The sequence below is a fragment of the Sarcophilus harrisii genome, chromosome 1, assembly GCF_902635505.1.
Source record: "Sarcophilus harrisii chromosome 1, mSarHar1.11, whole genome shotgun sequence".
Classification (NCBI taxonomy): domain Eukaryota; kingdom Metazoa; phylum Chordata; class Mammalia; order Dasyuromorphia; family Dasyuridae; genus Sarcophilus; species Sarcophilus harrisii.
In genome coordinates, this window is record NC_045426.1 from 525,491,727 (window position 1) to 525,556,918 (window position 65,192).

At 36.1% G+C, this 65,192-nt stretch overlaps 1 protein-coding gene across 2 annotated transcripts; it reads right to left on the reverse strand.

The window, feature by feature from the left end:
• Nucleotides 1–8,723: 8,723 nt before the first annotated feature.
• LOC100920614 (cytochrome b5) lies at nucleotides 8,724–57,188 on the reverse strand. Of its 2 annotated transcripts, XR_004230994.1 has the most exons (6): nucleotides 56,922–57,188; nucleotides 23,886–24,014; nucleotides 22,251–22,280; nucleotides 12,740–12,763; nucleotides 11,406–11,440; nucleotides 9,902–9,972 (listed from the first exon to the last, which is right to left on the reverse strand). XR_004230994.1 is itself a non-coding variant. In XM_012541582.3 (5 exons), the coding sequence occupies exons 1-5, from the start codon at nucleotides 57,048–57,050 to the stop codon at nucleotides 9,891–9,893; spliced, it is 405 nt and encodes a 134-aa protein (XP_012397036.1). In that variant the 5' UTR covers nucleotides 57,051–57,187; the 3' UTR covers nucleotides 8,724–9,890. The 2 variants fall into 2 exon arrangements, 1 of the variants encoding a protein (XP_012397036.1); XM_012541582.3 differs by lacking the exon at nucleotides 12,740–12,763 and having other exon boundaries at nucleotides 8,724–9,972; nucleotides 56,922–57,187.
• Nucleotides 57,189–65,192: the final 8,004 nt, after the last annotated feature.

Genomic DNA, 65,192 nt, shown 5'->3' on the forward strand with positions numbered 1-65,192 from the left:
CTATTAACATCTTAAAACAAAACTCCTTCCAGAAAAAGAAGGCAAAAGTCACATTCTTCGTTAGGCTTGTTCTTACTTAAAAAAAAATTCAAAATTGATAAAATATAAGCCTTTTCTTCCATGGTCATATTAAAAAAAAACTTTGGCTAAATTTTCATTATTATCATGGTCATACCTAACTTTAAGTTATCTAGAATATAATTAATTTAAGTTTAATTTCTTTCAAGTAACAAAAATCTCTTTTGTCTATTTCCACATTCACATTGAGGGGAAAAAGGAAAACAAAACCTCTAACAAGATATGCATAGTCAAGCAAAACAAATTCCTATTGGCTATCATCAGAAAACAGGTATATTTTTTGTACCCTTCTTACTGTCAGGTGATAAGTAACATGTTTCATCATCTGTACTCTGGAACTACAATTGGTAACTACATTCATCAGACTTCTTAAATGTTCCAAAGTTGTTTGTCTTTACAATTTTGTAATTTTATAAATTGTTCTTCTGATTCTGTTCATTTCACTATATATCCATTTATATATCTTTGCTTTCTCTGAAATTGTGCTCTTGATCACAAGATATTCTATTACATCTATATTTTATCATTTGTTCAGCCATTCCTCAATTAGAAAAAAAAAAATTATCTTGGTATGCTCTTAGTTTCAAGTTCTTTACAATGAAAGAGCTGCAAAGAATATTTTTACATGAGTTATTATTTTCTTCTTTCTTTATCACTTTTGAGTAGGACATAAATCTTAGAAAGAAAAAAATATTTACAGTGCCTATAATATCTAATGTCTGCCAATCTATCAAGTGTATAAGAGGAACAGAAACATAATCACTTGCTTATTGACTGTGAAAAGAATAAAGCAAAGTACACATCAGCAAATCCTGACTTACAAGTGACCTGTACAAATAATATTATAATATTGCTCCATTATTACCCAGTCTTTCCCAAGCCCTTTGGGAACTGTGGTAAAGAAAATGGAGCTTTTAGACAAAGTGTGGATTCTAAAATGAAGGAAGAAAAGACCTATTAAAAACAAACAGCAACATCTTATGTGACTTACTCCAGAAAAAAAGGAATATGGTAGATTCCTGAACAACTGTAGAAGAGCAAAAAGATTTGCATTAGGAGTCAGAAGACCTGTTTTCAAATCTTAATTCTGTATGATCTCTCACTTATTGTCTCTGGATCTCAGTGTCTTCATCTTTAAAAAATGAGGATTAGACTTAATGATCACTGGGGTCCTTTTCATTTCTGATCTTTCCCCAGCTAAAATAAAATTTTAATTTCATTTTATTATATCATCTCAAATTCTGACACTGTCCATTTTAATTAATAAGTATTCCCTTTTTAAAAAACAAATGTCTCCAGAAAAGGTAAGGATTTATGAATATTGCAATGTGTGAATGTTGTAATCAGGTTTTCTTTCTAATAATTAAAATGATAGGCATTTGATGAGGGTAGGAAGGAGGAGGAAGAAACAACAATTTTGGACCACTGAAGTACTTTTAAACAATGTGAAGGGTAAGGTTGGATATCAAACTGCATACATGGGTGGAAGATTGATAGGGCAGAACATGAGCCTGGGCCTGAAGGTACAGAAAGAAAAGAATCAATGAAAACAGTTGTGTGTATGAGTATTTTTGCAAAGCGCCAGGCCAGCGTCCAAGGACACGGAACCTCTCTTCCTGCATCATATGGCCTTTGTTCTGAGACCCAGATAAAGTTCTTTTGGTTAAATAAATTTTTACTGGATCAGCTGGACCTATAACTACTATTTATAACAAACAATATTGATCTAGAAAAGTAATGATAAGGGACATCTGATGAAATGTGCGTTGAGTTCTTGGGGGGCTCTCTCTCTCTCTCTCTCTTCACCTCAACCCTCCCTCAAAAGCAGAGTAGCAGGTAAATATATTTCTCCCATCCTCCCCTACTCTCCAATATACAAAAAAAAAAAAAAAAAAATTGCTCAAAACTTACAAAAAAAACAATTACATCTGACAATAAATCAAATGCTCCCTATCTGGAGTCCCCCATCTCTGCAAAGAGAGGGAGGTGAAATGTTTTGTTCCTGTTTGCACTTTGTTGAGTGAACAGCACTTCTTACACACCTGCCATTTGTTAAACAAAAAACAGACCCCCATTCTCAAGCTCACTCACTGAATGGGGGTATAACAGTTTAACTGCAAATATCTATGCCAAATAATAGTTTTACATGCTAAATTGGAAATAATCAGAAGGAGGTCACTAAGATTATGGAAGCCTGGGAAAAGAAATTTTGACTTTAACTGATGTTTGAAGGAAAGCCACGTGGCAGAAACGAGGAGTTGTAGGCTCTCTCTGCCAGAGAAAATGCCTGGAAAGATGGAGTGTCTCCTGTGATAAATAGCAGGGGAGCCAGCCTCATGTGATTGCAGAGGTGGGGGTTAAATATTTAAGAATACTGGAAGGGTAAGGGCCATATTTTGAAGGGTCTTGATGCAAAGAGAGAATGTTATATTTGATTCTGGAAGTGACATGGAGTTTATTAAATAAGGGGGAGAGTATCATAATCAGACCTAGACTTTAGAAAGATGAAGTAAAGTGCAGGTTGGACTAGATTGGGGCTTGATGTAGTGAGATTCATCAGCAGTTTATTGCAATCGTACAGGAGTCAGGGAACGAGGACCTGCACCACTATGGTAGCAGTGTCAGTGGAAAAAAGGGGGAATATACAAGAAATGTTTGTTACAAATGTAGGAATTTGTGTCTTTTGTCCACTTAACAACAAACTGAAAAGTGTAAAAATCTCTGTTCAAGATGAATGAGTAGTTAATTAAGTACTTGGAAAAAAAGGGCAAAAAACAGTCTCCATTCTCAAGCTCAATAAATGGAGGACACAATAGTATAATTACAAACAACTATGCCAAACGACATATTTACCGGCTAATTTGGATATCATCTTAGGATTATGAAGGCTTGGGAAAGGCTTGTACAAACTTTGACTTTGAGCTTTTACTGTATTTTTTTTTTTCTTGCCAATGACATATATGAACTGATAAACTATATACAAGGAACTGAAAAGTATTGTTGGATGTAGGTTGCTGAACTGATATCCATCATCTTCAGAAGATAAGAGAACATATTAGTTGATGCAGAAGACTAAAAGTCTCAATTTTTAAAATATAACAAACATCAGAAAGAGATGGTCTCCCTTTTAGGTATGGATGTGACTAGGTGGCCTCTGAAATCCCTTTTAATTCTGAGACTATGATTCTTTGACAACAGAACTAAATTTTTCAAAAGTAAAAATTGACCTGAATGTGCCTAAATAAATTACAGAATAACTAAGCACAAAACAAATCACATAGCCTAGTTCTAAATGGTAAATAATTTCACTTGCAAAATATCTCTTATTATATAAGCATTTTGTCTTTGCAACATTCATTTTCCATAATCATTCCAATTCAATTACAATATTTATTTAGAACCTAGTATGTGTAAGTCACTGTGCTAGAGGGGTTGAGGGGAATACAAAGAGGATGATTCACTCTGTGCTTTCATGCAACTAATAACCTTATAAGATAAGGAGTGTGTTCTTTATGTATGTATATGTATTACTTAATGTAATACTATGTAAAATATGGCAAATGTCCTAAGAAAGGTATAAGCAACATTATTCACAAGAGTCCTGAGAAGAATCATAGCTGAAATAATCAAGGGAGTTTATTCTGAGGACTGGAATTTGGACCTCAGATAGGATTTCCACAAATTATGTTAAAGTGAGATTAAATTGATGCTGTATCATTTTCTATTAATCCTATTTACAAATAATTGATATTGGCCTAAGTCACCATCCTTTGTCTCTGAACTTAGTTCAGAAATTCAGCTGGCCTGGAAGGAGTTAAGTTTAGAATTGTACTTCTCTTGCTAATCACTGTTCTATTCTTGCCTCAAGGAAATCTGCTATCCTTGATAGGTATGAGTGGACACAAGGGAGTCTGGTATCTTTATAACCACCAAGTTATCCTTCAAGGATATCTGGTTTGTTATCCAAAGAAGTTTGACTCACTATCTCTAACCTTGCAGGTGGACTCAAACAATGAACTTTTCTTAGTTTCAGAAAGGGGTTATTGCTTAGATCCTTGTTACCAGTTTCCAACCAATCATATAATCCCCATGCTTCAACTATGTAGAAAGTCATGTTGTCTTCATCCGTAGGATTTTGCCAACCCTATAACCAATTACATTCTTTTCCCATCTACAAAGTCCTATTCTTTGTTCTATACTCCCGCAAAACTATTATAAGGGAGCTGTTCTTCCACCTCAGGTCTTATAGCCCACTGAGGCGGTCATTAGATCCATTTTATTCTCCAGTCCGTGTCCTGCTAAAAAAAATTGTTATCTTGCTTGGAGAATATGTGCTTCAGTCTATTTTGTTGAATTTCACTCAATAAGGATTAAGGTAGAAATATAGATATAAGGAGTAAATCAAAGTGGAACGAGGAGAGGCTTGGAAAGTCTAATTTGGCATGACTTTTTAAAGTGGGAGCTGGAACATTATTCTGTGAGTGATAGCAGGAAGCCTTTGGATTTTGAGTAAGAAAATTCTCTGCAAAAAGCTATATTGCAGACATTGCTCTGGTAGCTTCAAGCAGCATGGGTAAGGGTAGGGGAAAGTCTTTTGTAAAAGTCTCAGAGAAGCATGAATAAATAAGGGAACAATGGGAATGGAAAAGAGATTTATGGGAGAATCTGCAGAGAAAAACTATAAATGTTTATAGATAACTTGGCAATATACTATCAGTATCAAAACTTATTAGGGGAAAATAATAAGCACACAGACAAAAATATTCTGCTAGTGGAAACATGTATTGTTGATAAGGTTATTGGCAGGATGCTCAAAAGTTAAGTTGTGTGACTAGAAAAGTGATGTAAATAACACACAAAAATAAGGATAAACTGTTTAACTGTTTTGATTTTTTTTTTTAAGGGCATTTAGGTGAAATCCTATAGGTTGTCTTCTATGTGGATTTGGAAAGGAGGAAAGGGGTCAGAGTTAGAGAAAAATATGAGTCATTTTCTCAAAGGCAATAGTTGATTCCAACTGATGAAGTCACTAATTGAGACTATATAGACAGAGGATGTCAAAGTCAAAGTTTTAGGGAATGCTTTCACTTAGAAAATTGGAAGGAGAAGCCTGACAGCAAGACATGGAAATAAAAAGCACTAGAACCCAATGCGCCAAGTGATTAGAATCTCAAGGTCAATAGTAATGTTACTGAGAGCAAGAAGAATAAAAAAGGCAACTGTATTTTATAAATCATTGGTGACCTTTAAAAGAGTAGTTTTATTAGAGTTTTGACTACAAAGGCAAAAGGGGTCATTTATAGTGAATTAAATATTGAGATGGAGTTAGCAAATACCTGGATTTAAATGCCAGTTCTGACATTTTGTAGCTCTCTATGGACAACAAAATACTATTTATAAAGCTCTTTAAGATTTGCAAAGTCTATTATACACATTACTTAAATTGATATATTTCTTTTTCAAAAGTAAAATGGGGATATTTTTTCTTTGCCTACTTGGGCAACCTTCAAATACTTGAAAACTTTGTTTCTTCCCTCATGTACTCCCCAAATCTACTAATATCCAGGATAAATAATCCTCATTTCTTTCAACCAAACATCATGAGGCATGGCCTCTAATAACTTCATTGTCACAGTTAGATACATTTCAAGCTATAGTAGAGATGCTTTACTAACCAAATATACTTTTTGGTTTGGAAATCCAGCAATATTGGCTGGATTTCCAAATATACTCATTATAAATAGCACAGGAAAACATATGTATTTATCGAATAAAAGCTTTCCAGTGTTTCCCCAGCCTGGAGATGCACCTCAAAGAATAGAAGTGTTAACAGTCTACAGCAAAACTCAAATAAAATCTCACTAAAGCAGGGATTAACCTGGGGTCTTTGGACTTATTTTATTTTTATAATTATATGTGTAATTGGTTTTCTTTGTAATCCGTATTTTTTTTTTTTTTAACATTTACAAACATGATTCTAAGAAAAGACCCATAGGTTTGATCATTACCCTCCCCTCCACCCTAAAAGATCCAGGTCACATTTTTAGTGTTAAGAATTTCCTGCACTTGACCTAGCAGTGCTACTACTGGGCTTATACCCCGAGGAGATACTAAAGAAGGGAAAGGGATCTGTATGTGACAAAATGTTTGTGGAAGCCCTGTTTGTCGTGGCTAGAAACTGGAAAATGAATGGATGCCCATCAACTGGAGAATGGTTGGGTAAATTGTGGTATATGAATGTTATGGAATATTATTGTTCTGTAAGAAATGACCAGCAGGATGAATACAGAGTCTTGGAGAGACTTACATAAACTGATGGTGAGTGAAATGAGCAGGACCAGGAGATCATTATATACCTCAACAACGATACTGTATGAAGTTGTATTCTGATGGAAGTGGATTTCTTTGACAAAGAGAAGATCTAACTAACTAAGTTTCAATTGATCAAGGATGGACAGAAGCAGCTACACCCAAAGAAAAAACACTGGGAAATGAATGTAAACTGTTTGCATTTTTGTTTTTCTTCCAGGGTTATTTTTACCTTCTGAATACAATTCTTCCTGTGCAACAAGAGAACTGTTTGGTTCTGCACACATATATTGTATCTAGGATATACTGTGACATAATAACATATATAGGACTGCTTGCCATCTAGGAGAGGGGATGGAGGGTGGGAGGGAAAAATCGGAACAGAAGTGAGTGCAAGGGATAATGTAAAAAAAAATTACCCTGGCATAGGTTCTGTCAATAAAAGTTATTATTAAAAAAAAAAAAAAAAAAAAGAAAAAGAAAAGAAACTTAAGTGAAAGATGAAGAGAAAAGATTATCTATGCTCGTTGTCTATACAGGTCAGATGAAAATATAATTCAGAAAATTTCTATTAAGTAGCTACTATATAAATAAATAAAGTAAAATAAGATAATTAAAAAAAAAAAGAATTTCCTGCACAACCTCAAATTGGTTAAGATGACAGAAAAAGAAAATGATAAATGCTGAAGGGGATGTAGGAAAACTGAGACACAAATGGTGGAGTTGTGAACTGATCCAACCATTCTGGAGAGCAATTGGATCTATGTCCAATGGGCTGTAAAACTGTGCCTACCATTTCCAATAGACTTTTGATGGAGGATCTCAACTGCATCCAGAAAGAGGCCTATGGGGATTGAATATGGATCACAACAAAGTATTTTCATCTTTTTGTTGTTTGCTTCCTTTTTTTTCCCTCATTTTTTCCCCTTTGATCTGATTTTCCTTATGCAGCATGATAATGTGGAAATATGTATAGAAGAAATGTATATAACCAAGGAAGAAGGATGGGAAAAAAATTTGTAACATAAGGTTTTGCAAGAGTGAATGTTGAAAACTATCTTTACATGTATTTTGCATGTATTTTGCAAATAAAAAGCAACAGCAACAGTAGCAGCAGTAACAACAACAGACCTGTGCCTACCCTTTGATCCAGCAATATCACTACTGGGTCTGTATCCCAAAGAGATCATAAAAAAAGGGGAAAGGAATCACATGTACAAAAATGTTTGTAGCAACTCTTTTACTAAAAGAGCAGGTTAAGAATTAGAAATTGAGAAGATGCCCATCAATTGGGAAATGGCTGAAAAAGTTTTGGTATATGAATGTAATGGATACTATTGTTATATAAAGAATAATGGGCAGGTGGATTTCAGAAAAACCTGGAAAGATTTACATGAACTGATGCTGAGTGAAGAGAGCAGAATCAGTAGAACATTGCATACAACAATAGCAACACTATGTGTGATGATCAACTATGATAGACTCAGCTCTTCTCAACTATGCAGTGATCAAAAACAATTCTAACAGCTTGTGATGGAAAAGGCCATTCACATTCAGAGAAAGAAATATGGAGACTCAATGCAGATCAAAGAATATTTGTCTCACTTTTTTTGTTCATTCTGCTTTCTCATGGTTTTTCCCTTTTGTTTGGATTTTTTTTTTTTACAAGAAATGTTTAACACATGAAATATTTTTAACATGATTGTACATATAATACCTATATCAGAATGCTTGCTATCTTGGAGAGAGGGGAAGAAAAAGGATGGAAAGAGAAAAATTTGAAACTCAAAATTATATAAAAATGATGCTGAAATCTTTCTTTACGTGTCACTAGAAAAAATAAATTAGAATTATTTTTTTTTATTTCCTGCACAATAAAGACTGAAAGACTCAAGTTTTATAAATAGCTAGTGATAAACATTAATTTCGACATTAATTTTGGAAATTGCTTTAAGTTCAGGATGCCAATTTTTTGGTTCAGAACCTCACTGATTTTTTTAACACTTCCACATTCACAAAAACCACATATCATTTACCAAAGTAATGTATTTCAAATCCATTATAACAAAGATCATTTTGTTCCAAGCTCATTTTTATTCAAAATCTTAAAAAAAAAATTTTCAGTAAGGTAATTTTGTATTTCTGGCACTACTAGTTCACCATTTCACATCTCTCCTTAACCACTTTCATTCCTAAATGTCATTTTCAACTACAAATAAATAGTGAGCCTTCCTCCTTAAACTTAAGCCTTAACTCTGCATTGTGGGGGTGTGCATGCATTTGAAGTGAGAGAAATAAGGGTGATAAAAATAATAATTATACGATTGAGATCAACAGAATTTTTTGAAGAAAAAAAATCAGTCTTTTTAATGTGTTTTAGTGGTTTTTCATGTACATGCTGGTTGATTAATATATCAAGGGGAATATGCATGATCACAGTTCATTATGACAGCTTACATTTTAAACAGATTCACTTCCCCAACATGTCAAAAACAACTAACCTTTCCAAAAGGTGAAGGCTAGAGAATAAAAACTACAGACATAACAGAAATCAAGAGCTCCCAATGGGGGAAAAAAATGAACCCATGTGCATGAACATAATTTGTTATTCAGTTGGCATTGAGTTCCTTGAAACAAAACAAAACAAAAAAGTATCCAAACATCACAAAGAATGCCTTTCAATCTTTCTTAATAAAATTTGACCAATAGTAGCCCTCCCAAAAGGAGTGCCAACAAAGTTTTTGTTCTCCAAACTGTAATCCCCAAAAGAAGATTCTCTCTTCTACACTTTTTGCCTCTAGGAACCAAAAGGTTAATTCTAGACTGGGGACTGGGTAAGGAGGAACAGGCTTTGTTTTACGGGTAGATGTGATCTACTCCTTGATTAATGTTAGTTTCTTCTGGACAATCCCCCTTCATACCATTATCTATACCAGAACAATTATTAGAAGCATTTAAATTATGATCATTGGGCTCTTGACTTCCTGAGAAGGAAACTGATTGGAAAAAAGTACCACAATGGGTAACTCTATTAGAGATAATGTCATAATAGACAGAAGCCAAAAACCTCCTTAAAGCTAAGCATCAATATTGATTGCTTAGGTCGAAATAAGTAGTTTGCTGAAGGGCTAATTTTAAAAGCTTCTGAGCATCAAAGATTGATTTGTACAAATACACAAATAGATGCAGAAAATTGTAAAGGTTATACAATAATTATAGCAGCTGTTTTTGTTATATAAAGAATAAAATAGTGATAGAGCATTAAAAAGAGAAACTTAACTTTAAAAACAATTTGAATGAAAAGGCACACGCTATAGAAAAGTATACAGAAAGACAGTTCACTTTTTGGATGTCAGGAGGTAGAGGGATGGGAAATGGACACTTTAAAGTATTCTTTGCAAATAAAGTTGATTTCTGTCAGGCAAATTGGACAGTGACAACTGGCTTCTTTATATCCTGGTTTAAGTCAGTATCTTCTTTTATTGGCTTTTAAAAAAATGGGACTAGTACTCTGACATGTAGAATCGATACATCAAGGCCACAAGAAGGGCAGAGACTGCTGGGATCACCCAATTGGTCCACCAACTAGAAGGAAACAGTGAGAAAAATGTTTCAAATATATTGCATGATTTCAGACTCATGTAAACAAAAATAATTTGTTCCAGCTAACAATAATTCGCCAAAAAAATTTTTTTTTCTTTTTGTCTAAGCCTAAGACACAAGCAGTAAGAGAGCTAGAAGCTGCTCTGCCCTCTCTCCCTGATAAAAAGTTTTATGCCCCATTAGCCTGATAAGTCGCCAATGATACTACTGGTAACTTTAGAAAAAAAAAGTATGTATATTTTATAATAAGTGCTTATTAATGTTACTTATGAACTCCCTTGCTACGTTTAAAAAGCATGATTTTTAGATAATGACAGATTATGATCATTTGGCAAAATATCAAACAACAATAAATAGTCATTAGATCTTTTACATGGTCTGAACATGGACAAAGGAAAAGGAGAACTTGACTGGAATTAGGAAGTTTATCAATAACTAACTGCATAATATTGGGCAACGATTACTTCTCTGGCCTTCGGTTTCTTCAAATGAAAAATAAAAATAAGTGGATTGGTCTGAACTGTTTTCCCACCATCAAAGCTTTTTTTCTTTAAGGTTACCAGTGAATTCAAGCTGATAAATTAATGGCTTATATGAATTCTTTGTAGCTTCTGATCCTGCTGATAACTGTCCCTCCCCCCCTTCTGTTTTCATAGCTCTGTTCCCTCCTAGCTCTCCTATCTATTTGTCTATCCATACTTCCTCAGACTCCTTTCTTTGACTATTAATCTTGCATTGCTTCTCCTTTAAGTAACTCTCATAAAACTGTTCCAGGTCCTATTTTCTCGCTACACCTTCTCTCAATGAATTCCCATGTGTTTATATAATCATTCCTATGCAAATAACTCCAAAATCTTTATAGTCACTCATAATCTCTCTCAAGATCTAACCCTGTTTTGCCAACTGTCTGATGAACTTCTCCATGGAGATTTCTGAATACAATATGCCCCAAACTCATAATGCCCCAAACAGATTTATTATCTTCCCTTGTCTCTAAACTGCTATCCTCTCAGTCACCCAGATGTAGAATCTTGGGATTCATTCTTTGACTCCTCATTCTTGTTCAACCTCTATAAATTTAGTAGTTACCAAGTCTTGGAAATTCTGTGTCCGTTTCTGTCACAACTTCCTCTCCACTTAGACCACCACCCAAATTCAAGTTCATGTCAAAGAAAATCACACATAGCAACATTCTTTATATATTATCTCACCCCCTAAAAATAAGGTTTGGCAATCATACTACAATAATCAAGAGATTACTGGTATACTTTTCCTTTGGGTGAAGTTTGCTGGGATTTTTTAAAGTGCCTATTTAGTTAGATGTTAATATTGCTTAAAAGGCAAAGGTGTGGACTACAAAACCTTTCAATCTCCCAAGCTAATGATAGATTTTTAAAATAAAATTTATTTCATACCTGTTCTTATTATCAAGGGTAGTAATAAGAGTATCCTGAAAAACAAAGATTAAAAACACAGTTAAAGAGAAAATCAAAACATTATGCAATCCATAATATTAAAAAGCTTTTTATGAAGCAAGAACATTTTACTTAGTTCTTCAAGAGACCAGTAAGATAAACATACAATTTCAGCAATAACTTCTTTTTATACAAAACTATGATATCCCTATTCAACTTAGCATTCAACTCAACATGCCCTGTTTTCTCAGAGGTAAAAAGGCTACATGTTACCTGTGGACAATTTATTTAATGCCATGTATACTTACCTCTGCTTATATTAACCAATTAAAAAAAAAACATGAAAAATATTCTGAATTAGTAATTTCTTCAACTGCCAACTACAATAACTGAACAAGGACAATGACTTTTAACAATGACCCTAAGGACCCTAAGTACAAACAAGAATATTCCTTAAAAGTAAGCAAAATGTTTGATAAACACCATTCTGTTGTTGTTGTCGTTGTTTTTGGGTGAGGGGAGGGGGGATTTAAGTGACTTGCCCAGGGTCACACACCTAGTAAGTGTTAAGTGTTTAGGCCACACTTGAACTCCTGACTTCAGTACATATGCTCTATGTGCCATTTAACTGCTCCGATAAACCCCTTTCAATCAGCAAAATAATGGTAAAGACTCCAATCATAAGGAAATAGTGCACCCAAATTTCAACAGAAATCATTCCAACTTTGGAAATTGATTAGAACTTCTGCTTTTTTCAAAACTCTTACCACTCTAAGACTTACCTTTATGATTACCCATAAGACTCAAATATTAGCTGATTAGGCAATATGATTTATATCATAATCTAGTTTCTTTCTATAATGCCCAATAAGAATATTCCAAAGGGATCGTCAAACCAGTATGACAGACATTTTAATCTGTTGCCACAGTGGCCAATTTTGCCTCTGAGACTCTTTGAAGGTTGCAAATGTTAAAAATTAGTCAGAAGAATTCATAGTCACAGAAAAGAGAAAACACAGATGATGTGAGCTACAAGTTTAAGTATAAATCACTCCAACAATTAGCAACTAGTTAAATAGCAGCCCTTAAATAGCTCACACAAACACAAGTATTAGTAGTACCTTCAAAGGAAAACCAAAAGCAAAGCTGGATTTCAATGTCCATTTTCTCTGCAATGCCACAATCAAAAGCACAGGACATTGGCCTAATAATTGACTATTAGATAGAAACAAAGCCACACTCTGAAATGGAAGTGAAAGAGTCCTTTTTTCAAAGGAAAAGTAAAAAAGAAAGCTTTTCAGGAGGAGCAAGCCAAGCATTTTAGTCCCACCAACCTTGAAAGAACTCCTTTAAGATTCCTGATACAGTGAAAAGAAATGAGGCATTTTTAAAGAAAATTTCACATTAAGAATTCTGCCTTGATCATTTGTATCACATAATTTCATCTGAACAAAAGTTATTAAAAAGAGTTAAGAGAAATAGCAGAAACTTCTAAGGTTGATGTTCTTAGGACTTAACATCCTTAATAAACTATTATGTGTATTGTATAGGGAGAGGGGTGAGGGTGGGAAAAAAGGACATGCTGAGGACTTAATTCAACTTGTTTGCTCTCTTCCCCAACCCCCTCCCATCCCCAAGGGCTCCACAATCTATAGTCTTGGTCTTGTTCACTGTGAAATTTGAAATTGCTGCAGAAACTATGATTATGATAGTACAGGCAAGCCTCACATTAGGAAGTTCAAAATTTCTTAAAACTGTGGGTTGCGACTCCACATAGTATCTTGTAACTAAAAGTGTGGGATCATGAAATTATGATTTCTTATCAGTAAGGGTTTGATTAATGTACCTATTTTTAAATGCCCATGTACCCGGGGTTGAGTAAAAATTTTTGGGCAAAAAGGGATTGTTGAGTGTAAGAAGTTTAAGTAGTTCTGCTTTAAAGGGCAGCAAAAACAGAATGTACATTACACACTTAACATAACAAATATGTGTGTAATGTTGTTTCAAGTGAGGATGTTCTCTAAAGAATTAGTAAAATTTATGATATTACACCATACAAACACACACAAAAACATGATGATTCATTTGGGAAACTAGGCTTCTATCCATCCAGGCCTATATAAGTTCCTTGTCTTTTTTTTTGTCTTTAATTCTCCATGGGATAGCAGAGTCTTGCTTGTTACACCAAACTGAATTCTCCTGATTATCCATAAAGTCAATTACTAGAACTTGCAAGCAAATTTTATTAAAAATATCCTAACCCACATTCAAAATCAATCAACGAACCATCACTAAGGGTTCATTCAGAAACACTGTGTTAGGCACCTTTACCTCAACAAGCCCCTTGAATCTTATACTTTGATTTCCCAAACACTGCTTAAAACTCAGGATTTAGGATTGTGAAAAATGTTGGCAGAAAAGGTCAAGAAAATGATTTCGATTTAAGGAGCTATCTGAAATAGAAAGACTTGCTCACTATGAAACCTCACTTTGCAAATAGTGCTACCTGCTCAATAAGCAATCTCAACTTAAAACTATTTCCATGTCTACAAGGAGGCTGTAAAAATTAAATTAACTCACCAAAAAATATAAAAAGAAAGAAGTGCAAAGCCCATATAATTGTTCCAATCCAAGTTACCTGAATCCCATACTATGGTCCATCATACTTTACCTTAAGAACAGTACTGCACTTGGTTTCTTTACTTTTGTCCAGTAGAGAGCTCTGAATTTGCAGTTAGAGAAACTATTCAAAATGCTGCCTTCATCATTAGTTTTTAGGCAAGTCACTCTCCTCTCTTGAACTCAGTTTCCTCATCTAACTCAGTGCTTTTTTTCCTTGTGACCCTTTTTCACCTGAGAAACTTTTACATGACTTCAGGTATATAATTATATAAAATAGGGAATACAAATCAAACATTTATTGATAATAAATCATAATTTCATGACCCCAAATGGGATTGCAAACCAGTTTAAGAAGCTGGGCTCTACAATTTGGAACTATACTCAAAAAGTTATCAAACTGTGCATACCCTTTGATCCAGCAATGTTACTACTGGGCTTATATCCCAAAGAGATCATAAAGAAGGGAAAGGGGCCTATATGTGCACGAATATTTGTGGCAGCCCTCTTTGTAGTGGCTAAAAACTAGAAACTGAGTGGATGCCCATCAGTTGGAGAATGGCTGAATAAATCGTGGTATATATTATGGAATATTGTTGTTCTGTAAGAAATGACCAACAGGATGATTTCAGAAAGGCCTGGAGAGACTTACACAAACTGATGCTGAGTGAAACAAGCAGGGCCAAGAGATCATTATATACTTCAACAACAATACTATATGATGACCAGTTCTGATGGACATGGCCATCCTCAGCAATGAGATCAACCAAATCATTTCCAATGAAGCAGTAATAAACTGAACCAGCTACGCCCAGCGAAAGAACTCTGGGAGATGACTAAAAACCATTACATTGAATTCCCAATCCCTATATTTTTGCCCACCTGCATTTTTTATTTTCTTCACAAGCTAATTGTACAATATTTCAGAGTCTGATTCTTTTTGTACAGCAAAATAACGGTTTGGTCATGTAAAAAAAAAAAAAAAAAAAAAAAAAGCTGGGCTCTAAATAATCAAGGGGTTAGATTAGATGATATCCAAGGTTCCTTCAATTTCAATTCTATGATAACTGCCCAAAGAACATGTCAAAAAAGATAACATGTTATGGTGGAAACTGCACTGGGCTGGAAGCCAGAAGCATCTGGGTTCAAGTTCTTAGCCTACCAATTGTAAATCATGTTGCATCAAACAAGTCTCTCTTCAGATTCAGCTTCTTCATCTATCAAATGGAAACATGAATATCTGCCCTCTCTAATTGTCATGGGCCAGAACTTGAAACAAGGTACTAAGTGGAATTGAGGAGACAATGGTTAAATCTAGTTTAGCACTGATTTAATCCTACAACAAATAATGGTTTCCTAGTGATGTAATGATTGGTTTATACTCAGTGTGGAGCATATAAGCAGGGACTGAGAGCCACAGGGAAGAAGCTGGCAGAGGCAAAGGACTGGCGGCAGGAACTCAAGCTCTCAGAATCAAGGGGAGAAATTCAATTCGATCTTCAATCTTCCTGGTGGCTGGCCTGGATTCCCCTACTAGGACCAAGGCCAGATTGAAAGGTTCTTCAGAAAGCTGCCCAGCATCAGGCAAAGAGATAATAAAGGATTTGGACTTTAACTCCTGGTTGCACTTGTGATTACTGAACTGAAATGAAGGCTGCTCCCAGAGACCCCCAGAAAACCGAACCAAAAAGAACATTACATTACCTCACAGGAGTTAAGTGTTGAAAATTAAATGTGAGATGTGAAAATGCTTTTAAAGTATAAAGCAATATTAAAAATACAAAGTGCTAAATGCTATTTATATAGGCAAACTATTTCTTCAAGTTTATTTAAAATTGGGACAACTAGGTGACAGGGGGCTGGGCTGCTAGGTGGTGCAGTGGAGAGAGCACCAGCCCTGAAGTCAGGAAGACCTGAGTTCAAATCTGGTTTCAGACACTTAATACTTCCTAGCGATGTGACCCCTGGGCAAGTCACTTTAAAAAAAAGTTTATTTAAAACTGATAAGAGAATCTGTGATGTAGTTTAAAAAAAAAAAAAAAAAAAAAAAAAAAAGGCATCTCTGTGTCAGGGGCCAGAAGATTCAGATTAGAATTTAATTTAATTTAGCTCAAGGAATTCTTAGTTAAATTCATATCAATATGGAATGTGCTACTGGGTACTTCTGCTTTCAACATGTAGACCTCCAAACTTTTTCAGTTATTATTGGCTATGTCATTGAGAACAATGAACATGAGAAATGAAGCACAAAGGATAACAGAAGATACTAATGAGTAATAAGACAGCACATAATGTAGACTGTGATGGAGGTCTGCTTTAAGAGGGAGAATGAAATGGTCTCTGCTATACCGGAATGAAGCAACTGTAGTAGAATACTAGTATTAAAGGAAGAGGAAGAAAACTAGTTTTTAAAAGTTATAAATTGATGATATGATCAGACACTTTCTGTATATAATTTATGTATGTCTATGAGAAGCAGCATGACATAGTAGAACAAGAGAAATGGTACAAGAAGTGGACAGTACTCAGCCTGGAGTCAGGAAGACCCAAGTTCAAATTCAGCCTAAGACATTTACTAGTTGTGTGACACTGGGCAAGTCAGTTAAATTCTGGCTGCATGAACTTCCTCAAAGGTAAAATAGGGACAATAATAGCATCTATCTCACAAGCATGGTATGAAGATCAAATGAGATATCTGCTAGCATAATGTGAGGCACTTCATATATCATGTTTCTTTCCTGCCTCCAAGAGTTAGGTTCAAGTCCTGTCTCTAACATAAACTGGCCATGAGATCCTGGACAAACCACTTAACCCCAGTGCACTAAGCAGTTTTCTGACTACAAATGGTAGAGATGGCACCAACCAGCATCTGCAGGAGTTTCCTCAGCCAATGAAATCACAGATTCAAGCAGTTAAGGAATGTTACTGGATCCCCTTAACTTATATTTTGGAGTTACCTTATTTTCCAGAAACATGAGCTCCAGAATATGGAGGAAGTCCTCAATGTGACAAGGATAAAGTCTGCCTCCACCGCCTAATTCCCAAATGATATAATTTGTTATTAGTATCCCAAAGTGGACTCTATGTCTTTGGAAATCAAGAAAGGCACCAGTCAGTCTGCACTAGACTGGAAAGCTGCTGGAACCTCTCTAGATAAGCAGCCCATCCTCTCTTTCTAGTCTAGGAGCTCACCAGAAAAAACAATATTGTTTTTGCTTTCACCATGCTCCCCTCCTTTAGGAGTCGTCTTGTCCTTTCCCCCCTTTTACTGCACCTTTCCCTCTCTCGTGCCAGACCTTGAGAAGATTTGTTAACTTCTTCTTATAAATTTGTTATAAATAATGCAAACTTTTGTATGGATGGTGAACTTCCACATGCATGCTTGTTTCTCTTTTAATCTTTCATGTGAAGTTTCATGCAGCTATGATTCCCTGTTGACAACTCCCTAACCCCTATACTTATGTAATGATTCAGGGACCGTAATTTTTCATAACTGAATCTGAAGTTATGAAGCTCCAAGGTTTTGTGGCGTTAAGATTTGATCTGCCTTCTGCAGTTCATATTAGCATATCCTGTTTTGTCCAGAATGATCAGAATAACTCCTTGATTTTGTTAACGGTTTAATGAAGGCTGTTAACACAAGTTAACAGTAAACCTACTAGTGTGATATTAAAAACCAAAACAAAAATTAAACACCATCCTTCTATAGATGTGCGAATACTATCCGGGGGTCTCTCAAACCCAAAAAGTCTACCTAAAGAAAAAGAAGTATTTTTTTACCTTCTCTGGACAACTGGGTTATTTTGACTGATTACATCTTGGCTGTTTTTCTTTTTCTTTTCTTTATTTTTAAAGCAAATCCTCTCCATAGAGGATAATGCTCCCCATTATTTTTAAATACTTGTGAGTTTGAGGGCATCAGGCTTCCAAATGAGTCACAAATTTCTAAATGAAAAATTTTCAATAGTAATTTTTTTCTACTATCAAAATGAGATTTTGGGAACGGAATACCAGATGCACATTGCCTAATCTGATTAGTCTATTTCCTAGATGGTCTTCATTTGTGACTGAACAATACTTTTCTAAATTAAAATTCTGTTGTTTTGGTCAGTATTTCCCCAGTGAGTTGGCTATTTGGTCAAATTCTACAAACATGCCAAATCATTTTCCAGAAAAAAAAAATAAAGGGTTATGAAGTTTGTGCTTATGTATTTAAGGGAAAAAAAATTTCTTCTTTGTTTCAATTTCCATACTTTTCCCTTCTTCCTTGGTTAAAGAAGAGGGCAGTTAATTATCTGGCAAAGTAGTTATCTGGCAAAGTAGTCAGGAATAAAACCATTTCAAAAGCCTGTATTTTCTGATTTGAATAAGTCCAGATAATTTATTGAGATAGACTGCTCTAATAAATCGGGAAAATATTTTTACAGTCAAAGGTTCTGATAAAGGCCTCATTTCCAAACTATATAGAGAATTGACTCTAATTTATAAAAAATTAAGCCATTCTCCAACTGATAAATGGTCAAAGGATATGAACAGACAATTCTCAGATGAAGAAATTGAAACTATTTCTAGCCATATGAAAAGATGCTCCAAGTCATTATTAATCAGAGAAATGCAAATTAAGACAACTCTGAGATACCACTACACACCTGTCAGACTGGCTAGAATGACAGGGAAAGATAATGTGGAATGTTGGAAGGAATGTGGGAAAACAAGGACACTAATACATTGTTGGTGGAATTGTGAATACATCCAACATTCTGGAGAGCAATTTGGAATTACGGGCTTATATCCCAAAGGGATCATAAAGAAGGGAAAGGGACCTGTATGTGCACGAATGTTTGTGGCAGCCCTCTTTGTAGTGGCTAGAAACTAGAAACTGAGTGGATGCCCATTAATTGGAGAATGGCTGAATAAATTGTGGTATATGAATATTATGGAATATTATTGTTAGAAATGACCAACAGGATGATTTCAGAAAGGCCTGGAGAGACTTACACAAACTGATGCTGAGTGAAACAAGCAGGGCCAAGAGATCATTATATACTTCAACAACAATACTAGATGATGACCAGTTCTGATGGATCAGGCCATCCTCAGCAACGAGATCAACCAAATCATTTCTAATGGAGCAGTAATGAACTGAACTAGCTATGCCCAGAAAAAGAACTCTGGGAGATGACTAAAAACCATTACATTGAATTCCCAATCCCTATATTTATGCACACCTGCATTTTTGATTTCCTTCACAGGCTAATTGTACAATATTTCAGAGTCTGATTCTTTTTGTACAGCAAAATAACGGTTTGGTCATGTATACTTATTGTGTATCTAATTTATATTTTAATATATTTAACATCTACTGGTCAACCTGCCATCTGGGAGAGGGGGTGGGGGGACAGAGGGGAAAAATTGAAACGAAGAGGTTTGGCAATTGTCAATGCTGTAAAGTTACCCATACATATAACCTGTAAATAAAAGGCTATTAAATTTAAAAAAAAAAAAAAAAAAGAAAGAGAGAGAGAGAGAGAGAGAGAGATAGACTGCTCTACTTAGGGTGCCCTTTACACTGATGTGGATGAAAAAGTAAAGAGAAGTGTGTGGCAGATTGTTTTGGGGAGAAGGCTACCACTCTTCTCCTATAAAGTAAAACAATCCTATGCCATTCATGACAAGTTTGAGGTACTTTGAAGTTATAGATCTGGGGGAGCATAAAGATGTCATGTATAGAAACAAGAAGTGACAAGTTCAGAGAGGAAAGATTCAACCTCTATGTGAAGGAGTAACAATCCTGGGCATACTATTTTATGAAAGACAGTGGCAATCTGGGGAGCATCCAGGAAGCAAACAGGATTGTTGAGAAAGATCTTGGGTCCATGCCATGAAGATTGGATGAAAGCCTTGGGAATGTTGAGCCTATAGGTTTTAAAGCTCAAGAGGACATGCCAGCTGTCTTCAAGAACTTGAAAGGCTGTTATGTGGAAAAAGGAACAAATTTCTTCTGTTTGATCCAAAAAGTCAACACCAAAAATAATAGGTAAAAATTACAAAGAAACAAGTTTAGGTTTGATGTTAGAGCTATCTAAAAGTAGAACGGACTGCCTTGGGAGTTTGTAGGTTTCTTATCACTACAGAACTCTGAACAAACACTGGAGGGTGATATGCTGGATATATGGCAAAGAAAATTATTTCTCACAAATGGTCTTTTCTCTTCCAACCCTGAAATCCCGTGACTGAATGGTAAGATGTGTATGCAAACACAACCCTCATTCTTTCTGTTTCCCTGACCTCTGATAGCCTTCCCTCTATCTCTTCTTCAATCATGTGGGTCCTACCTGTCATTCAAGGTCCACCTGAATTCCTACCTCTTTTTTGAAGCTTTTCCTAGCCACAATATCCAAAACTGGCCCTTCCTATAATTCACTATCCACACCACTCATTGATTGGTGGTTCATCATAGGTAACATAAGCAACTACTTTCAACAAGTTTCATTTCATGATTAAATTGTTTTTATACCTTATCCCATCTTGTTCCCTAAAGTTTTTTTTTTCCCCTCTGCTTACACAGCTCAGGCACTCCCCTATTCAACTTTAATTAGTTAATATGACAAAAATGATAATAATAATTGTTTATATAGCTCTTGTTCTAGGCCAAGCAATATACTAAACATTTTACAATTATTATCTCTTTTGATCTTCATAACAACCCCAGGGGCAACTAGCTATCAGCTATTAGCTTAGGAAACAAAGGCAAACAGAGACAAAGTAACTTATCCAGGGTCACACAGCCAGGTAAATGTCTGAGGCAGAGTTTGAACTCATCTCCCTGACTTTGACCTTAACATTCCATCAACTGAGCTACCTAACTCAATTTCCTAATGTGAGAAATGCAGAAAAGTTGGGTTTCCAGAGTGTTGCAAACTTCATGGTAGGGTGGGATAGTGGGTACCATTGACCAAGAGGTTTTCAGAATATGAGAGATTAAGAAAAGTTAGGGTTCATAGAACAATTAAGTGGTTAGTAAAAGCCTTGAGCAAACAAGGAATTGGGGAGCACAGGTGGATTCAGCCAATCAGAATGAGTTTTGTGGATTTGAGAAAACCACAAACTTAAAATAATAGCCGATCCGGCCCAAACTAGTTGAGGTCAATGACTGGACCTGAACAAATCACTTACTGCACCTGCTTAATAGGCTAATTGAATATTAAACAACACACCCTGTAGAGGAGTTTTCTGCCACTTTTGAACATGGGCTATATGATGAGAGGGGGACATGTTTTATACATTTTAAGGGGAAACATGTAATGGGCATATCAGAAAGACTGTAACCCAGATAAAATGGACCAATCCATTCTTTGAAGGGAGGGGCTGCATCACACCAGCAAGTATAAAGGTTCCCCCACTTTTGTGTGCAGGGCTCCCTTTTCCCAAAGAGGTGGGGCCCACTTCTGGCCAGATGATTCCTTAAGATTATTCTTTAACAAATTTTCCTCAATATCTTATTTTCCCAGTATATGATTTGTGTTGACTCTTAATTAAAGTCAGCTATTGTAATTGCCCTTTAGGTCACCTCAATCAGGGCAGTGGGTCTTGAACCTCATGGCCAATTACTAGTTGATGAATCTGATGACATTCATGTTATTAAATATCCCAAAGGATGGGACTTAGCACTGTGTATTTGATTGGTGTGAGCTATTGTTTATATTTTTTTTTAATCTTTACACTGATAAAGAACTTGATTTGACTAGTTTAATGGAGAGTCATGACTTGGCTCAATTCCAATATCTCAGAGATATTTACCAGGCTGGTGGGTGTTCAATGAAGAGAAGTGAATAATCATTATAAAAGGATTCAACTGGTAAGATGCTTAACCTGCAGAATGAGTACAGCTCTGAACTAGTTAAAGGAGTATCCTCATATCAGTGTAATCAAAAGTCCCACTGAAATGTTTGAAATGTAAAGTCATCTCTGTGAAGAGTGCAGAAGACTCTCTCAGACACTTAGAAACACTGAGATATTTTTAATGTTTAAGTTCCAACTTACCTGACAAATATATAATTTCCCATTAAAAGGAAAAAGTATCTGGTAAGTTGCCTGATATAAATTAAGCAACTGAAACAACTTGCTTCATATTAAGCAAGCAATGTTTGTACTTTGGAACATGCCACACAAACTTAGCAATGAGTTTTTAAGAGGACAAAGTTTACAGGGAAGTTTGGCACTTACTGAAGGCTTCTTTATTTTGCATCTGTCATCCTGTAAGAAAAAAAGAGAATGCAACACAATTAGGATGAACGTGCTATTTCTAAAATATTCTGTTGTTTTGAAATCTTAACAACAATAACTCGGATATCTGACCAGGTATGCCCAGGCTTCACTAATTTAGCAAAACAGCAAACATTATTTAAATGGATTAAATGTTGGGGGAAAACCTTCTAATTACAAGTTTACAACATAAAGTATTGTAAATGTTGGTCAATGTAAATAAGACAGACAGACGGGGGTGGGTGGATGGGGTGGGGGGAGGGAGGGGGGGAGAGGGAGAGAGAGAGAGAGAGAGAGAGAGAGAGAGAGAGAGAGAGAGAGAGAAGAGGGAGAGAGAGAGAGAGAGAGAGAGAAGAGGGAGAGAGAAAGAGAGAGAGAGAGAGATGTCTGAACTTCTTTCCCCCTAGTCTTTTCGAGAATCTTAAAGAGTCTTAAAAGGTCTCAACAAATCTTTTCCTTACCTCCCAACCTCTCTCTCTAAGATAGAATCAAACACTATTGTGTCAATCACAATGAATTCCTTACAGCCTTCAAAAGATACACCAAAACTGCTTAAAAACATTTCAGATCATCCAAAGGGTCTGCTAGATTGCTGCTTATGGCATCCCTTCTGCTAGTTTTTAATGTGCCCAATTTTCATCACTTTAACTCCACCTTTATTCTCAATCCTCCCGAGTCCTCCCCTTTCTTCTTTAATTTCTTTTTTTCAGATTCATCATTTCTATTACCAGAGCCATTATTAAAATTCAGGTCTTCATTTCTTCTCTAGTGGACTGCTTATGTAACAGCATTCTAACTAATCCCCCCAAATCTAATTTCAGTCTCTTCCAAGACATTCCATCCAGGACACTCTACTAGATTGGCCCAAAGCTGAAGAAATTCTCATTATTGCTGCCTAGAAGGTGATGAAGCAAGAAATCCCTGATTCTATTGCAAAGATGGGGAAAGGAATTTTTGTGATAGTAATTTGAAAATCTCAACATTTTCCCCAAAAAAGCATTGTACATATTAAGTAGATTCGAATGTGGTAATGACACAGAAATGTTATGAGTTAGATGGGTTTTATGTATTTTAGGATATCTCTGAAAACTAGTTATTATGTAAATTATTATTCCTTTAAGAAAATGCACGATAAATTTCAAACAATTAAATTATATGATTTTTGGGTAAAGCCATTTCCTAAGTTAGGATGAATCTATAGATATAGAGCAGTGATCTATAAGCTCTCCAAACTCCAATCTGGGTAAGTGGTAATTAATATATGACTTCTGTAACACTAATTTTCTTAGTGAATATATGGTCTTGCCAGACTTCAGCAAGTACCTGAAGAAAAGAAAATGCTAGCTTTAAATCTTTCAAACAAGGACCAGTAAAATACAAAAACAAAATAGGACATTATTTCCTGAGGGAGATGAAAGTGGGGGGAGTAATACAGGGAAACAATGTCTTATAAAGTCAATTATTTTGTCTTATCTTTTGGGGGGAAAACACTTACTTTTGTTTTACATATTTAATCCATGGGACAGAAAATAAGATCTAAGATGAAATGGTAGCTTGAGAAGAACTGGGACAGAAGGCTTTTGAGAATATACTCACTGGATGAAGTTCCCCAATGATATATGTCTTGGATAATTCTCGAGCATCTGTGGAATGCCCAACATCCTCAAAGTTTTCAGTTGCATCACCTCCAGCTTGCTCCCTTAGAACTTCTTCACCACCAGGATGCTATTTATTTAAAGAGAGAAAAAAAAAAGACATTATAATTGGGAAGTATCAACATTAATTAAGATTTGTAATACAGAATATTCCAGAGGCTATTATTCACTTAGTAACAGAATCAAGAGATGAAAATTAGTAACTCATATTAAAATCAATCTTTTAAAAGTTGTGAGGTCAATTCTCTTCTTGGGGACTATATATTTGTGCTTTTTTCTCTAATTAAAAGACACTGATTTCCCTCAGGAACTATCATCTTTATTTTCAAGTATCTTTATCAAGAAACATTTATTAAATACCTATTAAATCTTTATGGGGAATACAGAGGACTGGAGTGGAGCAATGAATCAATCAGCATTTATTATGCACCTACTATGTGCTAGACAATGGGCTAGTGGGGGATATGACAGAGAAATCAAAGTTTTTCCCCTCAAGGAGTTTACCTTAGCAAACTACATTAATTTACATTAGTAAGTTATATTAATGCCACATATATGTAAGTATATGAAAAATTAATACTAGGTAATTTTAAGAGAGAGGGATTTTCAAAGAGAGAGGAAAAAAAGTTATTCAAAGCATCACATATACACATACATCATTTTGTGCCTATCCATAAAGTCAGAACATTTCCAGCCTACTGAAATCTGAGCCCTACTTCTATTACTCAAGGCATCACTTGTCAAACACCTTGCCAGTGGCAAAAGGGTTCTCTTCTATAATATGCATGACTTTGTGGTCATCCAATCAAGCCTTATTTAGACATTTCCTTTTGGTGGCTAGGAGCTCACACATTCCAGAAAAATGCCACCAAGCACTCATATTTCCATGTTCTTTTAGGACTGCCAAATCCCTTCCCAAAACATTTCATTCTGAAATGATAGTACAAAACCAAACAAACTGATGGCTTGGTCAACTGCCATCTTTGCCAAACTCAATCTTTGAGATTCTCACTTCCCTTTATAAATCAAAAAATTAACATTTATGAAGTGTTGTCCTATGTTCCAGGTACTAGAAACATAAAGTCAAATATCAATCAGCCCCTACTCTAAAGGAATTTAGTCTATAGTAAAAGAAAACATGTAAAATTTGGTGAAAACACTCAACTCTGTCACTAGCTGCTGTGTGATTCTTTGTCACTATTATATTACTCATTACATAAGACAACATATAAAATTATTATTTTAAAAAAGTACTTTTTCCTTCTTTTGAACCTATACTTCATCAAATTTTTATAGGGTTGTTTTTTTTTTTTTTTTTTTGCACTTAGAAAAAAATCTGACAGGAGAATAATGAAAAATAAAAAATAAAAAATGTTTGAAAAGCAACAGTTTGAGAATAGAGATTCCATGGTCTAATTTTAGGTTCTAACAAACCTGCTTTATGACAAGGATTATCCTGACTCTTCATACTGAATGAGTTCCTCCTCCCACTATCACCTTGGGACAAGAAGGAACAAGGTGGAGTAAAAAGACAATGAATAAATTTCAGTCAAAGACTGAGAGAAGTATGAACAAAATATTGACATCCCAATAAGCAAACTAAATAAAAATATTTTAAGGGAAGGAAGAAATGGTAGGCAAAATGAATAGTGGGAATTAGAAACTCTGTGGCAGGCTTCTCTGATCAATCCAAGAGGGTTTCTTGAAAAGGAGGACATTTTTTAAATTAAAAAGAAACAATTTGCTGAAGCTTTGGGAATGAGAGAGAAAGGTATTGCCAAGTGTTTTGGCCTTGACTTGACCCATGTTACAATGGGAGAACTTTGAGGTAAAGAGTGATATGCCCAAATTAAAAAACAAAAAACTATCAATCCAGTAACTCTCAAGTACATAGATGGATTTTAAAATAATTTGTGATTACTCTGTACTTATTGTTGAGTAAACTGTGGCTAGTATTGCCTAATAATAAATAATGCATTTCTTCATACATGAAAGATTTTCTTTCAGGAGGAAAAAGGTATGTTTTTTTTGAGGACTGTTTAGCAACCAAATACCTACACATGTACTACTATTTTTAACAAAATAAGCTATCAGGTTAAAAGACAAGAAATAAATAAAAACAAAACCTTGTCATTTCATATATATTCAGGGGGAAAAAATTACTAGGGTTAGTACATCTATAAGACACCATACAATTGTGGAAAGAATAGAAAGAGTACAGGGTTGAAAAGTAAGGAAACCTGGCCTCTAGGCCTAGCTCTTTACTAACTAGTCCTTCTATAGGACTTAAGTATTTTCATCTACAAAATGATTAATCATGAACTGTGATCAAATTAACAATCAACTAATAACATTGTCCAATGTACCATCCTTATAACTAGCCAATCAAAGTGTCTTCCCCTGGACACCACCCCACTGGAATATGAACTCTGATAGAAGAGAGGATCTTTGCTTTTATGTTTGTAGTCCCAGCTTTGTACAGTGCTTGGTAAATAATAAGAGTTTAATAAATGTTTTCATTCATTCATTCATAAACTTTAACCCTAAGATTCACTCCAAGCATAAAATCATATGTTTAAAACATTTGACTGGGAGTAGAAGACTTCCAGTACTAAAATGAACCACTTCCCCCTATGAACACTCTCTACAGATATTATACTTAATTGAAAAAAACTAAGATTATTAATTTCATATATATTAAACTCAAAAATATATTCATGGAACAGGGCTTATCAATGTTAATTACATAATATCTGTATCACCATATCAGCAATAATTTGTCAGTAGTGACAGAGTAAACTTAGGAAATAATTATATTAAGCTAATTTAGAGCCAAAAAAAAAAAAACCCCAAATTAAAGAACAATTAATATTTCTAACTCATTCTCTTGCCAATGTTTTCAATATACTGACATCTTGCAAATACTATTAAGAAAAGGACAGTCATAACTCCAGTAGTAACTCTGCTTCTTAAAACTGTAGTTTATGACCATATATAAGTTCTCATAACTGAAGTATGGACTGCAAAATTATAACCTGTTATTAGCTAATGCTTGATTTTTATAAATGTTTTATATACTTATATAACCTAGGGTCATGTAAAAATTTCTTGACACAAAGGAATCGCAAGTGGAAAAAGTTTAATTAGTTCTGCAGTAGTACACGTTTTTCAATTTAAGGATGAACAATTCAAAATAAGATTGCTGATTAAGTTGGTAGGATTTTTTTTTAAGTCATCAGTATTCAATTGAATATATATAGTTTCTGTATGTATATGAGTATCATGTATATATTTTATTCTGAACTTAATGAATACCAAATAAATGACTATTTCCTTTTTTAAAAAAAGTCATCAGTACCTAGGAAACATAAAACTTTAATATCTGTTGCTTAATAAATGATGATAAGGTAGTGGGAAAAACTTCAAAAACTTCTTAAGTGACACAAAAAGACAGAAACTTGATAAAAAGTAGCTGAGCCCACATATGTTAAATGTTTAAGAAATGCATAAATACTACAATAAATATTGGCAATATGCATAATCTTATACTGCTGCTATTGTATTCAAAGACCAGCAAAGTCTTTTATGTACAAAATCTATTATGTACATCTTACTATTCCTTTGAAATACATAAAAGTTATCACGTAAATCTATTTTTTTCTCAATACCCTTCCCCTAATACTTTACTACTCCAGCTTCTGATGTTTTCTCAACTTCTTTTTTTTCATATTAAGAGCTTAAGTTTTTTCCATGTCACTAGGATCTTCCCCTCCAGATACCTTTTATTCTGGGTAGCTCAATGCCTTCATAATTATATCACCTCTAATGGGAATCTTGTCTGTGTATACCTGGTCCAATAATGCAGGCAATTTCCCTCCATTATTCACTCAAAAAGAGAAATACTCTACAGTTTCTATTAATAATAATTGACATATATAGAATGCTTAAAATCGGCAAAAGAATATCATTCATTTGTACCTTATATTAACTCTGTCAAATAAGTATTAACAGCTATTATACTGGGAACTCCTCAACTAGGCCCTTCTAACATACATGCCTTCTATCCCTATGGAAATTAATTCTCCATTCTTTTTTTGCAACTCTCAGCCAATTGTCCAATCTAATTGATTAGTACCTGCCTGTGCACAACAATCACCCATTTAGTTCATTCTCTCTACCTGACTGCTCCTAGACACCAGACCTTGATTTAGTTTCACATTTACATGTGATAAACCATCTAATCATCTGCCTGCTGCTAAATATTTCTGTTAGATGGTCAAATGTCTCAATTTGCTCCATAAAGTAGAAGCTAAGTTCATTTGCTCAGTGGGAGAGAATTAATTTAAGGAAAGAAGAAAAGGTAACAAATAATTGCATTAAGGAGTTAAAGGTCAAAGCCCTTGGTAGAGGTAGTCTGGATGTTACGAGATAAGGGTCAAAAGGGTTGCTGAGAAGTCAAAGTTAGTTTGACTTTAGTTACAAAAAAGCTGCAATTGTGTCAAGTCAGTTCATTTGTACCCTGGTCCAACAGCACCTACCAACAGAAAACAAAAATATAAAGTAGGAATGGATTCAGGGTTACATCAAGTAATAAGTCAACAAACGTTTTACCATGGAATGAATTTTTTGAATTTTCACTTAAAAAATAGTTGGGTTGTCTATTTTCAGATAGATATTTCAGCTAGATATTCAAGCTACATGGTGAAATGGCACCTTTAAGAATAAAAACTCACTCAATAGAGTTCTAATTATGTTAAGTTGAATTTAGTTAGAAATGGTAGATAATATTTGCTTCCTTTAGCTGTTCCACTGAGGCTAGAACTTTGAACTAGGAGGTATTGTTATGCCAAAGTCCCCTTTTAATGGGGTGACCCAGTTCCTAAAAATTGTCCTAGTTCTTTACTCTGCCTTAGGTTATAGTCCCCTCTTAATGTTTGAGATAAAGGTTTTATAGACATTCCTTAATGTTTGACAGGATAAAGGTTTATCCATTTCAGATGTCATTAGAATATCAGTAATGTCATTGTTCTTGTTATTCCATAAAAAGCTTGCTGCCCCGATCCTCAGGGCTAGACTCTTTGAGATGATAGTCTTGTCTAGCCCTGGGATCAACATGGATCCATTGGTCCCTGTATTTCTCTCCATTTAATAAATTATTGAATTGGTCTCTAATCTGTCTTGCTCAGTTTCTTCAGCATTACAGTATTAAAATAGTATACTGTTTTACAGGCACAGGGCTAAGCACTGGGAAACAAAATAAGTGTCTCTTCCCTCTAGGAGTTTATATCCCAAAGGAGAAATATGGTGGAGAAAGAAGTCCTGAGTCAGCCTCAAAAGGGTGGAAAGAATAAAACTGGACCCTTGCTTGATTGGAGGCTAAGAAGGCTAAAGGATGCAGGAGAGGAAATGACTAAAAAGCTTATTATAAAGTCTTAGATGAGAAGGGAAATATAAAGTTAGTCTAAGGTGACTAGATGACACAAATAAATGAATACATGAGGACAGAGAATAGATATGGTGGATATATTCGAAGGGATCCCAAGAATACCATATAAATGGGCATTTCAGGAACTAACAAAACAAATGGAAAACTTGGTCCCTACTACAGAAGAGACTGTTTGGAGGAAGAAAACTAAATTTTGAAAGAATTTCTTCTCTCTCTTAAGAAATCTGGGAGTAAGAAAGAATAAAAAAGGAAAATATTTCCTAGAACATCAAACAGAATTTTAAAAAAAATGGAAATGAACTTTAAGGATCAGAGTCTACCTACCTAATTTTACAGACTTTGAAACTAAAGATCCAGGGAGATTAAGTAATTTATCCAGTGGGCTGATTACACAATCCAAGTTTCCTGACACTTAAGTCCAGGGATTTTATTATATGAGCAAGTGAAAGTATGAAGAACATATTTTTATATGCAGGAAGGGACTTTTCATCTGAAAAACATATTAAAAATTGACTTTCATTTTTCACCAACTACCCAGCATTCTCCCCCTCCACAATCTTCATATTTTCCAGAAATTTTAGATTTCTCTCCGTGCCCTCCAGGAGCTCATTAACTACTTGACTTGAAGTAGCCTCCATGCCTGTGTTTTCAGGTCCTTGGAAAGACAAAGTCACCTGGAATAATATCATAGTGTTCTAAATTAGTTCAAAGTTCCAGTCTCAATAAAGCATCTAAAGAAAACAAATAAAACAAAAAACAACCATTTTTATAAGTGGAAAAGAATTACAGGCACATGCACAATGACTAAGCAAAAAACATCAACAATAACAATAACAACTCTTTAAGAATAGTTTATCAATCCCCTTGGAAGTTAAGCCAAAAATGAAGTAAAGGAATTTATAAAGGGCAAAGATATCCAAGTCATATTACAAAAACATTGAAAAAAAGACTGTTAAATCAATTGTTCTTTTTATGTCAGTAAGTTCCGATAAATGTTTATTAGAGGAAAAACTACAAATACATAGAGGTTACTAGAAAACAATATATTGTCCGCTCTTCTTTAGAATAAACTCACCATGTTAAAGGGTGATGTGGCACCTGTAAATCTTTGAAACAATGTCTAGGTCATAAATCAATGAAGGTCTTCCTTATCACCTTTCCTTCACCATTTCAGAGGTAGTTTCCTGACTCTTTACATTTGATACTTACTTCTAGTTATTAGTCATTTTAAAATAGTTCCTATCTTAGTAAGCCCTCAGTTTGAATTCTTGTCCAAGGCAACCCATTTTATTGCGTGTGTGTGTGTGTGTGTGTGTGTGTCCGCCAAATTATCTCCTTGTAACTTCCACACATCAATCCTGGTTTTAACAGTAAGTCACGACTTCTTCTACGTTACCATACTTAAAATATATAAAGATAGATACCATTATTAGTTTTCTCCATCTAAACATGAAATCTCAACCATAGTTCCTTGAACTATCATTCAAATATCATGATTTTGAGATCTCAGCATCACCCCCGGTTACCCTCCTCTGATTTCAATTAAAAATGTCTCTTAAAAAATATGAGGCCAAACATAAACATGCCAGATATGGTCTGATCACTGGATGACAATATTATCCAATTCTTTCAATTCTGCCTCCTACTGAAATCCAATGGGAGGAGGGAAGGTACAAGAGGGGAATGGAATGTACTGTAGAGATAAGAGTATGAATCCAAACCCATTAACAAGTACATGCCATAGACTAGCACCCACCACAGTACTCACTCATGGTACTTAAATGCTTGCAGTTTGAGTGATACCAGACAAAACATAGTTTAGTACTTTTAAAACATAGTTATTTGTTGTTGTTTTTTTTAACTTTTTTGGTATTGTTGCAAGTGCCCATTCTGATGACACTAAGAGATTATTTTCAAAATTTTTTGATTTGTGTGCTGAATTGTTATCTTAAGGGAACAATTCGTTGACAGTGAATCAGAGCATATCCCCTTCTTAGTTCAGACACCATTATCTTAAAATCATAATTTACATTCTTTCTCTTCATTTTACATTTGTCTGATCTGTATAAGATTCCTCCAAGTCCATCCCCATAAACTCTATAGTTCCAATGTTTCCAACTCTACAGTTTGTAATTTCTACATTATCCAATAAAGGTGGAAATTTTACTATGTACTTCACAAAACATTCTGTCATGGGCTTTTATATTTAAGGTAAGCCAAAGAGGAAGCTTTCTCCAATGAGTGACTTCTGTGGAGCCCCCTAAGAACAATGGGCAGAAGATACAAAGATACAAATCTAGATTAATGTCAAAGAAAAAATTTCTACTAATCAGAGATACCCAAAAGTGAAAGTGGTTGCCTATGGGTAGTGAATTCCATTTCATTGGAGGAATTCAAACAAAGGCTGGCTGAATGACTCATCCAAACAACAAATACCTATTAAATATCTACTATGTGCCAAGCAAGGTGCTAAATGGTAAGTGAAACAAAGAAAAAACAAAATTCTTCTTGCCCTCCAGAAACTTATATTCTATTATGGTGCCCTTTTTTCTCCTTAGACACTTGATGTAAAGGCAACATTCTGGGGCAAATCCTCATGATCTCATTACTACAATATTGCCATGGCTTCCAAAGTTACAGGTCTGACTATAATCACATGCCCTTCACTTCTTTCCCCCCCACCATCAAACTTGTGGCTAATCACCATCTAACAGGAAATCCTCTTTGGTATTCAAAGCCCTTCCTTCTCCTTCCCCCTTCAGGGGACATGAGCCTTTTTGCAGTCCCTCATACAAGAAATGTTCTTTGCTGCCTCTACACCTGGAGTACTCTCCCTCTCTCAGATCCTTCTCTTCCAAGTATCAGTGAAAGTGCTACCTTCTCTGAAACCCTTTCCCGCTCCCTTTTACTGCTGTTAGTGCCTTACCCTTTGGTTGGCTGCCACCAATTTATCCTGTATGTGTCTTGTCTGCAGTTGTCTGCAGCTTGTACTTGGCATGATGTCTCTCCCCTATTAGACTGTGAGCTCTCTGAGAACAGAAACTGTCCTTTGTCTTTCTTAATAAAATCAGAGTCTGGAAGTGCCTAGAATTTAATAAATGTTTGTTGACTCTCTGACAAGAAAGTTATACACCCTTTATGAATATTGATTGACTATTTCCAATCTAGAAAGACTATCTGGTTTTTGTTGAGCTCTAATCATAGGAAATTTTCCTTTACATCAAACCTATGTTGAGAAGTTGGAGCTAAGAGGGGGAGTATTAAAAGCAGTACAGACAGCTCTCCCTTCCCCCAAGTTCTCCAAATGGGTCTGGAAAATGTATCAGAGTTATCCTGGTGGGAAAATACAAGAAAAAGTCCCAGTGAATGATGCTTCCAGTATCATTCCAGTATATCCAGTAGGTATAAGACAAAGAAGTCTAGACACTCAGGGCAAGATCTGGTGAGGAGAATTGTAAAGTGAGCATCCCAGCACAGGAAGAGACTGTGTACTGGGGCAAGAAGAAGGACCTAGAGACTAACTTTGACATCCATTACTCAGTCTCATGGTTACACATCCAGGATGAGCTGAGCTCCCCAAGAGCAGGCCCTGAGCTACACCAAGATAAGAGTGAGTTCTGAAGCTGCAATAGGTACGTAATTCAGATCCCAGGAGCACAGTAGTTCCAACTTCTATCCCAAACCCAACGTGACAAAGAACCAGGGCAGGAATCCTAGACCAAAGAGGAACCTGTAAGTTCTGTTAACTCTGAACCATTCAAGTTTCTCAATTGGCTGAATGAGACTGAAGTTGACAGAAGTCTAGTATTGCTCAGACCCAACTAAGGATAGGAATTTGCAGAGTTCGGACCAGAAAAACCATCAGTCTTTAATTTGGTTCTGCTCACTCTAAGAGCACTAAATAACTCAATACTTGATATCCCAAGAAAGCTGCAACAAAACCATCCCACCAGACCTTTCCTCCAGAAGTGTTGCAGAACTCAATTCTAACCACATCTGAAGCCAGAAAGTAGTCTAGAAGAATAAATAAAGGAAAAAAGAATCTCACTATAAAGAGCTATTATGGTGACTGTGATGTTCAAGACACAAACCCAAAAGAAGAGAATGATTCCAAGCATCTTCAAGCAAAGCTTCAAAGGCAAACACATCACGAGTACATATTTAACTAGAAATTCTGGAAGAAAAAAGCAAGAAAAACTCTTTTAAAAATTCAAGACTTATAAGACTTCCTGAATACCCAACCAAAACAAGACCTTCCGAGTCTTACCAAGAATCTTAAAAGAAACTGCTTAGACCTGTTAGAATCAGAAGGCAAAGAAAAAAACAGAAATACGCAGTTAGCTCCTAAAGCGATCTCCAAATGCAAACATTATAAGCAAATAAACAATATAAGCAAAAAAATCCAGAGCATCTAGATCAAATCAAAAATATTCCAAGCAACCAGAAAGCAAGAATTCATATACTAAGGACGCACAGTCAGGATTAAAACAATTTAGCAACTACAGCCATAAAGGAGGAGAAAGCTTGAAATAGCCTACAGTATATTCATCCTAACGATGGGATATAATCTTAACATTGCAATGTTAAGATAAACATGATAAGGTAAGATGAACGAAAAATATAAAGGATTAAATATGAATAAACTACTTCCATTCTAACAAGGAGAGATGACATATATATTCTCTCTGAACTCTACCAGGGTCCACAGAAGGAGTCTATAATTAGACAATGCTTGGGAATAGTTCAGTTGGACAGAAAAAAGAGAAAAGGAATTCACTGGGGGGGATGTGAAGGAAGAGAAAAAGGTTGGGAAAAATTGTCTCACACAATCAGAGAATATATAAGTAGACATCTGTAGAAACAAAGAAGAGAAGGGGAGTAGCTGACACTTGTTTGTATAGGTGTCTATTTCTGCTCCCTGATTATGCAAGAAATTACTAAGCTTTTCTGAACTGCTTTTTTTTTTTTTTCTGAAATGCTTTTTTCTCTTTTATTTTCCTTCTGTTCCAGAATGGCTCAATGGTTGGAAGAGAGGAATATATTTGGAAATAATAGTTAACAGAAATTAAAAATTGTTACAGGAGGGGCAGCTAGGTGGTACAGTGGGTAAAGCACCAGACCTGAAGTCAGAAGGACTGGAGTTCAAATCTGGTTTCAGACACTTAACATTTCCTAGCTGTGTGACCCTGTCACTTAAAAAAAACAAGTCACTTAACCCCAACTGCCTCAAAAAAAAAAAAGTTGTTACAGGAAGTGTAAATATGCTGTTGTAGCAAAGATACATTTTGGCAATGACAGTTTCAATGGAAGAAATAATTCTTTCTAAAAGTAACTTAAAGGAATTATCTAGGGTAAGTTGTAGTACTTAACAAAGATTCATATTAGGAAAATTACACTCATAATAAAGTATGTTAATACTGAAAACAAATAAAAGATTTATATGATTATGTCAATAGATGCACAAAAAGCTTTTGACAAAATTAAGCAATTATTTATGTTAAAAATGCTCAAATAAATGAACATTTCTATAGTGGAATAAAAGTTATCTATATTGCCAAGAACTAGTATATTACTTTTTTTTAACCTAACCTAATTTCATTTTGTTTTGTTATAAGAGCATTTTTTCCATAAATCTTTTTAATAGTATTTATTTTATTTCTCCAAATACATGCAAACAGTTTTTTCAACATTCATCTTTGCAAAACCTTACATTCCAAATTTTTCTTTGTTCTCCTTCAGCCTCTCCCCAAGACAGCAAGCAATCCAATATAAATTATAAATATGTACAATTTTTTTGTTAACTATGTTCAATTCTTCCAAAGTCATTTCCATATTTGTCATGCTACACAGGAAAAATCAGGTCAAAAGAAAAAAAACATGAGAAAGAAAAAAAAATAAATAAACAATAACAATAAAAGGTGAAAATACCATGTAAAGCATTACTTTCAACAGAAAAGTATAAAAAGCTTTTCTTAATAGAATCACAGAAATAATTTTGTGTGTGTGTGTGGTGAGTCAGCAATTGGGGTTAAATGATTTGCCCAGTACCTAAGGCTGTATTTGAATTCAGATCCTCATTATTTCAAGGCTGATGCTCTACCCACTGTGTCATCTAGATGCCTCTTAGAAGTGCATTTTCAAGGTGTTCCAAATCACTATTGATCAGAGAAATGCAAATTAAGACAGATGGATGATTCAAGCCAGTTCCAGTTCAGTGATGAAGAGAGCCATCTACACCCAAAGAAAAGACTGTGGGAACTGAGTGTGATTCACACCACAGCATTTTCACTCTTTTTGTTGTTGTTTGCTTGCATTTTGTTTTCTTTCTCATTTGAAGAGATGGAGCATCTCATTTGTGGGTTGGAAATGTTCTTTTTGAAAAAACCAATCGACTTCTACAAATGACATAATTATCCCTAAAGGTCAAAGGTTTTGGTTGATAAGGAAGTTTAAAGGAAGTAGGAAAAGGAAGAGTAAAAGAAACAATCCATATAGAAGTTATGGAAAAAGAGGAATAATTAGCTTGAAGAGGATGAAGGAAAAGGACTGGGTGTCCTTTACCTCCAGGTAAAAATCAATTTGGAATCCAAATCAATCAAAAAGCACTTATAAGCTCATACTATATGCCAAGCACTGTAGAACTAAATATAATGAATGAAATAATTATTCAGAAGCAACTTCCATTTTAATGGAGAAACAACAAATATATTAAATAAAAAAGAATAAATACAAAGTAATTTTTCACAAAGTTGTTTGAGGGCACCAGCACTAACAGTTGAGGAAATCAGGGGAAAAATTCATGTGGAAAATGATACTTGAGCTGCTTCTTGAAAAAAAGAGAATGGATTCTTTGGGGCAAAAAAGGAGGGCATTCCAGAAGCAAAGAAATAGAAAACAGATTATCATTTCTGAGGAACACACAAAAAAAAGCCCATTTTCACAGAGCACGGAAGCAAGAGAAATGCCCAATGAGGCTGAATGGATAGATTGGGGCCAGGCTGTGAAGCACTTTAAAATAGCAAAGTTTATATCTTATCCTAGAGGCAATGGGGGATATATAAAAGAACTGAATGCATAAGAGTGCCATGGAACAGATCTGCATTTAAAGGAAAAACACTTAGGCAATAGTTTAGGCTAAAAGGCAGTAGTGAGATTTAATGAAGAAACACCAATCAGGAGGCTATTCCACTGATTTTGGAAAAAGGTGATGAAAATATGAGGCTACTGTGTAAGTAGAGGAAATGGGCTGGATGCAAGGGATGTAGAGACATGCTGTCTCTACTTTAAGATTTGATAACTATTTGGATATGAGAGATGGAGTGAAGAATTGAAGATAATGTTGAAATTACAAACCTGACATTAGAAGAATAGTGGTGTCTTAGAAATAGCAGAGATTGGAAGATGAAAAGTTGGAGGGAGTAGGATAGATAACGATTTCAATTTAGAACCGTTTGAATTTGAGAAACCTCTAGCACATCCAATGTGAAATGTCCAATAGATAATTATAATCAGATAATTATCTGATGCAGATAATTCTGCATCAGGAGATGCAGACTTCTGAAGCTCAGGATACAGACTAAGAGTATACAGATCCATAAATCAGCACCATAAAATGAGAATTAAATACATGGAGAGCTAATGAGGTGATCAAATGAGAATATAAAGGAAGGAAAAAGGGCTTAACATTGAACTTTGGGGTGTAACCCATACACCTATAGATAGGGGATACCACATGAATACCACAACCGTGTAAGCTCTAGTAAGAGTCAAATATTTGAGTTGCACTTTTCTGCACCTACATGATCCAATTCAAATCATATGCCTAATTCCACTTAATACAAAAACCAGAATCCACAATATCTTCATTTTTCTACTTTACTCCTTTACCCTAATCCCATCCCATCCCATCCCTTTCGAGGCTCCAAGCTGCCCAGAACCCGTTTATACAGGTTAAATGAGATAAGAATCATTAACTCTAAACCTTCAGGTGAAATAAAAAATAAGTGGGCCTTTCCATCAGCCCAGCCATTTCTCCATTAATCAGTCCTATCTCTATGTCTAGACCTCAGGCACTGTCATCTGCCTTTCTGAGAAGGAGCCTTGATATCCTGCCTAGACCACTTTATCATCCAATCCCACACCATAGATACGACATCCTTAGAATCTTTAGATATTTTTCATTTATCTTGAAGCTAAATTGTATTTTATATGTATCTACTCCAATTAAAAAGTAAGTTTCCTGAAAGATGAAAACCTTGATTCTTCTACTACTATTCTCAGTGTTTGTAATATAATAAGTTCTTTCATTCATTTATCTGTTTCTGGGAATTTAAAAAGTTTTAGCACTTATCTAACGTCAAATTCCCAGCTTATATTAATTTAACTATCATAGTTAGCATTTACAAGCAACTACTATCTATTTTAGGTTAAAAGTTTTTTTAAATTGTATTGAAAAATGTTACAGTCCAAACTTTCTACTTCTATCCCTTGGTCTAGTCTTGTATTACAGAAGGGTATCAAAGATTCACTTAATCCCAATATCATATTCAAGCCACTAATTAATAAGAGGCAGCATACAGAATAGACTGCCTCATAAACACAAGAGTTTAAGGCTGAAGTTCCCCACTTTGATACATACTGGCTTGTGCGAGCCTGGACAAGACATTTAATATGCTGCCGAGAAGTTAAAGACCTCCTGTTAAAAGCAATTTCCTTCCAGAGATTCCTACACCAATCACAAGAGCAGTTCTTACCCCTGTCCCGGCACCCATCAATTAATATGTGGAAGAGTAATCTTTCATTAGAATACTCTTGGTAATACAGTACAGACTTAGAAACCCTTTTTTTTTTTTTAACCTCAGTAGTCCTCTCTGCCCCTGGAAACCCTCTCTCTGACTAAAGGGCTCCTCTGACAACCCTGATTTAAGGAGGGTGCCCAGGATAGCCACGTCTGCATTTCCCACTAGACTGAACTCTTCTTTCCCCTTACATATTTTCCTTTAATGATTTAAGGCACCATGAAACATACACAGGTCTCTAATTTGGTAGTGGAAAGGCAGAGAAAACTGCCTTTTCTGGGCAAGTTCTGGGCAAGAAGTGCTTCTCATCAAATGGTTCGTAGGTATGTTTCCTTCCCTCATAGTGGACCTAGGATCCCTCCCTCTATGTACATGAGAGAGATAAGATAAGAGAAAACACAGAATCCAGTGATGCCTTTTGCTGGGGAAAAAAAGGGAAAGGGAATGATGTCAAGGCTGAGAAACTCCACTTAAACCCTCTGGTCTTTGGCAACACAGAGAAATCTGAGTCAAGCCCCATGCTGGGTTTTATGTTGTGACAGGAGAGGATCCCACAGGGAATCTCATGGCCACTAATTCCTTCACCTGCAATAAAAGAACTCCTCCAGGACACAGGCAGGACCACTGTTTTCTGGACAAGCTGTCTGGGCAACATTTGGCACCTGCTTCCTCCATTTTAGAATTGTTTGTCCTACTCAGGCTTAGACCAGAAGTAAAGATGGGGTAGGAGCCAATTCCAGAAAGATTCTCCAATTCTGGATTCTCCAATGGACATTCATATTAAGGTAGGGAAAAAAAAAAAAAAAGCAAAGAAAGGAAAAGAAAAAATATATATCAGAAGTCAAGTTCTGGGGGGCTGTCAAGGGCAAGGGATAGATACAAGAACCAAAATGTCCAATAGTTAGAAGTCTTTCTTCCTCTGCCCATCAGCCTGCACGAGTAGCTTAGCTCCTTGGCTGAAAGGTGGGGAATCCCAGGAAAGTTCAAACAAGAGGCCAGTAGTATCTGAGCAGGAAAAATGCAAGAAACTCTAGGAGCTCTGATGCTTCATCAATGATCAACTAAAACTTCTGCTTCTGCCCACAAGCCAGCCAACATACCCAGGAACTGTTTGTCTAATGACAAGGAGAACAGCTTCATTCTAGGGGACACCCTTGAAGGAAAGTTTCTGTCCTGTCCTGGGGATGGGAAGTAAAAGGACTACAGCAGTAGTAGCAAAAGCAGTATCAACTTAGCTTCTCCCCAATACTCACTAAGTGTTCTAGGGGGAAAGGAAGGATATAATTCAGAATAAGAAGGGCTGAGAGTCATATGCCCTGTTTTTCATGTACACTGAATGCCATTTTTCTCCTGTAAGGAGAAAGTGACTTGTCTTACCTGCTGCCTGCTATCTTCTTCCAAATAAGGCAACCAGCCCCCCTCCCTCCTTCCTCAGAGGGTAGCCAAAGGTCCTCAGTAGAAGCCATGATCGCCTGAGCTAGATCCTCAGACACTGTGTTCCCAAATGAAGGAGAGGATGTCATCCTCAGACAATTTCTCAGGATCCTGACACTTCTGAGAGCTGTGAACTCAGGCACCATTGTCCCACTCTCAAAAGAGCGGCCCATAGTAGCAAATGTGAAATGGAGCCTTAGCAAGCAAAGGCATTTCATACGGAGAAAACCCTATTGTCTTGCCGAATAAAAATTTTCCTTTCATGTTTTGCTGACTGTTATGGGCCAGAACTCTGCACTTGAAACAAGGATTCTTACAAGGTGCTAACTCAGTGGAATTGATCAGACAATGGTTATCTATCTAGTTTAGCATGGTGATTAATAGTTCTCTAGTTCAGTACATATACTTAGTACTTAATATGGTTCTACAAGATTGATACCTATTCTACAAGATTCATACCTATGATAATGTAATTAGAATACAGCATATAAGCTGGGACAAACTCAGGCAGATAAATTCATTCCATCTCACACCACCGTGGTGGCAGGCCTGTCTCCATTTCTCCACTGAGACCAAGGCCCATCTGAGCCAGAGACAAGACTCAGAAGGGTCTGGAGACAAACTCAAAAGGGGACTGGAACATTCTGGGGAAAGACAGAGGGGTGGAGGCTGGAGTTCAAGCTTTCAGACTGAGACCGTTGTGGTGGTCTGCCTATTTCCCCCACAGAAACCAAGACATATTCTGGAGGACTTCAATAAAGTTAGTTGGGGCCCCAGGCAAGGAAACTACACTGTGAAGGAGACAAGACCTTGAAGTAGATAATAAAGAATTTGTTCTTAAACACCTGGCTATTCTCATGGTGATTACTCAGCTGAGATGAAGGCTAGTCCAGAGACCTCCAGAAAACCAATCAGAACACTACAGCTGAATGCCAAGGAATATTCAGAGACTGGACAATTTTGAGGTGTAGCTGAGTCACAGCATATTATATGAGCCCTTGTTGATTTTCATTTTTTTATTTTTTCCTCAATAGAATTTTATTTTTTCAAATACATGTAAAAATAGTTTCCAACATTCATTTCTGTAAGATTTTGTGTTCCAATTTTTTTCTCCTTCCCTGCCCCACTGTCCTGCCTCAAGACAACATCAATCTGATATAGGTTAAATATGTACAATCCTTCTAAACAAGATTTCCATATTTGTCATGTTATGCAAGAAATATCAGAAGAAAAGGGGAGAAAAATCACAAGAAAGAAAAAGCAAGCAAAAAAAATAATAATAATAAAAGGTGTGATCCACATTAAATCTCCACAGTTCTCTCCCTGGATGCAAATGACATTTTCCATCTCAAGTCCATCGGGAACTATGTTGGACCACAGCATTACTCAGAAGGGCTAAGCCTATCACAGTTGATTATCATGTAATCTTTTTGTTGCTGTGTAAAATTTTCTCCTGGTTCTGCTCACTTCACTCAGAATCAGTTCATATAAGTCTTTCAAGGCTTTTGAGAAATCATCCTGCTCTTCGTTTCTTTTAGAACAATAATATTCCATTATTTTCATATGCCATCACTTGTTCAGCCATTCCCCAATTGATGGGCATCCACTCAATAACCAATTCTTTGACACCACAAAAAGAGGTGCTACAAATATTTTTTCTTACGTTGGTCCTTTTCCCTCTTTTCGATTTCTTACAGACCCAGTAGTTGGGTCAGTTGCTGGATCAGTTCACAACTCTACCAACAATGTATGGGTGTCCCAGTTTTTCCACATCCCCAGTAACATTTATCATTTTCTTTTCCTGATACCCTCCATTTCTAACCTGACAAAAAAATTTCTCCAGTTTATACAACTTCTTTTACTCTGATGGGGTTCATGTTGGAGTTGGAAAGAGCTTTCACAAACTTCTCAATGAGCTGAATCTTAAGTGCTACTTCTGGGTATCATGGCCATTCAACACCAGTGTATCAAGGATGTGAATTGTGCTTTATCTTACGCTGAGCCTCCTTCTTGCCTTTCAGCTCATGAACAATATCCACTGAGAACAGAATGTCCCAGGACAGCTTGGTCTTGAGGTACAGTTTTCTCCAGTGGTCTGACATGCACAGATCTGGGATTTTCCTAAGCCAATGAAACTCTCGTTCACTCCTCAATACCATGTAGTCATAGTCCAGAACACAGCACATTTTATCCAGGGTTTGGGAGTTGAGTGGAGCAGGTTTACAGCTGAAAATATTAATAGCAGTGCCTTTTTCAAATTAAAGAACTTAGACTGGATCTGAAGAAGAAAGGACAACTTTGAGTTGATCTGGAATCCTAGACAAAGGTATACGTTTTGGCCAGGGGTTTGATCTGCAGGCTTCAGTGGCTCGCATTGACTGGATCATGTAGTCAGTAAATTCAGGGTCTTCCTTGATCATGTCTAAGGGTTCCACAAAGTTGACATTCAGGTCAGTCTTCTGAAGCTGATGAAGTCTGCTATTTACTTGAAAAGGTATTCCCACACATCATCAATCCCAGACTTCAAGCTCTTCCAAATCACCTGCCTCCCTGATTTGGCAGGCAGGTTAGTGACAGATTCAAAAAGGCACATGTTCAAAGCAGATGTACAGACGATAGAAGAGTCCCACACTGAACAGTATGAACAAATCAAAAGTTTTACAAATAAAGTGGCCATCTCTATAGGTAACACACAGCCCTGTGAGAAATAACAATAGTTGCTTATTAAGAATTTCCTACAGGTTTTCTTGCTTTCCCATAAAAAAGCCATCATCAACCATCACAAAGTGTCCACCCTTGTAATTGGCATTATCCAGAACAAAATTGCAAAAAGCTGCGATGTTCTTTGGTCAGAGGATATCTCCATCCTCTTCCCCACACTCACCATAACAGAGTTCAAAGAACTCCATAGATATCCTCCAGCTTGAAATCATTGGACCCCTTTCCAAAGTTCTTTGCCTGCTACTTCTTCCTCCAAAGCACAGCCAGGACCTATTTATAGATCAGCAAAGTACAGGAGCTTTGGACCCCAGCCCTTCAACAAGGGATTCCCCGAGTCCTTCATAAACACATAACAAAATACAAAGTCAATTCTGGCCATGTTCATTGCTGCTCTATTTAGGAAGAATATTCCCTGAATGATTTCATAGGGAAAGAAGCTGGTTCGAGCTCAACACATCTCCTCTCCATCCACCCAAAACATCAAACACATTCTTGCATTTCAAAATACTGTGTGGAAACTCTTCTCTACAAAACTCAGTTTCATCTTAAATTATCATCTTCCTTTTTCCCATACTCATCACTTATCTCCTCAACATCAAGAATTTCACTGTGTACTCTGGGAACCATGACACCTGTTCAAAGACACCTGGCTCTGACTCATCTTACTAGTCCACACTGAGTTCCTAGTCAAAATCCTTTAATATGAGCCCTAAACTGCTTCAGTCTTTCTGATCAAAAGCTTCAACAATGACTTTCTGATGCTGGCTATGTTTGCCCATACTTTCACCTTCCCAAAAGCCCATTTTTGCCATCATCTTTTGGGATAAACTAACACATGGAATAACAGTTTTGAAGTCATTGCTGAAGGTATAGGGCCTACGTGTGGGCCATGATTGCCAAAAAGCAAAGGGTTCCTCATCAGATGTGGAACTGCATCTCTTTGCTTCTACTTCTTCTGGGTGCTGCTGAGCTCCCCTTCACTTCTTCTCTTCACTATCACTGAGTGGGAAAAAGGAGCCCTTAATTCTAGCTTTCTTAATGCAATGCTCAAAATCATCTACTTTGGAAAACCTGAAGTTTTCACTTGGACTATATTTCCCAACTCCTTTCCCACCCACCTACCAATGTGGAAAAGGGGGGGAAGGGAGGGGGAAAGATGCTTTTCCAATCTCCAAAATAGAGCATCAAATGTGAAGGTGAAAAGAGGTGCTTCCAGGAACAAAGGAGGGCCTCTGTGATGAAGGGAAGGCAGAGTTAAATGAGCAACACTGGAGAAAAGAAATGGAGATGAAAAGAATGGGGGAGAGAAAGCAAGGAGAGATGAGAAATATGAAGGAGGGAAATAAGGAAAGACAAAAAGAAAAGAACCAGAAGAAGTAACAGGAGGGGATGAAGATCACCAGGGGTAGATTAGGAGGGGAAAGAGGGAGCAAGTGGAAGAGGGAAAAGAGATCAGGAGTGGAGGCCAAGAGGAGGAAGGAGCAGAAGGGAGGGGATCAGGTGTGGAGAGCCTGAGAGGGGAAGGGGGCCAGGAGAGGAGGAAAGAAAGGAACTAGAAAGGATAGCAGCATGCAGGATGATGAGCCAGAAGATAAAGCCCACCCCACTCAATTCCCTCCCACCCTGACCAGGCAATACCTGTGACCTCACCCTCACTCTCACTCTCATGTACTTCTCCAGCTTCCTTTAAAATGGCATATTCCCTATTAGAAAATGCAAATTCCTTAAGGGCAGGAAGACACCATTCTTTCTTGGTTCTCACCTTTATGTCTGACCACTTGTAGTTAGTCTGCTTTGCTGGATCATCAGTCAAATCACATTTCCTAAATGGGGGTATGCTCCAAGAATCTTCATTAGGTCCTCTTCTTTTTCAATCAGGTTCACTCAGCTGGTGACCTCATCAACCCTCATAGTTTTAACTATCATCTAGGCAGATGATTTCAAAAGCTAAATATCAAGATCCAGGTTCTTTCCTGAGATTCTGTCTTAGATTGCTATCTATGGTTATTGGAAACTAGATGTCCTATAAACATCTCAAACATCTACTGAATTCAAAATCTGTGCTCAACAAAACCTCCCTTCAATGAAGATCACCACAATCCTTCCTGTCTCCTAGGTTCATCACAGCAGTGTTATGAATGAATAAATGATAAACTATTTATTAGCACTTACTGCTTCCAGGCACTGCACTAAGTTCTAAGGCTCAAAGACAAGTAAAATAGTCCTCGCCTTCAAGAAGCTTTCTCTCTAATATGTGGAAGAAGTGGGCATGTTTTGGACAAGAAAATCAGAAGAAATGGTGACTGGAAACACAGCAAATGATCGACAATGATTACTGTTCTTAAAGTAAGATTTGGAAGTGGGGAAGGAGAAGAAGAAAGAGTATAGAGCTTTACTGCATGGCATGGTGATGACCAGAAAGTAAAGTAGTCATTTTGAGATAAAAGTCATGAAGACAGAACAAGGCTTCTTAAGCTATGGGTTGTATAACAATGTGGGGGTCTCAAATTATCAGTAAATGTTTAATTTGTATGAAAAATTTCTTGGGTGAAAAGGAATCAGGAGTGGATAAAATTTAAGAAGTCCCGATTAATTCATTGGGTTCCAATTTGGTTTTTTTTCCTGCCTTATCCCATGCTCCCTACAGCTGCCAAAGTGATTTTCTTTATACGTATGTCTAACCATGTCACTTCTCTCCTCAATAAACCTACAATGGTTTCCAATTTGCCTTGAGGAAAAAAAATCTAAACTTCTATTTATTTTTTAAAGTTCTTCACAGCTTGACCCCAATCTTCTATGCCACTTTTTTTTAGACATTATTCTCCTTCCCATAATCTATATAGCCTTCTCTTTCTTCACTCATATACATTTCACTCCATTTCCAATCTATCGACTTTATAGTGGCTCTCCTCCATCTCATAGAATTCCTTCCTTCCTTCAAGATTCAGTTCAAGTAAAACATTCTCCACAGTCTTTTCTGATGCCTGTCCTCTCCACCTATCTGACACATATTTATTTTGTATAGTCTCTATATGCTTATATATGCATATACTGCTGTCTTTCCCAATACAGTAAAAATTTCCAGAATGCAAAATCTTTCATTAATCTTTTTATCCCCATATAATGGGCTAGCACTAGCAGATAATAGGCTCATCGATAAATGTCCATTTATATACTGATTGATAGGTGTTTGACAATATTATAAAGTACGTGTACAACAAATGTATATTTTTTCCTATTTTCACATACATGACTTTATGATTCTGGAGATTTATTTCCATTCAACAAAGAGGATGTAGAGACAAGAGCAGCAGGCTTAGACTCAAGAAGCCCATAGTACCCAATTAACCCCCTACTTTTTTGGTACTATGACCTTGGTCTAAGTCATGTAAACGTGGAAGCTGAATTAGATGATTTCTGTGGTCCTTTTTAGCTTTAAAAGCTATTAAGTCTATGACCTAATAAATTTTCAGTATTTTGGTACATCTTCAATTTAACTTATTATTAACTTATCCAGTCACTTCCTCCAGTAAGAAAGAATGTAATTCCTCCATTATCTTCTGCTATTTCTGTAGATTCCCTACCAAAAATATTCATTAGGATAATTCATCAAAGATGATAGATGTCTTTTTCTATATCTCTTAATGTTGTACATGTAGCAATGGACCATTTAAACTGTCTATTTGATTGATTTGATTTGCTCTCATCATATTACATCTTTTCTGCTATTACAACTCTGACATAACATTTTTCATAACACTTTCTCATTACTTAATGTTTTGGAGGTTATTCATATCCATCATGCATTTCTCTTATTTCCTTCAGTTTTCATATTCCAGAAACTGACATTCATGACTTTCAGGAATACAACTAGAGGATTAATATTGTGGAAAAGGGCCTTTGTTTCAAAGATGAAGCTATAGTCACTTAAACATTATACAGATTCATAAAGGCAACCTACTCTACTATTTCTAAAAAATGTTGGATCTCTGTCTAATTGCAGCATCTATTAAAGATAAATACAATGATAATCCAATTACATGTATTATCCATTCAACTGCATAATACAGTTTGAGCAATGATAATCAAAAGTGTCAAAATGGACAAAAAGCTAGCTTTAATAATAACACAAAGACCTGAGTAAATGTCTCATTTCTGACCAGTATGACCATTAGCAAGCCACCTATCCTCTCTGTCCTAAACAATTCTTAACAAATATATAAAGTCAGAGGGAAGATGTACTGGAATCTGTCCTGGTAGAGGAAGTTTCTTAATGAAATCATTTCCCAATCCCCAATACAGGGAATCAGCACTATTATTCACTTTGTTTTTCCTGAGTAAATAGTTAAGTCAAACTTTTTAAGTGATTATGAAATCTCAATGGCAATGTTATGCAGTATTCAGGAACTTTTTGAAAACACCATGTCGTCCACAAACAAGAACCTCTAGAGAACTCCACCATTTATGGATCTATAATCTTTGATTGGCGTCTATATTTGACCTTCTCCATGACTGTATAAATACAAACGTATTTACAGAATATATCTTCTAGAAGGCAAGAACTATTTCATTTTTGCCTTTCTATCTCCAGTTACAAGTATAGTTCTTAATAACATAGTAGGGCACTGATTGCTTTATCATTCATTAAATATTAATAGCGCTTTAATCAACCAAAGTTACTTCTACTCTGTTTGGGGGAAAATCTTATATAACTTTGACAATTAGGGATGCACATTTTTGAAAAGGAACTTTTACTGAAGCATTTTGCTCTACCAACTTAAATTTTTATAGTAATAATTGCAATTGGAATTTATTTTACCTGTCATTTTCAGTCAATTGTGTGTGTGAGAAAATAGAATATCATTTGCAAAAGCCTGCCTGTTCATAGTGTCAAAGTGCTGGACTTGGACTCAAGAAGATCTGAGTTCAAGTTCTACTTAGATACTGTGTTACCCTGAGCAAAATATTCTTCTCAGAGTCAATTTCCTTATCCATAAAAAGAGCTTAATAATCACAACTACTTCAAAGGGTAAAGTGAAAATCAAACCAATTGAGAGATATGTGAAGAGTATGTGAAGTATAAGAAAATGCTGGAAAGTCAAGCGAAGGAATTTGAACTTTATCTGGAAAAGACCTATTACAATGCTGTGAGGAGAAGAGTGACATGACCAGATTGCATACATGAGACAGGTAAGTTTGCAATTGACAGGAAAAATGAGGAATGGGCTGTTTGTTTCAGTTTTGTCTTTGTATTACAGTTTTGGCTTAATAAATGCTTGTAAATCTTGAAGAAAGGAGACAGAAAGGCAAGAATTCCTGTTCAGAGGCTACACCTGTTGTCTAGATAGATGATAATAATAGATGCTTACAGTGTTATGATAGCAGCAGGAGAAATAAAGATAGTAGCAGGAGAGCACATACAGGAGATATTCCAGAGAGAATCAGCAGAACTTGTCAACTGTCATAGACGTGAAATATAAAATCCAAGTTTCAAAAATAGGTGACTATAAAGTCAAGAGTAGCATTTTAGGAAAATAATCCCAGGTTTCAGAAATGTGTTGTTTGTCTGAGATGCCATAAAAACATCCAAATGAAGATGAATCCAGTTCTCAGAACAAGGTCAACACAGGCGATAGAAGATTTAGAAAGATAATATGCCTAAAGATAATCCCTAAAGGAATGTAATGAAAATGTCAAGATTAAGTGGAAATAGCAAGTACAATTCAGGTGTGTCAATAAGGAACATACACATTACAGTGTAGAACCAGAGTTAGAAAGAATCTCATAAGCCACATAGTTCAAAAACCCACTCTACAACATACATGTAAAAAAAAAAAAAAAAAAAAAAAACACAGCTGTCACCCAACCTTTGTTCAAAAGGGGAATATACTACCTAAGAAAGCAGTTCGGAGTTCGTTCTACTGTTGGATAACTCCAATTGTTAGAATGCTTTTTTTTTGTCTTCTTTTAGAAAATGCCTTTCTAGTTTTTACAAATAGATGAGAAAACCGGTCTTGTATTCTAAAGGCAAAATTTTGTTTATAATTCAAGCAATTGACAGATCTACAGCAAAAGAGTCACCTCCCCCAAGGACAATGAATCCAATACCCTCACTTTATAGATGAAGAAAATGAAAATTCAGGAACATTAAGTGACTTGCCCAATGTTACACAAGGGTGGGAAATATCAGAATCAAAAGTAAAAAGTTAACATACCCATCACATTTCATAATCAAATGAGATATTGTAAAGCAATTAGTACAATGCCTGACACCTATAGGTGCAAATATATGTTGGCTGCTTCTCAACTTCTCAGAATTATACAAATGTTACCATATAAACTTATATAGAAAACTAAACACAGAAAAACACAGAGAAAAACTAAACACAAGCGATTGGGGGCTTTTGACCTGAATAACAACCCAAGCTTTCATTTCAAGTAATTATCCTTCAAAATCCTGCAGTTATTAGCTCAAATAACTATGTAATTAGATATAGGAAACAACTAAGTTTCGCAAGCATAAAAGGAAGAAAACTAGATTCAATTTCATGTCTTTAAGTTCAAACATGAAATATTTATACAATAAAGCTTATAATCTTCTTGTACATTAAGCATCCATGAGTAATCAAAACCTTGATGCTATTTAAAGTGTTATTATGAACTGGCATTGCTTCTCTCAAATTTCTGCTTTTCTTCTTTGAAAAAAAAAGAAACCTACAACAAAATTTTTTCTTTCTGAAATGTTGTTTATTTTAACATCTTTAAAATTGGTTAAACTCCAAATGCTAACTAACCGAATCTATTTGATGCCAAAAAAATCCTATATTTAAATATAGAAAGGACTACTCCCCATAATTTGAGTCATGCTCTTGACTCCTATAGAAAGCCATATATCTAATTCTTATTTTCCAATTCAATTCTTATTCACTAGGGAACAGATCTCTGGCTACTAATCCACTCTCTGAACACTTTCTTGACTTATCATTCTGTTAAGGAAGAGGTCTCTCAAAGAGCCCCCAATAAACAGCATTTTTGATGGAAGGAGGTGACTTTTTTCCAACCATCCCATGCTTTCAATATGATCTGAAGAGATATATATTATTTGTCAAAAGTACAAACTGAACACCTAATTTTGTATGGTGCTAAACAAGTTGAAGTTTCTAACTTTAAAATGGACATGCTGGCATGAGCACATGTACAGAGTAACAGATGAACAAAAATTCCACAGCAACTGGACCAATAAGATCTAGGATCAGACTCTGACTTGGCAGAGTCTGACTCAGCATATTCTAGAAGTGTGATATTTGACAAGTAACTGAATTTCAGGTAGTTCTGCAAAATAAGGGGGACTGGAATAGATAATTCTAAAAGATCTCTTCCAGATCTAATATTCGATAATTGTGTGAAATAAACAAGTCGTATTCAAGTCAAACATAAGTTTATTCTAAGGAGGGGTAGATATCTCTATAACTAATTTTAAAATCAAGGAGAAATCTAGAGGTTCCAGTCAGACAGGGCAAAGAAAGCAGTCAATTCTTCTCTCATTAATCTTCTCCAAACTTGAAGGAGAGGAAATTTCTTTTTAAAGGAGTTAAGAGTTTTAGGAGACTAACTCATTGCCTAGAAAGGCAGGAATGGATTAAAGAGATAACATGCAATATTCAACAGTAACACAATAGAAAGTCATCAAGTTTTTAAAAAAAGGATCAAGGCAACAGAATAGATAACTTTAGTAATGTCAGAAAGGACAAATCAGACACAGGGCTAGAAGGAAGTAAGGCCAAAGAAGAGCTAATACTGATCAAAGCAAGAAATAGAAGTACATGATAACAAATGAGGGAAGTCATGCCTAAAGAAATGACAAGCAAGACAAAGGTAAACCAAACATTACTCAGTTTCCAGGCATGAGATACCCAATAAAGTCTGTTGCTACCCTACTACATGGGAGAAAGGATCAAGTGCTTAGTTCTAGTGAATTTCAAAAAGGATGTATTTTAAATTTATTTCAGATAAGCAGAAATGGCTACCTTAAGGAATCCTAATGAGTAAGAAATCTTAAGTGGGTCTTGGTCATGTCTTTTGTCTAACTTTTACTTTGCTGAGAATATGAGAACATGTTTGCAGTGGAATACCAGGAAAGTACAAAGAAGTTGGAGGGCCATCCTTTCTTGTGCATTAATTAATGAGTATCCTTTATTGCAGGGCTGTGTTTACCCCCAGAAATCTGGCCAGTTTCTGGAATAAACATAATCCCCTTAAAGGAATAAACAAATATTCTCTTTGGTGGGCCTCTTGTGATGGAGCATCCTATACCTGGGAGGCTGCTCTATATCTCAAGAGTTAGGTATCAAGTGAGAATACTTAGTGTAGTCCCTTCTTTGTTCTCAGCCTATAAAAACCTCTTAGTGTAAAGGGACTTTGGGATAGGAAGTACTTGTACAGCTTGGCCAGCAATGGCTCTCACTCAAGACTCTGAATAGCTGTGACCTTTTTCCAAACCAAGGAATTCAGATGTTGATGCTTCCTCAGAGTGGTGATGATGTATGTTGTTTTTTATAGTGGCCACCGTGTTTGTTAACTGCATAGTACTTTTGTACTATGAGTTTACTCTTCCTGTATGTATTATTTAAATCAAGGTTATGAGCAGTAATAAACTTGTACTCACCTTCTTTAAAACTATGCTTGTTGAAATACGAATTCCAAACCTAGATTAATCTTATACCAGCAGAAACAGCTACCAGGATAAACACCAAAAAAGGGTACATATGTTGGCATGGACCAGAATGGTTGGCAGTTTTATGAAGAACAATATACATGGGGTTGAGAGGTAAGTCTAGGCTTCCAGCCCTAACTCTTCACTAACTGCTTAGGTATGTTTCTTTAGGTATCAGTTTCCCCATCTGAAGCAAGATGTTTTGAGATCGGATGATCTTCAAGGATCCTTACAATTCTAACAGCCTATGTTTGCACTTGTGGTAGGCCCTGCAAAATGAGTAAGAAGTAAGTAAGAGAAGAGTGTAAGAGAGCTTTATAAAAAATGCATAGAAAATTGTGGAAGTTGATTAAAAACCTCCTTTTAAAGTTTAACTGAAAACATTAAGAAATAAAAATATTTCTCAAGTTTAAAGTCCTTTCCTGACTTTTCCCCTTAGGTGTATAAAAGGTCAAGAACAAAGGCTAAGGTTCCTAGAATAATTAATAATAGTAGCAACTAACATTTATATAGCAGTGGCAGGCACTGTGCTATGTCCTCTGCAATTATTATCCCACTTGCTCTTCATAACCACTTTGAGAATCATGCGCTATCATTATCCTCATTTTACAGATGAGGAAACTGAATCAAACAGTAGTCAAATGATTTGCCTAGACTCCTTCAGCTAATCTGAGACTACATTAAACTCAAGATATTCCTGAATGATTCCAATAATCTATCCAGAGATACCTAGCTGAAAATGGATTAATGGTAGTATCCAATCTTAGAACCAAAAGAAAAAGTCTTGTCTAGTTAAGATCATGGCCTTCTCCACTTCCTGAACGGATGAGAGTTACAACATACATAAAGGACATACTTTCAAGATCTCTTTGATGACTTTAGGAGAATCTTTGAAGTGAGTGGGCAAAAAAGGAACTGACTGGTTTTAGAAGATTAAGTGACTATTGTTTTATTACATGGACTAGACTAGTAACCAAAAATGGCCTTTTATCATATCACGACATTTTCCTTTTTGAAAATTCCTATAAATATTACTTTAAATTAACCTGTGTTAGAGAAACAATTCTGAGGGCCAAGAGGGGATTCTGCTATTTAAACATTCCTTTCTCAAACAGAAAATATTTGAATTTAGGATGATAAACTAATAACAATTATTTCTGGTACATATATGCCTAAATTGCAGAGTACTGTATAAATTTTTTTCTTAGATAAAAGGCATATAGGATGAGAATGAATTATATTTTCAAAGTTAACCATGATTCAGAACAGCTTTATTAAAATTAAGGGTACATGTTGGAAGTTAATAGAAAATAAGCAGGGACAGAAGAGGAAAGGTTGGACTTGATTTGATACAGTGGTTGTTGGAAGCAAGTTTAAGTTCGTGAGCAAGGGGACAACATGCTGATAAACAAGAAAATTACAACAAAGGACTAGCTAATTCTTTTACCTTTTTTTGTATTAAAGTCAGTCCCACTGTTTAATGTTCAAGTGGTTCTTGTGGTATGTATAAAACTAATGATAACAACAGTAAAGTCCTCAATGGTATAAAATTCTGTCGTCAGCAGCTGCTTGTCCTAGGGTAAGCTCAAATTCAATTAATACATGGAAAATGTAAACAATCCAAATGACAGACAGCAAATCCAAAAAAGCAGTTGAAGAGCCTGGAAACAATCAATATTCTGCATTCTATCAGGAGAAATAAACTGCAAAATACCATATAAAAGCTAGTACTAGAACTACTTCTTTTAAAGTATCAAATATTAGTAAGGCTTTTAAGAATGAAAAAGTAATGTGCTTCTGTTTGCTTGAGAATTCTCTACAATGTACTTTCAAATTGAAGGTAATGAAATAATGAGGAAGTAGAGAAAGCAGTACTAAAGAAAACTTGTTCTTAGCTAATCTATCCAATGAACAGTTTGTTCTCAACCTCAGAGGACTTTTGTGTAAGTCCTTTGTCTCTCTATCCTTTTAAAGAAGAATTGCAGAAAGAAATAGATTGTGATGACATTTAAAGGAGGTCTTTGTTTTCTTCCCTTTGTTACCTCCCTCGAGTAATTTCCCCTGAAAAGAAATGGTAAAGTTTTTAGAGAAGAAAAATATGGTAGGTTTGGTATGGCAGCAAGAGGATTTCAGTGATATAGAATTTAAAATAATCCCTTTAATCTATTAATTGTACGGCAGAAAGAACACTGGCTTTGGAATCTAAAGAACCTTACTCACGTAGTCAAACATTTCTTTAGAGCCTAACAAGTACGTGCCAGGCAGTGTACTAAGCAACAAGAATCCAAAAGGTAAAAAAAGGGGCCCTGCTCTCAAGAATCTCACATATTAATGGGTAAGACAACCTGCAAACAACTAAGAGAAAAGGCACTAAGGTTAAGGAAGAAAGATTAAGGCTTCCTTCCATACAAGTCAGGGTCTTAGCTGAGAAGGGAAGCCAGAAGGGGGAGGTCCAGGTATCAAGGACAGTCAGTGAAAACATTCCAAACCTTCTGTAACCTTTGTCAAACCACTTCCTTTCATTGGATCTGCTTCTTCATGTACAAAATTAGAGGACTAGACTAGATCATTACTAAGATCTTTTTCAGCTCTAAATATCTGATTTGAGATCTTGAAGTAGAGTGAAATAACCCTGAGTTCTTGAAGAAAAAGCATAAAATCTGGTAGGTATTATCTAGCTGTAATGACTTAACCCTGGTCAGTGATGTGTGCCGATTATCCATATACAATCTTATCATCAGGTGAAACACAGGAGGTGCAATTACATAGCTCAACAAAATAATCTGTTTCTTTTTTCTCCTTTTTTTTCCCCTGAGGCAATCGGGGTTAAGTGACTTGCCCAGGGTCACACAGCCAGAAAGTGTTAAGTGTCTTGAAGTCCTATTTGAACTCAGGTCCTCCTGACTTCAGGGCTAGTGCTCTATCCACTGCACCACCGAGCTGCCAGGAGAATCCATATGTTTCAAATCACAAACATGAAGAATTTAAGTAAATATCACTTTACAAATCTCATATGTTATACAGGGAACAAAGGCCCTAGAACTTTCTTAGATGACTAAAGGAAAACTGTTTATGCCTGAATTTTCTGTCAATTTACACTTTCATTTCACTTTGAGTAAACTGATTTTTTATAAATGAAATTCAACCTTGCAAAATTTACATTTTTGGAATCATAAGACGGGTTAGAAGAAAACTCATGAGCCATGTACTTCAAGCCCCTCATTTCAAAGAAAAAAAGACTGAAGCTCAGGGAAGTTGTGACTTCCACATAGTCACCCCCGATAATAATAAAAGAAAAGTTTGTTTGTTTGTTTGTTTTTTTATTTAATAGCCTTTTATTTACAGGATATATACATGGGTAACTTTACAGCATTAACAATTGCCAAACCTCTTGTTCCAATTTTTCACCTCTTACCCCCCCCACCCCCTCCCCTAAATGGCAGGATGACCAGTAGATGTTAAATATATTAAAATATAACTTAGATACACAATAAGTATACATGACCAAAACATTATTTTGCTGTACAAAAAGAATCAGACTCTGAATTATTGTACAATTAGCTTGTGAAGGAAATCAAAGATGCAGGTGTGCATAAATATAGGGATTGGGAATTTAATGTAATGGTTTTTAGTCATCTCCCAGAGTTAAAAGAAAAGTTTGAATCCAGATTTTCCTGCATTTAACTCTATTCTTAGATTCACTAGGAGGTAACCAGAAGGTCCAAGTCAAAAGATCAGAGGAGACACTTTCACTGGCTATGTGACCCTGGACAAGTCAACTTACTTATTAGTCTCTGCTTTCATAGTTCTTTTATCTGTAAAATGGGATAACAGCACCTTTATCACAAGGATTTTATGGGAATCAAATGAGTTAACAGGTAGCACTTTGCAAACTTTAAAGGTTATATGTTATTTACGATTCCAAATTCACCAGAAAAATAACAATACATATCTAAACTTTAAAAAAAAATTCCCTGTAATATCTTTAAACAAAATTAAAAATAAAACTAACTTTAAGAAAATAAAACCAAAATCTAAACACTACAAATGCTTAGAAAAGAAAAAAAAGATTATTGCAAATAGGGATTGGGGCAGTTAAGCTAGATAGTCCTCTAACTTTGAGAATAATAACAATTCCATTGCTCTTATGTAAATCTGAAGCAAAGTGGCAGCAGATAAGATTTTTGAACCTGGAGTCTGGAAGACGCCAGCGCTATCCTGCCTCAGATATTTATTACCCAGTTGCATGATTCTTGGCAAATCCCTCATAGCCCTTTATTCCTTATCTTCTCACCTTTCAAATGTGGGTAACAAAGACAGCTCCCTCACTAGATAGTTCTGAGGGAGGGAAAGGAGTTAATATATTAAATTGCTTTTCAAATTTTAAAAGTTCTATATAAATTCTATTATCATTATTGAAGAAATCTGGGTATTTGACTAAAGATGGTTCCTCTTCATTGTCTATAGAAGAGGACATCTCAAACCTAAATTGCCTCTTGCAAACTATTTTTAATTAAATCAGGACACATATCATTTCATTATCACATCAGATGCTGAAATAAATATTCTATACAATAAAAAAGTTTACCACTGAATGTCGAACTCACCATTGAATGTGAGAGTACAAAACAAAACATTCTTTCTTTATAAATTAAGGCCAACTAATTAATGAAAAACAAACGGCTAGGTTATTTATTTTTTTCTAAGTTAGGCAAATAAATAGCTGCACCAAGCATGTGTTCATTCCAGGTTTCTGTGTGCTGTTCAATTCACAGGGATATTTAAAATTTATACGTCAGTATAAATGAATCGTACTACAAGACACAAACTCCCACCAGTAATTAACACCTTCAAAGTCAGGGGATCCTATTCTGGATGGCCTAATGGATTGTGCTAAATTTGGAGTCAGGAAGACCTCAATTCTAGCCCTGCCTCAGATGCCCGAGACCCTAAGAAACCTAGTAAGACTATGCAGGCCCGGTTTCCTCATCCGTTGCGGAGGTGACGCCTGATTCAAAAGTGGTATGGCAGGCGTAACAAATGTAAGGGGCTTTTGCATAAACACTGGCTATTACTATTGTTTGCCAGAAAAGGCCTCAAAATTAGCGGGTTAACAACATCAGCTAGGCAGGTTCTAGCTTGTGAAATGTAAGATGCTATCTAGGGTGTAGGCTGTAAAGGTGTAAGGCCAGAATCCCGTCCTTTTAGAGCACAACCCACCTCCTATACACCTAGCGGGGCACTTCCTTTAGTAGACTTACAACTTGCTCCCCTAACGACGCATTCCCACCTCTCCAACGGGCGGTGGGTTCTCTTGCCCTCTCTCCTTTCCCCCCCTCTGTCAGACGACCCCCCTCCCACGCCCCCGGGGGCGATGCTAATCACCGCCTCCCTCGGGAGGAGAGGATGCCCATCCCGCCCCTTTCAGGTACCCCTAAGTTTGCCGTACTTTACTAGGCAGACAGCACCGCAGGAGCGTTTGCTTCCAAACTAAACACGAAAGAAAAAGAGCGGAAAGCAAAAGCAAAGCCCCGAGGCTCCCGGCGGCAGGGCTAGCAAGTTTCTGGGGGGCGCACTCCCACCCGCCGGCTCCCGGTCGCTGCCAGGACAGACAGGGCGTTTCAGAGCTCTTCGCCAGCCACTGGAGACGTGGAACTCTCACGGGGACGGAGTGCCGTCTATTTCGCGATCCCACAGGGCGCCCCGCCGCCCCCGATTTCGCCTCCCAGACAATGGGGACCCAGGGCAAGCGCCCCGAGAGGCCCGAGCCAAACACAGAGGGCCGCCGCAGGCGGGCCCCCGCCGCGCCGCTCACCCGGCCCGGCCGACGGCGTGGCTGCGGCCCCAACGCCCAGCGCAGCTCACCTCCTCCAGGAACTTGGTCAGATCGTAGACTTTGTAGTGCAAGATGAGCCAGGTGCTCTTGCTGTGGTTGTGCTTCTGGATCTCCTCCAGCGTGTAGTACTTCACCTTCTCGTCCGACTGCTCCGCCATCGCGGCCCACGAGGAGAGTCGGCAGCTTCTCACCAGAGGAGGAGACCCGCGGGCGGCTCACGCAATTATGACCCTGGACATTTCTTTCACCAACTCCCCAGCTCTGTCTGAAAGGGGTGGGTCCCCGAAAAAATGGGGTGGTGGAGACGGAAGAGGACAAAGGGCTTCGGTTGGCCGTGGACCCCGTCACTCACGCTAAGGCACGCCCACGCTTCCGTACGGGTTCGTCCCACTCTCGCGCGCTGGTCGCTAATTGGCTGAGAGAGATGCTCTTCTTGTAAACAGAAGACCGAGAGAGAGGCCAGGCCCGGGCCTTATCTTTGGGCGACGTTGAAGGTGCACGCGATTGGTTAATAGAGGGGCGGAGGGGCCGAAGAAGGTCAAAGGTTTGTGGAAGTGATGTCTGGAAGGCTCCTCTGGGTTGGAAGAGGCGAAGATTGGGCGAGCCCGGGAGGGCGGAGAGGGAAGCGCAGTTTGGGGCCTGCCGGGAAAGAAAGCCGCGTGTTTGCCTTAAAGAATTTGTTGAGCCGAAAAGAAGAGTAAGCGATGCTAAAAATCAGTAAAATCTATTTCCGAAAAGGCATAGAAAATTTTTTAAAGTAAAATCTATTGTTAGAGATATGTTTAAAGATACAACCTCCTGCCCCCCAAAATACAGTCTTTTTCCAGCCTCTAATAAAGCCAGTGTATCTCCTTTGTACATAAGCCGTTTGCAGGCCAAAGTTAGAGGGTGAGATCCCTGAGCCCTTTTTTGCCTTTCCATACCAGTATATAGTGGGTGCCTAATAGATGCATATTTATTCAGGCAACTTAAAAGAGCCCGCAAAACCTGAATTCTGAGAAACTGGCTTGACCACTAAATTCTCAGCTTCTTCAATTCTAAAATGAGCATAATATAACAGCTTCGCTGGATTGTTCTGTGGAGCAAAAAGGGTGACGTTTCAAGCTATGTCGATTCTAGTTTTAATATTTACTATTAAAGATAATTAAATCTACTTCAATGCAAACAAGATAACACCAAAAACGGCTTGCAAACTCTAAAGCATTAATAAGTCACCTATGATAGCTTTTATTATATATTATGTTCTGTCATATCTATAAATTCTAGTTATCTCTTACACAAACTATACTTTTAAAAACACAATAGCAATTAAATTTAAAATCCATTTTAATAGCCAAAGTATTGATAAAAATCTATTTTGAAGGAATATATCAATTAAAATCTGATTGTTTTTAGTTTTTTGCTGAGGCAACTGGGATTAAGTGACTTGCCCAGGGTCACACAGGTAGTGTTAAGTGTCTGAGGTCAGATTTGAACTCAGGATCTGTTGACCTCAGGGCTGGTGCTCTATCCACTGCACCATCTAGTTGCCCCTAAAATCTGATTGTTTTTAAGGGAATCCCCATTCAATTACCTAGATTCTTAGAGCTGTCAAAGACTCTAGAGATCATCTAATCCAAGGTTTCTTACCTTCTTAGGTTGTGTTTCTTAACACAAGTCCATGAACTTGTGTTAGGTTTTTTATTGGTGGGGTTTTAATGACTACTCCAACATAATTGCTTTTCCTTATACTACTATCTGCTTTTATGCATTTAAAAACATTCTAGTGAAGTCTCCTTCAGATTGTCAGAGTTCCATGACACAAAATGATCTAGCACAAAATTCTGATCTAGTCCAAAACCCTTTCCTTGCAGATTAGAAAATGGGTTCACCTCTGTGACATTCAAAGTAGGAAGCTAGTTAGTAGCAAAGGTTTTCTTCCAGTCCTTATAACCAAAGATTCAGTATCATAAGATTATAGAGTTGTAGAGGTTTGGGGATGTCAATAGTTCAACCCCTCATTTCACAGATGAGGAAACTGGTTTACAAGACCTTGGTAACAAAGATAATATTTTATGTCAAGACTTTCACTAACATCATAAAAGCAAAGATGTCATTATAATAAGTCCCTACAATAATAGAATAATATAAAACATGCAGCACTCAATTTATTAGTATACATTAGGATTCAATGCACTATCGAGTCTACAATTCACAAGAGTAAGATGACTATTATAAATTTGCCCTATCAAAAACCATTAGCTTTTATGTTTGCTAACTAAAGTTGTTTAATGAAAACAAAAGCACTTTTAAAAGAAAGAATTTTTAAATTTAGAACAATTTGAATGGCAACTTTAATAGTTGTCAGGAGAAAACAAACACCTTTTTCCTTATATTTTCCTATAGAAGGCAGATTTTCCAAATCATTCTTTTTAGCATTTATTGCTCACCTATAGGTTTCCAAAATCACTAGGAAATTCCAGTAGTGGAGTTTGAATACAGGTCCTCTTACTTCAGGGCCAATGTGTTCTTTCAATACATCACACAGCCTCTTTTACTGTCTAATAAAGTCTAATTGTGAGTAAGGTAAGTTATTGTATTAGTAATAAATTATTGTATTAGTAATAAAGATGTACATAGAAGACACATGAGTAAAAGACTTGAGATAAATCTGGACTGACCATATGACAGTTTGAAAGTTGTTTGTGAAAATACTCCTAGAGATTCCATTTGACTTAACTATGTATATATGTTATCAGGGTATTTGTATACACTATTTGGGCCTAACTTTTGGAAGAACATTCTAAGCTCATATGGTCTGATCAGCTGGTTGGACACACTGTCATTCCAATAGAAAGTTATCATTTTGTTCCTTGTTGAGAATGAAGAATAATCATCGACTGGTTGGTCATTTGTTTCCGTAGCTTATTTTACAGGGTTAACTGACTTGTTCAGAATCACACTGCTAGTAAATGTCTGAGGTCAGATTTGAACTCATGACGATGTGTCTTTTTGACTCCAGAGCAGGCACTGTATCTACTATGCCATCTTGCTGCCATGATTATACACATATCTGGTAATACCTGAGAGCGAACTCCAGCCCACAACCCAAGTAACAGTTGATTTTAAGACATATACTCTTTCCACTATAATATCATAATGAAACCAAACTTAAAAGTAAATTATTTGGATCATTATACCATATACAGGTTACTGTATATATAATATAAACATTTTGATAGACAAAATAAAATTGAGATCATTTCAAATGGTATTTGGTATATAATAATTGTATTTTAAGTACTCAAAAATATAAAATTTCATCCTCCTTTTTCAGGATAATTGAAATTGCCCATGACTCCCAAAACTTCCACCAGTCCAACAGATATGCCACCTCTTTCAAGAATACTGAAACAAGGAAGCATCATTTGATTTGGTTAATCGTATTAGAAAGTGGTAGATGAAGACATATAGGTATTGTTCACCATACCTATTTTATATTCATACTATAGTGAACAACCAAAGTAAAGAAAGAGTTAGACAAATATTTATAATTGTTCCTCTCCACTGGCCAGCAATTATTGACATTTATAAAACTGCTTTCTTCCTAAGGTACCCCAGACAAAAGAAAGATATGAATGCATTCTTCTTTTCCAATCCATAGACTAAAAACAAACATTTAAACTTTTTACAATTTGAACTTCACCTTCTCTATGAAAATGTAAATACTTGGAAGAAGTTAGGTGTATTTGAACAATTGCTGTGGCCCATTTTCAAATAGACACACTCAAGAGTGAGTAAAAAAAGGTAGATAGACCATATTCTATTCATTATTGTCTTTCCTATTTCAACTTCTCAAATAGTTTGCATAACATTCATATATTTAAAATTCTATGATAAAATAACTATTTTACTGACAAACTTTGGTTTTATATTGTGATTTTTAATACTGCTTTTTGTTTTTAGATCATCTTCCTTTCCAGCTTCTCATATAATTTTCATAATCTTCATGTATTTAAAGTCTCATAGTAGATGAAGTAGATCTTTCACTTACAAACTTATTATAATTTTTACTGCTATTTCTTGGTTTTGTATTATTTTTATTTCTAAATATAGCATTTCTCCCATCCCTCTCCAATCCAGGGTTACATAGAATATATAATAAATTTTTTAAAAAATAGTTTAGTAAAACTAATTAATTAGCACATTAACCTAGCCAGACCTTAGTATATGCAATATTCCACACCCATAATTCTCCACTTCTGCAAGTTATCATACAGAATTCAGGTATTTTGGTTTTCTTTTTATTGTTGTGTTGTTATTTATCTAGGATTATTAAACTTCTAGATTTACTCAGTGTGAACAAATTGATTTGAAAACATTTCCTATAACAAATAGGTAATAGATATTATGAGTTACTGCCTTATTTTTAAAGTATTTGTTAATGCCCATTGCCACCTGGGAAGGGTCCAGACTCAAACTGTGGGAATACCAAGATAGTGAGATAATGTACTAACAAGAAAAGCATTAATAAAAGTTATAGAAATGATTATACAGTTCTGTTTATGCTTATAGCAGCAAGGCGATTAGCAAGGTCCTTGTGAAGCAACTACTTATGCTTTAAACATCATAGCTCAATATGGATAGATGCTTTAATGAGACAATTATAATTCCTTTTATTTAGACTAAAGTTAGACATTCTGTCTAGAAAGTCATATAGGTCATGTAGGTGGTTGCTCAATGTCTCACTGATTGATCATTATGCAACATTGTTATTCAGTCACACTCTGTGACCTCATTTGGGGTTTTCTTGGCAAAAATTTTGGAATGATTTACCATATCCTTCTCCAGCTCATTTTACAGATGAAGAAATTGAGGCATACAAGGTTAAGTGATTTGCAAGATTACATAGGTCAAATTTTAACTCAGTTCCTATTGACTCCATACCCAGCACTCTATCTACTTTGTCACCTAGCTGCTCCATTAGGAAAGAAGGGTCCCCAATAGCTTAAAATCTGGGGTATTATTAATAGTGGAGTTCTGCTAAACTAGTTCAAGCAGTAGTCACTCCTTGACTGACCAAGTGTTGTATGAAGTTAATTGTATATTACATATGTGTGTGTATTTATGAATCTATGTATATATGTATGTGTAGCTAGAACTAAGAAAAAGACTCTTTGTTCAATCTATCTTTCTATAATATTCACAAATTTTCTTTTTTCCTAGGTACTTATGAGGTTTTTTTTGGGGGGGAGGGGTTGGTATTTAATCATTTCTTTTGTAATGTAGGAAATAAATAGCCATCCTATATTTGTTACTGTATTTCTGTTATAAAGTGGATTTTCAGGGTAGCAGTAGATTGAGCACCAGCCCTGGAGTCAGAAGGACTTGTGTTCAAATGCAGCCTCACTAATTCCAATAGATTTGTGATAGAGCCATGATTTGTGATAGAACCAGTTTTCCCCAGAAAGGGGACTCTGGGGACTGAATGTAGATCACAACATGGTATTTTCACCTTTTTTGGTTTTGCTGCTTGCTTTTTGCTTTCTTTTTTTTGCTTTTCATTTTTTCCCTTTTTGAGCTGATTTTTCTTATGCAATGTAGTAAAAGTGAAAATATGTATAGAAGAATTGCCTATATTTAACACATATTGGATTACTTGCTGTTTAGGGGAGGCACTGGGGGAAGGGAAGGAGAAAAATTTGGAAAAGGTTTTGCAAAAGTGAATGTTGAAGACTGCATATATTTTTTAAAATAAAAAGGTATTTAAAAAAAGAAATTTGGTATATATATGCACACAATTGGGGAATGACTGAATAAGTTATGGTATGTGAATGTAATGGAATACTATTGTTCTATGAGAAAAAAATGAGCAGGCTGATTTCAGAAAAACCTAGAAAGACTCAATGTGAACTGATGCTAAGTGAAATGACCAGAACCAAAAGAACATTGTACACAATAATAGCCAGATTATGTGATGATGAACTATGAAAAACTTAGCTCTTCTCATTAATGCAGTGATATGTTTAAAATATGTTTAAAATGATAACCTATATCAAATTGCTTGTTTTCTTGAAAAGGGTGGAGGTAAGGGAGAGGGAAAATTTTAGAACTCAAAATCTTAGAAAAATGAATGTTGAAAACTTTCTTTACATGTAATTGGAAAAATAAAAATTGTGGGGACAGAAAAAACTCCAGCCTCAGTCCATGGAGAATATATAATTATTCTATATTCTACCTCTGTGGTGGCACTTTGATTGGTTTTGGAAACATTCAAAAAAACATGTATCAGCCATTATTATCTTTTGCTTCAATTGCTTTTTAGAGAATCTTGATGACTTTTTTTTTTTTTTTTTTAATCACAGCATCTAATGAGAAAGTTTGTTTAAGTGTAAAGACCTTAAGGCCTTTTCTTCATCTGAATCAATATGAACTTAAGAAACAAGTCTCAGTCCTGGCCTTTTCAGAAAGGTTGAGAGAGTAAACAATGGAAATCTGGAAGTGACTGGTTCAGTTTTGGTTTTGCAGCCAATCATTCAATAAAAATTTATTAAGCTTATGTTATGTGCCAGGCATTGTGCTAAGCACTGGACATACAAAGAAATGTAAAACACAGCCCCTACCATTAAGAAGCTCACATTCTAATGGAGAACATCCAATGAAAAGAACTATGCATAAATAAGCTATATGCAGGATAAAGTATGAACAGAGGGAAAGCAATGGAATTTTTAAAAAATCAGGAAAGCCAATAGAACATTAATGCCTCAAGGAATAATCAACAATTTTTGAGTAATCTTTAAAACCCTAAACCGCAGAATAATCCATCTAACATGCTACATGAGGACATGAACTTAAGTGAGTCTAATGTCAGAACTGAACTAAATTATGAGCCTAGCCCCTGCCTTCACAGATCCAGAGAATAGGATATTTTGTTCCCAAGGTGTTGGGGAAAAATGCTTTCTTATTGCTATGCCTTCAAAGTAATTATTTCTATAAAAGTTAATGTTACATGGCTAAAAGGAACGGGAGGAATAATCGTGGTCCCCTACTGATGTTGAGAACACAGACAGTGGGGACTTGAAACAATGGGCTATAAAGAATAAGAAACCCTTCAAGGAGTCCCTAGAACACTGAAGGTAAATCCAGCCGACTTGGCTCTGGAAGAGTGAGTCAGAGCATCTAAACCAGGGGTCCTCAAACTACGGCCTGTGGGCCAGATGTAGCAGCTGAGGACATTCATCCCCCTCACCCAGGGCTTTGAAGTTTCTTTATTTAAAGGCCCACAAAACAAAGTTTTTGTTTTTACTATAGTCCAGCCCTCCAACAGTCTGAGGGACAGTGAACTGGCCCCTTATTTCAAAAAGTTTGAGGACCCCCGATCTAAACTATAATAGAATATTCATTTACAAAAAGATCTTGGCAGACTACCTTGACAAATCTCATAATCTATATAATGATAAGAAAACAAAACCAAGATAGACAAAACCAAACAGGATAAAAATCAATAAAGGTAGAATCTTTTAGTTATATTTAAAGAATCAACTTTTAAGAATCAGGGTGGACCACAGAACATAGCTAGAAAATAGTTTATGCAAAAAGAAAGAGGTTCTAGCTGATTTCAAATTCAATATGAGATATTATTGTGGCAAAACAACCCAAAAGCCAATGTACCCTATTTCAGCTTCACCTAAGGATCTACGATTTCCTCTCAGTGGATTCCAATGTAGAACAAAACTCCTTTTTGTTAGAGTCCTATTTTTACCATATTCTAAGAATATAATGAACTTGGAATATTTCTTTTGTTAGTAGTGTACCTTGATAGATTATACCCAATAATATTGTCACATAGGTATTTCATATAGAGAATCCAAATATATCTTGCTCATATTGGGGAAATAACACAAATTATGCAAATCATTTTTCATAAAAACAAATTTTACCTCAATCATTCCTTTGTTTTCCTTCCTTAGCTTTATATCTTCTACATCTACATACTACAGAGAAGACACATGAAAGGGAGATGAATAGCTATGATTCTTGAGAAGGCTTACCCACACAGAAATAGAACATTAGAGACAAGTGGGGCAGCCTCAGTCCAAGAAGACAGCAATAAAGGTTGCTTTCCCTGGGGCGACTAGGCTGTGTACTTGGTGAGGAGGGTGTTCATAGAGGCCAAAAAAGTGAGAGATATCTGGATGGGCTCTGTGGGACATGCTTTTTGAGGCAATTCTTTTTCAGGCACCAGGTGGCCTACAACATCTCTCTGGAGAGGCCCTTTCAAATCTGAATTTCTTCACTTCAACAAACAGCCTGACCCTCAT

Coding starts and splice junctions, on each gene's coding strand:
- LOC100920614 (XM_012541582.3), bottom strand. CDS start 57,050: ATGGCGGAGCAGTCGGACGAGAAGGTGAAGTACTACACGCTGGAGGAG. Junction 24,015..56,921: donor TGACCAAGTTCCTGGAGGAG/GTGAGCTGCGCT, acceptor TTAAATAAATAG/CATCCTGGTGGTGAAGAAGT. Junction 11,441..22,250: donor GCAAAATAAAGAAGCCTTCA/GTAAGTGCCAAA, acceptor TTTGTTTTTCAG/GATACTCTTATTACTACCCT.